General features: G+C 36.3%; 1 protein-coding gene across 2 annotated transcripts; it reads left to right on the plus strand.

Annotated features, from left to right (window-relative positions):
* The first annotated feature begins 9,319 nt into the window (after positions 1 to 9,319).
* On the plus strand, positions 9,320 to 23,093 carry LOC131149482 (uncharacterized). Of its 2 annotated transcripts, none has more exons than XM_058099939.1 (4): positions 9,320 to 9,751; positions 20,552 to 21,590; positions 21,673 to 22,621; positions 22,792 to 23,093. In XM_058099939.1, exons 2-4 carry the CDS (start codon positions 20,568 to 20,570, stop codon positions 22,830 to 22,832), a joined length of 2,013 nt encoding a protein of 670 aa, XP_057955922.1. In that variant the 5' UTR covers positions 9,320 to 9,751; positions 20,552 to 20,567; the 3' UTR covers positions 22,833 to 23,093. The 2 variants fall into 2 exon arrangements, with proteins under 2 accessions (XP_057955922.1, XP_057955923.1); XM_058099940.1 differs by having other exon boundaries at positions 9,426 to 9,751; positions 22,795 to 23,093.
* The last annotated feature ends 48,996 nt before the right edge of the window (positions 23,094 to 72,089 follow it).

Consider the following 72,089-nt stretch of genomic DNA (forward strand, 5'->3'; position numbering starts at 1 on the left):
TCTAGGTTTAGGTATCTTGCAACAACAATGCAAGAACCACAACCCTCAAAGTCTTCCCACACAAGATTTATCAAATGAAATCCGTGGAACAACTTTAGGCTATACTCTCAAATAAAATCAATCAACCTTTATACCAAAAGAGAGTATTAGCTAGAAAGATTACGCACAACAGCCTTATAGAAATACTCACAATGCTTAGAGAAATAAAGATTGAAGAGTATGTGAGTGTTTGCAAGAAATTTTTGGCTAATATAGGGTTTTAAGAGTTGAGAGAGTTTTGCCCTAATCAAGTTTGCTAATACCTACTAATAATGATAAATGAATGGGTATATATAGGCAAGGAGGTATTTTTTACCGTTGGGGACCTATTGGGCATTATTAAGAAAGTTTTAAATCATTTTAAAATAATTAACCCTATTTAAAATATATTTATCCACTGTAAAAATCAGGGCAAACCGAGAGGTCCGGTCGACCAGAAATGGTTCGGTCGACCAGGAGACTTTTGAACTGAAAGGCTCGGTCGACCGGAGAGGGCGATTTCCCAATTTTTCGAGTTTCGGTCAACCAGAGCATTTTGAACTGCCTGGTTCGGTCGACCAAACCGCTGGAAATTCCCCTAAGTACCTTCCGATCGACCAGGTAGTTGTAGTTCAAAAGCTCTCGGTCGACCGGATGGTCAACTGTTGACCCAGGAGGGTTTCGGTCGACCAGGGCCTTTTGAACTACAAGTTTCGATCGACCGGGTAGTTAAAATGTTGAAAAAAAGGAGTTTCTATTGACCGTAGTGAAGGCTCGGTCGACCGGGGCTGAAATCAACGAGTTTCGGTCGACCGTAGTGAAGGCTCGGTCGACCGGCCTCTACTTTTCTGCACAGACACTGTTCAGTGTTTTGGCCATAACCTTTCCTATACAACTCTAAATTGGATGTTCTTGATACCAATGGAAAAGTAAGAGAAAATCCCACAACTTTCATGTTGAAAAAATTTTAAGAAAATGACTTTTGGATTGAGAAAAATGTTCATCAATGAGATGGAAGAAACATGAAGGGAGTTTTTCTCTTACGGACATGTTTCAGTGTTTTGGCCATAACTTTTTCTATGTAACTCCAATTTGGACGTTCTTGGTATCAAACTCAAGCTATGGTAAAATGCCACAATTTTAATTTTGAACATGATTTGATATGACATCCAATTGAGTAAGAAAATTGTTCATTTCTAACATTCGGTCGACTAGCCGGTTGACCGACCCCTTTGAAAATTTTAGTTTTTGCCTTCTTTTAACTTTAAAACCATTTAAAAACCTTTGTATAAGTTAGACATTTTATGCAAAAAGTTTTTCATGTTATTTGGAGGTCCTATGGTCAATCTAAGGTCAATTTGAGCATATCTACCTATCATGCATGATGCAAATTATTACAAGCCATATGAGTGTACAGTCCATAATAAAATTACATCCCAGAATGAAGAAACTGAAAAATAAATATAAATGCAGCACAAGGTTCTTCATTCATCGGCATGAACACCGCATGCCATCATAATAAGTCTTTTAGTCCTGAAGCGCGCATAAGGTGAACCTGCATGCAATTCTCAGTACAACCATTAGTACCAAGAGCATTTGTCATAATCAAAACTGGGTGTGACCAATCAGGTCAACATATATCATCAGCCGCCTGACTACCTGGCCACTCTTTGTTTATTATAGTTTGATTCCAAAACTTAAACTTGTAACTTGGAAAACTTAATTTAATCTTTATGAAAATATTTTCCATGTATAAAAATAGGTCTCTAAGTCCATATTATATCCTAAGAGCTTCAATCATCAGTATTGAAATTTGAAGTACTTACATGAGACTTTAACAAGATGAATCTATCTAAGTTCCTAAGTCTTCATGTCATCTAGCTTCAACACTTTGTCCACGCTTTAACAAATTCTTCAATATGCTTCATATCCATCATGGCTCATAGCTTTAAGTGTAAACTTCATTCAAGCTCTTCAAGCATACTCATTTGATTTCATAAAAACACTTGAGCCCTGAAATTTAACTTAAACAAACATGTTAAGTAACATTGATTTGTTATTATCAAAACGAGATTAAACTTTGTTAGGCCAACAATCTCCCAATTTTTTATGATGACAAATAAGGAGCAAAAATGAGAAAGCCTTAATAAGGCTCCCCCTTACAATAAGCATATCCTTAACAAGTCACAATCATGAATTGAAGAATTTTCAAAACTCATATTAGAATATATCAAGCTTTCAGTAATGTCATCATATAACATGCTTTCATATCATGCTTTAACACTTTCAGCAATCTCAACATATATCGTGCTTTCATATCATGCTTTAATACTTTTAGCAATCTCAACATATATCATGTTGTAATGAGTATAACTCCATTGAATATATATTCAATATCAACTAACGTCATGTATAAGCTATAATATCATGCTCATTTTGCTATATTCTTCAAGTTCTCATTTTGCAAATAAATACATCTCCCCCTTTGGACATCAACAAAAAGGATAAATCAAGAAAAATATCATGCAAATCTATGGAGGACCATAAGATCAGCATTTGGTTCACAAGGATATGGTCCAGAATTCAGCATGCAATTCTCAAGTCAAGCATCATTCACAATGTTCCATTCAGATATCCATCATTCACGTGCAAAAGATATTTAATAAAATCCAAAACAGTATGCAAGATAAAAAAAAAAATAAGAGCATAGTCAAGAGCTGTATCAATTCAAATATTACAACCCAAAATATGTTCAACGAGATCAAAAATAAAATAAAGCTAATCTTCATCGCCACCATCAGTTTCAGTGCCCTCATCATCATCATCACCATCATCATCATCATCATCATCATCTACTTATTTCTACTATTTTAGATGAACAAGCCTAAGCTTCTTGAGTTGAAACTCCCTGAAATATAAACGATGTCATCTTTTCCCTAAATCTGTAGCTTCACATGCATCACATGCCCATTTATACTGTGATACTGTTGACCCGAGATAGAACTCCTTGCATTTTTGCCCTGAGTATCTAACTCCATCTAAATTACATGTTTGCTACTGTTGCAATTTTTTAGCATTTGTTTCTCTTCCTTTATCTGAGTATGTTGCCCCATAGGTTTCTCACCAAAAGCTATGTCTCCACTAACAACCCCTTTGTTTGCCACAAGATTGCCCAACTTGAACCCACCTTTCTTATACCCAAGAAAGATGTACTGTCCGTACATAACACCAAACCTATATCCTACATCACTAAAAACGTGCACCTATGGACATCCACTCAAACTCAAGTAATCTACCACAAAATCTGCCCACAATTCTCCTGTAACTCTCCCATCTAGTGATACCTTTGGCGATTGGTTAAACAAGAAATGTGTTATACTCACTGACTTCACTAAGAAGTTCCCTACAAGCCTAGTATATAACCTCCCCTGCTCACAAAACTCCTTGAACTGAACTAGCGTACTTAGTAGGATCTCTCTCCCAGTTTGGTTTTCCACCTCAACCACAAGATAAACCAGGTAAACACCTCAAATTTGTGCTACATAAGATATACCAAGACCTTTCATGATAAACCTATGAAAAACATATGTCTACCACGTGATGCTATCCTTACCGATTCCCAAACATCTGAATACATGTAGTCACCAATGTGCCCTAACCACATACACCACAAAACATTTAACTCAGATTCTATAGCTGCAACTCCACCTACAATTGTGATACCCTACAGTGCATAGATATTTCCTACTATCTTTTATCCTTTCATCACCATCAAGTCACCTTCACACACTTTCATTTCCCTACTTTCAGACTTGTAAGTATCTGTTATATTCTATAGTGCCTAATGAAATTGCATTCTTCCTTAGATCTGGTATATGCCTTACATTACATAAGATTCTTACAACACCATTATACATTATGATTTTGACATTTCCAATACTAATTATTTTGCATGAAATATCATTTCCCATCAAAACTGAACTAGTATTAATTGACCTGTAGGTGTTGAACCATTTTCTATTTTTTGTCATGTGATAAGAGCATTCGGTATCTAGGATCCAAGAATTTGTGAAGCACTCCAAACCCGATGAAACACATAACATATCACCATCACTACTCCCTGAGTATCCTTCCACTACATTTGCAGATTTTAACGGACCCTACTAATTTTTAGCATTCCATTTCTTCCACTTTGGACATTTTGATCTTATATGCCCAATTTTACCGCACCTAAAACACCGTGTCCTTCCTCTTCCAAGACTGTAACCAAGATCCCCTCAAGGACTTACATCTTCCACGTTCCTGTTACTCTTCACCACAAGCCCTTCACCATGTAAAAGTTCATTGTTGGCCATTTTTCTTTGATGAAAACTGAGCAATGTGCTTGACACCTCTTCTAAATTCAGGCTTTCTTTTCCCCTTTTTGCTTCCTCAAAATTTACATCAACACGCATCAAACCACTCACAATCTAATTGAATGCATTGATATGTTGGTTCAAATTCAAACCCTTTACCATCTTAAGTCAATAAAGCCTTTGCTTAAGAAATAGTTTGTTCGATAAAGACTTAAACATATACTGGCTTTTTAGTTTCCTCCAAATTTCTGCCGGAGAATCCTCATCCATGATGTGATACAACATGTCATCAGCAAAATATAGTCGGATGGTTGATACTGCCTTTACCTATAATTTATTCCAACTTGCTTCATCCATGCTTTCCAGTTGAACTCCATATAAGATCTTCACCATGCCTTACTGCATTAAGAGATCCTTCATCCTTCTCTACCGCAAACCGAAGTTCCCAATTCCGTAAAACTTGACAATGTCAAATTTCGTAGATGAAGATCTATAGGTCATTACAACAATGCTCTGATACCAATTTATTGTATTAACAAATGAATTGCACAACAGAATATTTATATGTAGGATCAAACACACAATGTAGTAATCAATGATAAATCAAGAGAATAATACAACCACGCAGTATGCATGAAAGCAACAGAAACAAAACAAAAAATTGTGTGGTTCGGCAATGCCTACATCCACGGGAGCAATCGACAAATAATTTTACTTTTTGGGTGTCAAAGACACTTATAACACTTGCAACATTACAAATACATCAAGAACAATGTATATATAAAGTTCCCAAAGGCTTTCCCTCTAAACCTCAACCAACTTAACGTCTTTCTTTCAAAATTCAAAAATCTGTGCTGGGTTCCCAAGCCAAACTGTTGATGGTTTCAAATAGAATGAAATTGTCTGAAATTGGGTGCGAAACCGTCAACGATTTTAGCCAATCCATCGACGGTTTCCCTGCTGCTCCTCAACACTATGATTTCCCACCATGTTCTCTCCTTGTACATGCATCCTATTCAGTATATGAGGCACATATCACAACACACACCTAAAAGAGCTAAATAACCAACAAGAGCCCTGTTGAGCTTGTAACGAGTTAGCAACTATTGTTGCCTCAAATAGTGGAGGAACCTATATAGGAAAGAGTCCAATAGCATATATATTCACCAAAAAATGGAGAGAGAATGTGGAGTTGCACAAGCTTACTTAGAGAAATCTTACAAGTGAAAAAGTGGACAGATTAGGGGAGATGACCATTACACTTCAACATGGGTGACTTAGTGCTTGTTAAACTCCATGCAAAATAAATCAAATCACTATGAAGTTGAGATAGGAGACTACTTTGCAAATATAAAGCACTAGTTCCCATCTTGGCTAAAGTCTAAAAGGCCTTTTACAAGGTTGATCCTCTAGCTTGGATAAACATGCATCCTATGCCTCACGTAAGTTGTCTCAATCCATTCACTGCCGACATTGAAGATCCAAATAAAAGTTAGTCGACTAGTGAACCACTGAAGACATTGCAATCTGATAAAAGAGGAGCTTAACTCATCCTTGCAGCTAGATAGTTCACATCAGCAAGGAAGAAGCAACATGAGTCCTTAGTGAAGTAGAAAGGCTTTGGAGATGAATAAATCAATTGGATGTCAGTGAAAGATTTGCAACCATCTGTGGATAAAGTTCAAAAGTACTTAGCGTCAAAGTTTGTGAGAACCTTGACCACATAAATGGGGGAGAATGTTATGAGCCAAGATTTTTTGGGGCAATATTCTTGATTTGATTGCTTGTTTTGTGTACAAGGAATGTGTAACAATCATGTAAATAATAATATAGGGTTTATTCATTAAGTGTATTTATGCCTTAGTATAAAATGGGAGTATGACTCCGTAGTTAGTTTTATGTTTCCTAGTACCAAAGTTAGAATAACATAAAAAGTTGTTTGGGAAAGGTGAGTGTTTATTAATCATTGTAAAACTCACTAGTCTTTATAATGTGTTGGTAATTGCGTCCCTCACTAAACACATGCTACCTATGGAGGTGTTTGATAACGAATTGTGCTTGCTTTAATGATGTTTACTACGTGATTCTTATTTGCTTATATAATTACCTATTGCTTTTGCTTGCTTTGCATTTGATAGCTATGAGTGTACTATTTGGTTAACCATTGTATACTTTAGGTTGACTAGTTAAGTAAGAGTTTTAACTAGTGTCACGCGGCTAATCACGAAGTGTGAAGTGTTTGACTCGTGAAAGATAGGGTTGTAAGTTCCCCCTCGACGACCAATCCTAACTAGCCAAAAAACAAATTAACTGAAGGATGCACCCCTCCACAAATCATATTCTTCGAACACAACACATCATCATTGGTATTGATTCGCCTTGCTGCTGGGAATTATAATTTTAGGATTTGGGTCTTTGTTTTGCTCTGTTATGCTTGTAAACAAGTGCGGAGGTGGTGGGAAGAAGGGATTGGAGAGCCTTGTGCTAGAAGGCATTCTATTTCCAATGCGAAGTATGGTGGCATATTGGGTATCAATACCACGATATATAGGAGGTGAGGGCTGTGATTGATGGAATGTATCGGGAATTGATGGAAAGGAAGAAAGGAAGAAGTGAGTGAGGTATCTTAAACACTATGATGACCTTGGTTCTATCGTCTATATATTCAAATGGAAGCTCACATTTTTAACAAAATCATGGCTTCAAAATTTTTTCTTTCATGAATTTCTCATAATTCAGAGTCTTTTTTAATGGGCTAGCATATGTTTAGAGGCCTTAAAAGACATATTTATCATTTTATAAATTTAAATTTAAATAAAAATGAAAGTTATTATATTTTTTTGTTAAAGGGTATTTTAGTCTTTTGAAAGGTAAATCTATTTAGTAGGTATTTTAATTCAAACATGGAACATAATAATAATAATAATAACCAATTTAATCTAGTTCAATTCAATTTAATTGAGTTCAATTTAGTCTCATAATCCTTCACCACCAAATCAGATATAATCTTAGGGACATCTAACTTCTTCAGAATTAGAGGCCCCTAACATTCAACAGTTCACCTATAACAAGGATTCTAAGAGAAGGTAAGGGAAGAAACAACACACTTTCTACACTATTATTATACTTGCTCTAATCCTATATTTGGATAGTATTTGAATTTGATTTTAAATAAAGTATCATATAAAATTGTATTAAGATAAGTCTAAATCCATTCAAATCAACATCAGAGATCCCAAGTTCATATTCATAACCGCAACATAACTTTTTTAGCCCCTAACTTGAGGGATGGAGAGATTTTTCTAAGTATGCCCCAAATCTTTTAGGCCGTTTCATTTTATTTTTATTTTTTAATTTTTAAGTTAAAATTGTAATTTGATTCAGCTGAGCGGCAGCAGGGAAAAAAAATGATATGTAAATGTTTACTGTCCATTTTAGACTCTTGGCTGGCTGGCTGGCTGGCCAAGGGGGTTTATGGGACGTCTTAGACTCTTAGTCGGCTTTTGCACTGCCCCCGTTGCCGTTTCTCTAGACCGTCCAATCACGAAGCCTAGCCCTGTCAAAGGAAGCTACGGAGTAGACGCTTAGGAGGGTTTACAATAACTTAAGCAGTTGGAGGTTTTATGGCATTAATAGTTCTTCGTTCGTAAAGTTTTTGGGGTTTGGTGGGAAGAAGACGGAGACTTTGTTTATTATTTTATATTGCCAAATGGAAGGATTTACCTTTTGAGGAGAAAGGTAAAATATACATATACATACATATATATATATATATATGTCAAATTCAAAAATAAAATCTTGCTTTTAGATCTCATTAATATTTGATATTTTTTAATTTCTTAATTATATTAAAATAGAATATTATTGCTAAGATATTTATATGAAAGAAAAATACAATAAAAAAAAAAAAAATTTCTTTCTCATTTTTCTGTCATTTCTTGTCCCTAAAATTTTTTTAATCTAGACAGACCCTTAAGGAAGAGCCCTTTAAGGAAGAGGGAGAATATTTTTTATTTATTAATATATGTAGTTTGAGTAAAGTAGGTCAATACTAAATATTTTTTAAGTTGATATCTCACTACATTTTGAAGATGATTGAAATATAATTTTAAGGTAAATTTAAAAAATAGAAGTGTTCTTGTGAGTTCTTAACATCTGGGTCGAGTAAATATAAACTAGTTGACCATAATAAGAAGTGTTGGGAATCAATTCTGCACAAAAATTAATATTTAATTTATAATGAGAGACTTGCATAACTCACATCTTTCCCTTGATTTAGTACTACTTGAGAGAGTTTAAATAACTGGATTAGGTTAGAATTTTAGATTATCCAAAAAAATGTCCTAATTAAAATTGAAATTGATAAACAATATATTCAAATTGAATATACGCATTGTGTTTTGGATATGTATCATAAAAATTGAAGCACATGTTATATAAATTTTCTACTATTTTTTACTACATAAAAAATATATTATACTTAAAGCATTTAAGCATTAAAATATTGGGCAAAAATATGTTATACTTGAAGCATTTAAGCATTAAAAAACTGGGCTGATGGCAAAAGCATTTAACTAAATTTACAATATTTTGCTTTAAAATTTTATTTGCTTACATTTAGATAATTAATTTAAGACTAATTTTTTTAATTTGAAGGTTAGGTTTATTCATTTATGGTTTGAATTTTCTTGAGATAACATTAACTAAGATAGTATTTGAAAAAAATAAATTTAAAGACTTAGATTTGAATTTTTGTAGTTGAAAAAAACTTAATATAATTTTGCCCTACATTTGATCAAGTTTACATATAAACAGACCATTATTTAATAACCCATATGAACCTCACTGTTAAATAAATAGGTTGTAATTATAAAAAAAGTGCACGCTAATATTATACAATTCTTGAAGATCTGCCCCATTAGGCGTGAGTGTGCAAAGATGCCAATAATTCAGTCAAAGGCCAACAGCCAACTCTCTCGCTCTATCTTCTCTTCTCTCTCTCTCTCTCTCCAGATTTCAAAGATTTCCCACTGCGTCTGCCAGTGGACGCTGCATGTGACAAGTGACCATCCACTGATCTGGCTTATAAATATCATCACGCAGTCCAAAACAGGTGACGCCATCCCCACTAATGAAAAGCCAACGTGGGCAATAAAGAAGCAAGCTCACTGTCTCTTAATAAAAAAATTTCAAAATAATGCTAAGTTCAAGTAAAGGCGGGTGGGGGAAGATGCACAACACTACAACCGGCGTACAGCGTGGTTTATTCCTCACCTCTCTCTTCTTTACTCTCTCTCTCTCTGCATCTTACACCTCCAATTTGATGAATTTTTCCTGGAAACTGATTGCTTCGTTCTGGGTCGTCGATTTTTCATAAGGTGCAGTCTCTCTTTCCCTGTCTCTCGTCATGGTTCAGCCTCTGGCTTTGTTTATTTTATTTATTTGCTTATTTATTGTTCAATCGACGGACTATTGACTTTATCTGAGAAAAATATCTACTAAGATCTGTTTGATATCTGTTTTATTGTTTTGGTTGCTGGAATTAGCTTTAATACGTAGCTTTTATTGATTTTAATCTTACTGTGTGTTGTGCAGAAAATGAGGAATTTGAGTAGGAATCGTAAATTAAGCTCCTCCCTGTTTTTTTTTTTTCTTTGAACTTTTTTGGCTTGAACCTTTTCTTACACGACACTGTTGTCTGTGGATTTTACTTTAAAATTATTTTGAATTTAGCGAGGGCTTGAAAATTCCAGCCTTTTGATGTTGTGGGTTTTGTTTAATTTTTGCGTTTATTATATTATTCTATTTTTGTTTGGGTCATCATGTACCGCTGGGGAGAACCAGCAGTGCGGAAAGAAACAGGCCCAAAAAGAGTGAACAGATACAGGACCAAGCACAGAGAAATTTCTTGGCCTTCTATTGTTAGAGAACTCATCCTTAAAACCTAGGTGTTAAGGAGAGAGAGGTAAGGGGATCTTATACTGACTTTGGAACTACTCATAGAGACGATGTGGGATTGGACAGATATTAATACTCCCTCTCGAGCCCATGGGAAAAATGAGGTGACGAGAGCCCATGGGAGGAAATGAAGCGAGGAGAAGTCTAGTCCACGGAGGAGCTAAGCAGTTCAAGACCCTACTCTGATACCCTGTTAAAATTGAATAAGGGCAATTTTTTATATTGACTATTCAACAATACAAGGGTATATTTATACATAAGTCAAGGATTCCAAATTATTCCTAAATATTTGCTCTATAATAAATACATAATAAATGAAAAATAGAACGTGTATATGTATCTCTAATACTTCCCCTCAAGTTGGTGCATGGAGATCCGTAATGCCTAACTTGCGTGATAAGTTTAGGTAATATTCACGACCTAAAGTTTTGGTGAATATATTAGCAAGTTGACTGTGAGTAGGAATATGCTTAGTGAAGAAGAGGCCAACTCGTAACTTTTCACAAACAATATGACAATTGTTTTTTATATGTTTTATACGTTCGTGGAAAATAGGATTTTGGGCAATGTGAAGTGTCGCTTGGTTGTCACAATATAAGAGCATAGGCTGGAAATGCGATACACCAAAATCATTGAAAAGAGTTTTGAGCCATGTAAGTTCATAAGTAGTGGAAGCAAGTGCCTAGTACTCAGCTTCGGCGGAGGAGTGAGACACTGCAGGTTGTTTCTTAGTACGCCAGGAAATTGGACTAGTGCCTAGCTAAATGAAAAAACTAGTGGTGGAGCGGCGAGTGAGGGGACAACTAGCCCAATCCGAATCAAAATAAGCGGAGACTTGAAGAGTGTTCGCAGTAGAAAAAAATAAGCCCTGGCTTGGAGATGCCTTAATGTATTGAAGAATACGTACAACAGCATCATAATGTGGTTGTCTGGGCTGGTGTATAAATTGACTGAGAATGTTGACTGGAAATACAATGTCGGGACAGGTGATGGTGAGATATGTTAAATGTTCAATGAGTCGCCGAAACGAGCTTGGATCGGAGAGAAGATCACCATCAGCATTATTAAGCTTGAGATTTTGGTCCATGGGAAAGTTGACAGGACGAACACCAAGATGACCACTATCAGTGAGGATGTCAAGAGCATATTTTCGTTGATTAAGAAATATGCTAGTTGGAGAGCGAGCAACTTCGGGGCCAAGGAAATATTTCAGTTTGCCAAGATCCTTTAGTTTGAATTGTTGAGTAAGCATGGTTTTGAAAGTGCTAATATCGGAGAAATCATTGCTTGCCATTAGAATGTCATCAACATAAACAAGTATGAGAGTAAAAGACTAACCCTGAGAGTGGGTGAAGAGAGAGTGATCGATTTGAGATTGGGTGAACCCTTCAACAAGTAAAACAAAAGATAATTTAGAGAACCAATTGCGAGAGGCTTGCTTAAGGCCATAAAGAGATTTCTGAAGACGACAAACACGAGTCTCCCCTTATTTGCAATAACCCGGTGGAGGGGTCATATAAACCTCCTCATTGGGGTCACCATGGAGAAAAGCGTTGTTGACGTCCAATTGAAGGAGATGTCAATTCCGAGTTGCAGCCACTGCAAGAACACGCCTAATAGTAACGAGTTTAGCAACAAGAGCAAATGTGTCGTGATAATCCAAACCTTCTACCTGAGTGTAGCCCTTGGCCACCAAGTGAGCTTTGTGTCGCTCTATGGATCCATCAGACCAAATTTTTGTCTTGAACATCCATTTATAGCCAATTAATTTTTTTTTTTTTCCAGGTGGAAGGTGTTGAAGAACCCATGTAGGATTGACTTTTAAGGCTCGAATTTTAGAAGCCATGGCATCACGCCAATGTGGGTGTAGCACAACCTGAGAATATGAGGTGGGTTCGGGATGTTGGGACATAACAGAAAGAAAAGCCAAATGTTGATTAGAAAAACGATGATAAGATAAAAAGGAGGAGAGACAATGAACCGTACCTAAGGATGATCTTGAAACTTGTGAAGCCGTGGAGGACTTTGGTAAAATAGGGCAAATATAATCATCCAAGTAAGAAGGATGTGTGATAGCTCGTTTGGGCCGTGAAAAGATGAGTGGAGGGGGTGGTGGGGAAGGGGGCAAGGGTGAGGGTGTCGGTGAGGATACCAAGGGAGAAGGAGAGAGAGGTAGGGGCCTAGGGGTAGGTGTGGTTGACTGGGTAGGTAAAGTGTAGGAAAGGTGATATCAAGAATAGGAAGGGGAAGGACGGGAGAAGATGTAGGAATTGGAGGTATGAGATGATAGGAAAAAATATTCTCTTTAAAGGTGACATCACGGGAGATGAGAATTTTTTTGTTTTCAAGATTGTATACATGATAAGCCTTATGATGAGTAGGATAACTCAAGAAAACATATCGAAAAGCACGAGGAGAGAATTTATCACGATGTTGGTGAGTGGTTTGGGCATAGCATAAGCACCCAAACACTCGCAAGCGTGTATACAATGGTGGTTTCTAAAAAAAGTTCATAAGGGGACTTATGATTGAGGTTGGGTGAAGGAGTGTGGTTAATTAAATAGGTGGCTGTGAGAATGCATTCGCCCCAAGAAGAGATGAGAAGATTGGCTTTGAAAACGTAAACACCGAGCCACGTTAAGAAGATGACGATGTTTACGCTCGGTAACACCATTCTGTTGAGGTGTATCTTGACATGTGCGCTTGTGAAAAATGTCTTGATTATGGAAAAAAGTTTGAAGTGGGGTGGATAGAAATTCTCGACCATTATCAGTGCGTACGTGCTTAATAGTGCAATTAAAATGATTTTTGACCATGGCGCAAAAATTTTTAAGGCAAGTGAAAGTATCAGATTTCTTGTACATAAGATAGACCCATATAGCACGTGAGTAGTCATCCACGATTGTTAAAAAATAATGTACACTAGAGAGTGAAGCTGTAGGATAACCACCCCATATATCATAATAAATCCGATTAAAACAAAATGTGCTCTTATTTGTATTAAAAAAAAAAGGTAAACAAGTGTGCTTTGCTCTAGTACAAATATCACAAGGCAAATGAGAACAAGAAATATTTAAAGTTCTTGGAATACATGAAATAGAAGGATGATCAAGATGTTGATGCCAAAGAGTAGTGTTAGAAACACGCTGAGAGTGGAAAACTGAGGCGGAGGAAGGTTTATAGTGGTAAAGTCCATCCCGTACTTCACATGTTCCAATCAGCCTCCTTGTTGATAAGTCCTGAAAAACACAAAAGGTAGGAAAAAATATAGCAACACAATTGAGATCAGTGGTAAGTTTGCTGATGGACCATAAATTAAATTTAAATAAAGGTACATAAAGAACATTAGAGAGAGAGAAAGTAGAAGAAAAACGTATAGTGCTAGTATGAGTAACAGGAACAATATTACCATTTGGAAGCTTAACGGGGCATGGTTGATTAAGAAGTTGAATATTATTAAGAGAAGATAAATTGGAAGTCATATAATCGGAGGCACTTGAATTAACAATCCATTCAGTATTAGAAAAAGAAGCAGAATGACAAGAAGCAAGGTTACTAGCAAAATTGGCAAAGTTGGTGTTCGAGGGCGATAAAAGATCCAAGAGTTGACAGTTCGCTGGTGAGACCAGTGACAACAATCTTAGAAGAAGTTGAAGAACCTGTTCTGATACCATGTTAGAGAACTTATCCTCAAAACTTAGGTGTTAAGGAGAGAGAGTTAAAAGGATCTTATACTGGCTTTAAAAATATTCACAGAGACGATATGGAACTAGATAGACTTTAATAGTTGCTGAGAAAGTTAGAAAAAAAACAAAAAGAAATTAAATTTTAAATTTTATTTTTGGTGTTTGTTAGTCTCGTTGAAGTTAAGAGCTAGGTCACAAATGATGGAAATTTAAGACTGTGAACTTTGATTACTTTATTTTCTCATCTTTTATCAGTGAGTTCAAGGACATTAGGATAAGTCCATATCTAATATTGAATCAAGAAAATTCTTCAAACCACAAAAAAGAATAAAGGAATTAAAAGAAATTTGTGAAATGAATAATTTCATATATGCTATTCATGTGTAAGGTGAATGTTTTAGGTGCCAGTAGGAGCAAGATGAATCCAGGCATGAAAAGTTGAAATTTAGGCTGCGGCAAATGAATTTGGAAGTTTTTTGAATTTTGAGGATGTGGGTTATATAATATTCACACATCACCATAGCCAGTGGAACATACAAAAGATTCATTGCTGTACTAATATAGAATGGGAAAAAATCTTTTATTCTCTCCCTTTGGTCTTTGCAAGAATATTATTCATAAAAATTTCAGTAAATGCCCTTATTCAAATTATCTTTGAAGTCGAAAACAAAGATTAAGAGGATGAAATAGCAAATACAACTCTCAACCACTCAAGACTACTCACTCTACTATGCATGTACTTCTTCCCCACTTCATTTGGGGCTTTTAGTGGGGCACACTATGCAACCCTTAGTTTATACAATGTTTTAAAAGGTGAATGCGTAATGTGAGGCGTAAGCCTTAAGGCGTTGGTGCGTAAGCATTTTGAGAATTTCATTTATAGATAAAAGTATGCAAATGAATTACATATATAATAAAATGAAGAAAAAATAAAAAAAAATCACAATTATAATGTAAAAAAATCAAATACAATTTGCAAACCACTTGTTGGCCATTTAAAAATTGCTAACTTGAATTCATTATGTAAATCATGACGTACAAGAGATAGCTATAATGTTACAAAGTTCAAATTATTTTCAAGATCTAAGATACAAATCCCAACTATTTTAGAAAGGTTGAGGTTCAATAGTTTTTGAAATTAACTCATTAGATCAACTCTCACTTATTTTGGAAAAGTTGAGGTTCAAGAATTTTAGAATCAGCTTATAGTCATATTATGATATCTTTGTATATAATTATAGAGTTAAATTTTTCTACCCAAAAATCTAACATGAGAATCACACACCCAAAGTGCATAAGCTTCAACTAAGAAGGTGCAAAAGGCGTGGCTTTTATACAAATGTGTAAGCCTTATTAGATAATGCGTTAGCCTTTTTGGAATTTGGTATTTTAGATTGAGCCTCAAGGCATTTTAGGCCTGCCTTGTCTTGAAGGGGCCCTTGATTGAGCCTTTTAAGATCGGTTTATTAAATGCCAAATCTCTCCCTTGTGGAAGAAAAAAATTAAACCATCAAAATGCTATTAGAGGCACAATAGATTCAATGAAGCCCTAGGGCCTCATATAAAAGTCAAGGCTAAAGATGGAAGAAGTTTTGAATAAATCCCACTCTGTTGATGCAAAGTAGCCTAAATGTCAATGCTAATGTGCAACGGAAACCAACAAATCAATTGGAACAAGTAATGCAAGCAACCAACAGTGAATATACGGAACAAACACTCACAAAGAGAATAAGGAAAGCAAATAAAATCAATGACACAAGAATTTATGTGGTTTGGGAATTTGCCTACGTTCACGGGACCAAGCGGTTGATTTTCATTATCAAATTGTCAAGCTTAGATCAAAGGTTACAAAATATAGTTTATATATCACCCCTATGCGTATTGAAGTCTTAGAAACTATCTAAATTACTCTTGTAGCAATCCCCGAAGAAAAAACCTCTGAAATCTCTCAATATACCGGTTTGCCAATTCAAAATCCGTGTTCTGTGTCGAACGAAACCGCCAAAACCGTCAAGCATACTGTCGACCAAATAGTCAACGGTTTCTTCCAGCAACCAGCTTTCTTGTTCTTTGCTTCACCATGCTTTCTTGGCGCATGTGTTTCACTCAATATGAGTCTCATCTCCAACAATCTCCACCTTGGCAAATATTCACCACTTAGGAGAAATATGTAAGCATAATTCGCTGCTCCACTTGAGACACTAGATTAGGACCGTCTACTGTCTAGCATCTGCAGACGTAAACCAAGTCCAAGCGATGCTTGACCGATCCTGTAAACCACAATTTGTCCTTGACAGCCTCAGCCACCGCCTTGTACTCCGACTCAGTAGTAGATAAAGCAATGAGCAATTGCACCATAGACCTCCAACAAATAGGTCCTCCCATAAGGGTGAATACGTACCCTATTGTAGACCTCCTGTTATTCAAGTCTCCTGTGTAGTTAGCATTTACGAATTTCACAACTGATGGATCATTTTGTTGCCTGTCTAAACACCCCATTGCACTGGCGTTGGAGACCTTTGACATGTCTCGAACATCACCACCCATCCTTGGGAACTAAGCAGTAGACAGTTTACATTGATTCGCCAATGGTGTACCGATGACCAGTTTTGCATAAACTATACTGAACCTCTCCAACACCTTCTCCACAAAACCACCTTGAGATAACCACAATCTCCTTGTAGTTTTGTCCACAAAGCCACCCTGAGATAACCTCAATCTCCCTGCGGCTTTATCCTTGCGAATCTCCATTTCAAGAATCTTCATGTCAAATTCCTCTCTCAACATACTTTCCAACTGATTAACCTCAGTCGAAATTTTCCCATCAATTAACATGTCATCAATATAAAACAACAGAACAATTACTCAGTTCCATCCTATCGCCCTCTTCCCTTCTGGAAGTTCCACCAACTCTCACATCTTATTCTTATGCAGTAACTCCATCTCCCCCACCATAGCGCCTATCCAACTACCCTTCTCCTTGTTGTGCACTGCCTTCTGAAAGGTAGTAGGATCCCTGTTGCTAGTGATGAATGCATAAGACATTAGATCATCAAACTCATACCTGAGCGGTGGCTTGATAGTGCATTTGGGCCCATTGTGATCCTACTGGTTTCCTGAGCTAAAACTCCTTACAATACGAGCAATGTCATCTTTGTTCTAAGTCTGTAACTTCACTTGCATCACAATCTCCTTTCTGCTGTAGTTTATACTGTGATACTGCTAGTCTCTTGAGCTAGAGCTCTCTGCATTATGAACAATGTCTTCTCCGTCTTAAGTCTCCAATTCCACCCGCATCACATACTCATTACTGCTACAACTTTTTGGTACTTGTTTTCTTTATCTACTTGAGTACGCTGCATCATGACTTTAACATCAAAAACCATGTCTCCACTAATCGCCACCTTGTTTGCCGTTGGATCCCATAGCTTGAACCCTCTTTTCTAATACCTTAGAAAGATGTATTGTCTAGACTTTGCGACAAGTTTAGATCTTACCTCACTAGAAATGTGCATGACTGGACCTCCAAATTCTCTCAACTTAGAGTAGTCTACTGCATAACCTGTCCAAACCTCTTCTACAATTTTTCTAGTGATGCCCTTGACGATCGGTTAATCAAGAAACACGTCATACTCACCGAATTTACTAAAAAGTTTCTTGCAAGCTCTGCATACAACTTGAGATGCTACTTGCAAAACTCCTTGAACACCAGTGTACTCAGCTCCAATGTTTGAGCTGAGGATCTTTTTCTCATTTTGGTATTCCACCTCAGCCACGAGTTAAACCTGGCAAACATCTTTGACTTGTGATGCATGAAGTACCCAGGCCTTTCGTGACAAACTCATGAGGTACATATGCCCAACCTGTGATGCTACCCTCACCAGTCCCCAAACATCCAAATAAATGTAGTTAAGAATACCTTTCGTTTTGTGTGTATTTGTTTTATACAAAATAGTACTACCTAACTCAGAATTTGTAGCTGCAGCTCCACCTTCAACTATGTTACCCAGCAGTGCATAGATAATCCCAACTAACTTTTGACCCCCTTCATCACCATCTAAACGTTTTTACACACCTTCATTATTACACTTTCAAACTTGTAACTATACCTGTTATGATCCAAAGTGTCCAATGAAATCACATTCTTCCATAAATCCGGTACGTGCCTTACATCACATAACGTCCTTGTCACACCATCATACATCTTGATTTTGATATCCTCCATTTCAACAACTTTGCAAATAACATCGTTTTCCATTAGAATGGAACCAAAACTCACCAATATGTAAGTGATGAATCAGTCTTTGTTGGGCGTCATGTGATAAAAACATCTCAAGTTTAGGATCTAAGAATCCATGAGGCATTTGGAACCCGATGAAACAGAAAGCATATCACCATCATTGCTCCCTAAGTCTCCTTTCACCACATTTTCAGATTTTGACGAACCTTCTTGAGTTTCTGCATTCTCCTTCTTCTACTCTGGACACTCTAGTTTTATGTGCCCAATTTTCCCGCACTTAAAACACTGAACGCCCGTCCTCTTCCTGGACTACGACTTAGTTTTATTATTACTCGATTCGCTCCAAAACTTGCCTCTCCCACAATCCTGATTACCTTTCACCATGAGTCCTTCACCTTGTGAACTCTCATCGATGTCCTTCTTCCTTTGATGGAACCCCAACAATGCACTCGTGACATTCTCCAACTCTATTGTTTCCTTTCCTCGTGCCAAATTCGTAACCAGATTCTCATACGTAGGAGACGCAGGTAGAGAATTTAGCAGCATCAACGTTTTGTCTTCATTCTCGAACTTCACATCAACCTGCTTTAGATCGTTGATAATCTGATTGAATACGTTGATGTGTTGATTCAAGTCCAAACCTTCTGCCATTTTAAGCCCATAGAGTCTTTGCTTAAGATACAACTTGTTCGATAAAAATTTGGACATATATCGATTCTTCAGTTTCAACCAAACTGTCACTGACGATTCCTCATCCAGACGAAGCTTGATAGTAGTTATAGCCTTCGCTTCCAACTCCTTTCAACTTGTGTCGTCTATGCCTTCCGACTGTTTTTCGTATAGTGCCTTCACCATACCTTGTTGCCCCAACACATCCTTAACCCTTATCTGTCAAAGTTTGAAATTTCCCGTTCCATCAAACTTACCAATAGCGAACTTTGTAGAAGAAATCCTAGCCATTGCAATGTGGCTCTGATACCAATTTATTGATGCAAAGTGGTCTAAATGCCAATGCGAATGCGTAGCGGAAACCAATAAATCAATTGGAACAAGTAATGCAGCAACCGATGATGAATATATAGAACAATCACTCACAAAGTGAATAAGGAAAGCAAATAAAATCAATGACACGAGAATTTATGTGGTTCACGTCCACAGGAGCAAGCGGCTGATTTTCACTATTAAATTGTCAAGCTTACATCAAGGGTTACAAAATATAGTTTATATACCAACCCTATGTGTATAGAAGTCTTAGAAACTATCTAAATCACTCTTGTAGCAATCCCTGGAGGGAAAACCTCCTAAATCGCCCAATCTACTGATCTACCAATTCAAAATTCGTGTTCTGCGCCGAACGAAACTATCAACGGTTTTAGGCAAACCGGCGACGGTTAAATACCGAGAGCTGCTCCTTTTGCAGTCTGAAAGCGCCGACGGTTATTTCTTCCTGCAACCAACTTTCTTGTTCTTTGCTTCATCATGCTTTTCCAGCGCATGCGTTCCACTCAATGAGCCACATCTCCAATGCACTCCTTGAATTTGGGTAGTAGGGTTAAAAGTTGAGTAATAAAAAATCTTGGCTAGGATATTTACTTCACTTTGATCCCTAGTTAACCTTATACAAGTGTTTTACTCTATGGAACACTTGGTTACTCTAAAAGCTTAAGCTTGTATAGAAGAGCAGCTTTATTCCTTATTTATTTTTATATTCGTACCCTCCCTCCATGTATGGCCCTTGGGTTGGCTATGTGTATTATTATTGCGTTTGGGAGCATGGATTTATAGGCTTGGATTTGAATTTGGTGGATTTGGACAAAATTCAATATAATTTAGTATTACACTTTCTAAATCCACACAAATTCAAATCCAAGGCCTCTCCCAAACATAGGGTAAAATTTTTTGGCATGGTTGATCAAACACAGGTTTTCCATGTATGATACCGTCGGGAGATTGATTGCTTTAAAAAATAAAGTTTGTATAGAAGATCAGTTTTATTCCTGCCATTTGTTCTACTTTCTCAAATCTCAATTACCAGTTGTCTTGTGGAAAATAGTGTAGGGTACGCACCTTTTAGTTTGTTCACTTTTCTTGCTAATCCTTATTTGCATGGAGTATAAAAGACATCCCGGTCCCCTTCTTATTTTCATTTCTAAGTTTTGTTTTCTTTTTTATTTCAGTATTTTTGAGATCAACATACAACTGAATTTTACAGCATGTTCTTTTCTTGAATTAAATTTATTGTTTCTTCATATTTCTTAGTTTAAGCTCATTTTGTTGGTGGTGGTGTTTTACAGGAAGAAATTCAGATGCATGTCACTGAAGAGTCTAATGGAAGATAAACAACTAGATTTTAATCAACCTCTTCTATCTGTGAGGCGGTTCACATCAGCAGCTGCTTCCTTGGAAGCTGAAGACAGAAAGAGAACAGATAATTCCCTCCCCTGCATACCTCCCATTCCTTACTATAAATCAGAATTAAAATCAGGGCCAGTGAGGAATCCCGGAACTGTTCCTTTTCAGTGGGAGCAGATCCCTGGAAGACCCAAGTATGAAAGCAAACCAGAAACTCAGGCTCTTGGATGGCCTCCTGTTGCCCCAAAACTTCCACCTGGTCAGATTTTGAATGCTAAAAATCAACTTTTGGATAAAAGATCTGAAGATCAAACTATTTCTAGGCCTCAAATGGAAAATTCCCTTTTTAGCTCTCAAAATGTTTTAAATGTACAAAATGATGAGAGCTTCAGAGAGGCAATAGACGAGGAGAGTTCTGAATCGAGGGATGGTGATGAAGCCTATCTAGATGCACTTGATACTCTTTCACGGACTGAATCATGCTTTATGAACTGTAGTGCAAGTGGGCTAAGCGGATTGGATGGTCCAGATGTGAAACCTTCTGGGATCTTCTCAACAGATCCGCAGACTCGTGATTTTATGATGGGTCGGTTCTTGCCAGCTGCAAAGGCAATGGCTTCTGAAACACCTCAATATGCTTCTAGAAAGCAACCTGTGGCACGGGAAAAACCGAAACAGGTGATGAATGTAGTCAGTGACGATAAACGACCTTCAATTTGTCACTATAGGCATGGCACTTCACCCTATTATGCTCAGCATCAAGGGGAAGAAGACAGTGAAGACGAGAATGATTGTGATGAATCTGAACATTTACAAGCTAAAGCTTGTGGCTTATTTTCTGGGTTTTGCTTGGGAAATTCATTTTTCCTTTCGAATCCTGTTTCGGGGATGAGAGTCCAGGCCCGGACACCTACTTCTTCAGTCCATAGTGCGAAGGCTAGATATTCCTATGGAAGTTGTAGTCGCATATCTAAGAATGAGGTATCTGAATTTTTTTTTCTCTTCATTTTCTTTGTAGTTATCATCTGTTACTGATTTTTGCAGCTCTTTTTTATGGCTGCAGCATGGTATGGTTCCCAATTTTGAAAGATCAATGAGAGGACTTCGAAAAACAGAGCAGTGTAAAGACAGGAAGGCACTGAAAAATGAAACCAACCAAATTCTTTCCCACAAACGTTCACATAAATCAAGCAGTTCGTCTGTGAATAGGCATGTAATGGGTGACTGCAGGCCACCCCGCCTGAATGAATCACCCCAATCCATCTTTCATGACGTAAAATGGTTTCTTGGAATTCCAGGAGAAGCCATGAATGTCAGGGTTAATGACTATGGCTCACATGAAAAAGGTCATAGAAACTTTCAGGACTTAATACACAATCATACTAGAAACTTTCAGGACTTAATACACAATCATACCCAGGACGCAGACTTGGTCTCCACAAGCCCTGTGGTTGAGAAGACTCTGTACATAGACTCTGTATGTAAGGTGAAATCTCCTAGTTTAAATTCAAAAATTTCAGATGCAAAGAGACTGATAGAAGCCAGAGGAAATGATTTTCAGACTCTTAAAAGTCAAGTGATGGAAGATACCCCCTCAGTGGATTCTTTACTTCAAGCAATCAAATGCTCAGATATTATGGGTGAAAAAGCAACATTGCAAACTAGAAGTTTTCAATCCACAGATTACAGTTTTCTATCTTCTTCTGAAAAATCAAGTCAAGAAGTATTAGGGCACATAATAAAGAATTTCAGACCAGACGAGAAGCTTATTAAGGATTCTACTACCTCAGCAACTGCAAACGTCCAAGATGATGTGTTTGAGGGGTTTGGAGATCAGCAGTCTCCAAAAGCAGCCACTCCAAGAATATCTGAAGGCAGCTATTCCCAATTTCCACGTACCCCACCCTTACCGAAATCTCCTTCAGAATCGTGGCTCGGGCGTACCTTGCCTTACATTTCCTCTAGGAATCCATCTTCAAGGTCTTATCTTGGCATCCAGAATAACCCAAGAGGTAAGGCTTCTTAGACAGCCTCCGTTGATCCCAAACGGGTAACACATTCAAAACTTTCTATTGTTCATCATTGCATTTCCAGTTTTTGAGGTAATTTTTAAATTCATTGTAATTATTCATTGTAAATACTGGTGTAAATGCTGAGTTGCACCCACCTCTCCATCCCTTAGCAGGGGCCAATAATGCCTGTACGAGCAACTTGAAAGTGTAAAAACTTATATACCTTCCAGATCAAGCGTTTGCTTTCCCTGGTGAATCCAATAAGTTTAAAGGCGACTGAAATCTCTTGTTGTGCTGTTTCTGTTGTACTCAGAATATAATGGTTACTGTAATATCAGCAATTGTTTTCTCGGTTCAGAAATGCTAGTCCCCTCCCAAATATTAGATATCATGGCCACTAGCGTCATGTATATTGTACCATGTGGATTGTACAAACAAAGTCATAATAAAATTAGCTACGTTTGATCTTGCAGTGCTGTATAGCCTTTATTATTCTTAGTCTTTAGAAACATTGATTTGGGAGCTTTAGATTTGGATTTGTCTGAATTTAAGAAAGTTAATACAGTTTTATGTTGTATTTTATCTAAATTCGTACAAATTCAAATCCAAGATTCTAGTTTCATGCTTCTAAATATAACACTACACTTTTTTGTCACCAAAAGAAATAAGAAGTTTTTTCCCTATTTTTTTTATCATTAGATATCAACAAATTATTGAACCTCTAGAAGATAATAATAATAATAATAATAAAGAGAAAAATTTAATTTTGATGGCAATAGTAATAAAATCCTTGAAATTGAGTGAGGGCATTTAAATTTATTGTATGTAAGAAAACAAAAAAAAAAAAAAAAAACCAAGGAAAACAATTAGTTTTTTTTTTTTAATTTATAATTCTTGTGTTGCAACAATTTTATGTCATCGTGTTAGATTAGCACTGTCATGACCCTAAAATTTTGCTTTTTTTTTTTTCACATAATAAACTCTGATATTAATTGTAATGCCCTGTGCAATACTTCATCCACAATATCTATATAAAATACACTATAATACCTTGTAATGCCCAAAGTGGCACTAGGTACAACAATCCTCAAATATAACATACTATACAAATATCCCCAAAAGTCATCATATGTCCTAGGGATTACACAAAAACATATTTCACAGTTCAAACGCTTACCTTAAAACTATGGTAGTACGACAACCTCCTCTACCTCGGAGCTCGCTTCACCTATTTGTCTGGATCTCCTAAAATGTTTGAATTCTTTGGGTGAGACATTTTTTAGTAAGACGGAATAAGTTAATATCAGTGTATGACATATGAGTTTTGCATAATCAAAACAAAGCTATTAATTCAACTGTAAATTGAAAAGACATCTCTGTATATTTATAACATAACTCACACCTATATCATTTAAGATACGCATTTTTTATTTGAACATCCTTTTAATTATGATAGATAATTCAACTTTCGTAAATCTATGTATATATATAACTGTGAAAACTTTCCTGAACGAATAACTGTAATCATGAATTAACCCTGCATGATCGGGTTGTGCGATTCGTAGATTGGACTTAACCATGGTTGGCCTAATAGGTTTAGTCAAACTGTATTTGTATCTGTAATTGTGAGTACGATTGGCCTACCCAGCGTGGTCCGGACTCTAGGGGGATCCCTACTCTCCTCTGACCCAATCGACTGATTTACCAACACTTTATCTGAAAGTGTGGCTGCACTACTTTAACTATATAGCAACGGTACCGTGCTCTCTGTAAATCTCTAGTTCATCAGTGTTCTGATATTATATAATACTATTTATTAATATTACTGTGTTACCATGATTTTGTATAAATTGTAATACCATGAATCTGTATAAACTGTAATACCATGATTCTGTATAAACTGTAATATCATGGTTCTGTATAAATCTGTAATATCATGGTTCTATATAAATTGCAATACTATGAATCTGTATAAAACTGTAATAATATGAATCTATATAAAACTATAATACCATGAATCTGTATAAAATTGTAATACTATGAATTTGTATAAAATTGTAATGCTATGAATCTGTATAAACTGTATATCATGGTTATGAATAAACTGTAATTTCATGGCTCTGTAAAATACTGTATATAAACTTTGTATTTAAAACTATCATTTCTCATACCACACAATTTGAGTGATATTCATAATTTAATAATCTATATGGGAAAGTTGTATACCCCTGTTGTATGGGATAAAATATAATTTTCTGCTGTAAAATAATAATATACTCATCTCTAGGGTTTATTTGAATGCAAAATACTAGACTTTTCTCCAAAATACGTATAAATACATAAAACTATAATTTCCATACCCATAACTTTCATACTTTGTATCATCTAGACATTCATACTCTATAATCCTGTAATTGCATATTATATTTTAATCGGTACAATTTTCTAAAATAACGGATGTAACTTATTCCCCTCACCTTATCCTTGGAGTTATGGCTGCAGGGATTCCACAACTATGCCTGTGGTGCTCACACCAACCCTGTATCCATATATCCTAACTCAATCAGCTTAACCCCAGCATATTTACCATTCTAATACTCCTAAGCCCATACTTTTTCAATAACTAATTAAACCTGAAAAATGACTTCCTTACTCCTGTTTTGGAGTGGTGCTTGGGAAGCCTAAACTAGCAAAATTGCTGAGAAACATCGTCAGGTTCCATTGGGAGGGAGGGAGGGAGGGAGGGAGGGAGGGAGAGAGAGAGAGAGAGAGAGAGAGAGAGAGAGAGAGAGAGAGAGATTTATTTATTTTTTTGCCTAAAAAAATGAGCTTGATCCCCTTTTATAGGCTGCAGGCACAGAGGAAAATCGTCGACGGTTTCCCTGTAACCGTCGATGATTTGGCCTTTTAACCAAACTATTTCTATTGTTTTACACTTTATTGAGCCTCGGTAACTAAAATCGTCGATGATTTTCTGAGCTCATTCAAAACCGTCGACGATTTGGCTTGTGCCAAGACAATTTTCCTCTTTTTCTTTATTATTTCATTACTTACTATTTTTCGGGTACATTCTCCCCTCATAAAAATTTTTTCTTCAAAATTTGTTATCTAGTGCTTTTGTTCTTATTTAAAAGAAATCACCGAAATTTTATTAATCACCATCACTTATGACGAAGGAATATCGTGGTTACATATACGACTCTGGGAGATTACACTAAACCAAATCAAAACTCTCCTAAAACCCATTCAAAATATAAAACTATTACATGAAAATCTATCATTAAACACACCTGAATTTATACAAAGCATACTTACATACCATTGATTTCATATACTCTGAGTCCAACTGCGTGGTTTCTCCAGAAGACTTTACTAGTGGAATTTTCTTAGTGCGTAATTCCTATTATTTATAATCTAGGATCTGAACGGGCCCTTCATCATACGATAAAGTGTCCCCAAGCTCCAGTGCCTCGTAACTGATTACATGTGATGAATCTGAGACGTATTTTTTTAACATAGACAAATGAAATACGTCATAGATTCGGGATAGCGTTGGGGATAACTCTAACCTGTAGGCAACTTGACCGATTCTTTCTATTATTTCAAATGGCCCAATGTACCTAGGGCTTAGTTTACCCTTCTTCCCAAATCTCACCACTCCTTTCATTGGTGCAATTTTCAAAAACACATTATCTCCTACACCAAATTCCAGCGCTTGTCGGTGGGTGTCTGCGTAGCTTTTCTATCAACTCTGAGCGATTTTAATTCTTTCTTGGATAAGCTTGATTTTCTCAGAAGTCCGCTATACAATCTTCGACCCCAAAATTTGTCTTTCATCCACTTCGTCCCAATATAGTGAAGTTCGACACCTCCGACAATATAATGCTTCATATGGTGCCATTGCAATACTGGTCTTACAACCATTATTGTAAGCAAGTTCCACAAATGGTAGATACTGAATGTAGTTGCCTCCAAAATCTATCATACAAGCCCGCAACATATCTTCCAGTATCTATATGGTCTTCTCTATCTGTCCATTGGTCTGAGGATGAAGCATTGTACTGAATTTCAACCGAGACCCCAAGGCTCCTTGTAAACTCCTCCAAAATTAAGATGCGAATCGTGGGTCCTAGTCAGAAATGATGGACACTGGCATGCCATGTAGTTTAATTATCTCCTATATATATATAGCTCTGCTAATCTACTCATGGAGTAGTTAACTCTGATGGGAAGAAAATGGGCAGTCTTCGTTAGTCAGTCAATGACTACCTAGATGACGTCTTGCCCATGGAGTGCTGGCGGTAACCTTGTGATGAAATCCATAGAAATGTGCTCCCACTTCCATTCAGGAATGTGAAGTTGTTGTAACGATCCCGCCGGTCTCTGATGTTCAGCCTTCACCTGCTGACAGGTTTTCATATGCCCCCACCAGAAAGATACCCGCAAATCCTTGTACATTTTTGTGCTTTCTGGATGTACTGTACATAGGGAACAATGCGCCTCTTCCAAAATAGTCTTTTTAATTTTAGTGTCATCGAGTACACACAACCTACTACGAAATCTCAAAGCTCCGTCATCTTAAATATTAAAATCGGTTCCCTATCCCCTCTGCATTTTATCTCTGATCCTTACTAATTCTGCATCTTGCATTTGAGCAGTTTTAATTTTTTCTAGTAAAGTTGGCCAAAGCACCAGATTAGTGATGAACGCTTGATGGCTACCCTCTACTAGCTCCACACCAAGTCTTTCCAAGTCCATTCTAATATGATGTTGCACCACCACTACTGATATTGAGGCACTTCTTAACTCTCGACTCAAGGCATCAGCTACCATGTTAGCCTTTCTTGGGTCGTAACCGATGGTACAGTTGTAGTCTTTAATCAATTCTAGCCACCTCCTTTGCCTCATATTCAATTTCTTCTGTGCGAAGAAATACTTCAAACTCTTATGATATGTAAATATTTCACACTTTCCACCATACATATAATGTCTCTAGATTTTCAATGCGTACACCACTGCAATCAACTCTAAATCATGCATCGGGTAGTTCTTCTCATACTCCTTAAGTTGCTAAGAAGTGTATACAACGACCTTCCCCTGCTGCATCAAGACACACCCGAGTCCCTTCTGAGGCGCGTCATTGTATATCACAAATCCACCATCTCCTGATGGAATAGACAAAACTAGTGCAGTGACGAGTCGCTGGTTTAATTCTTGGAAACTCTGCTCACAATCATCAGTCCACTCAAACCTTACATTTTTCCTTGTCAACTGTGTTAGAGGACCCGATAATCTAGAAAATGCTTCCACAAATCGCTGGTAGTATCATTCTAGGCCTAGGAAACTTATGATCTCCTGAACATTCCTTGGTCTCACCCAATCCACTACTGCCTATATCTTGCTTGGATCTACAGAGATACCATCCTCGAATATCACATGCACGAGAAAAGTAACTCGTTCCAATCAGAATTCACACTTCTTGAATTTAGCGTACAACTTTCTTTCTCTCAACACTTGTAGTATGATCTTCATGCTCCTCAAAACTCTTCGAATAGACCAGAATATCATCGATGAAAACCACTACAAACTAGTTTAGATACTGACAGAAGACCCTATTCATCAGATCCATAAATGCTGCAGGAGCATTCGTCAGTCCGAATGACATAACCAAAAACTCATAATGGCTATACCGAGTTTGGAACGTTGTCTTTGGAACATCCTTTGTCTTGACCTTCACTTGATGGTACCCGGATTGAAGATCAATCTTTTAGTAGACCCATGTTCCCTGGAGCTGGTCAAACAAATTATCAATACCAAATCATCAATACGAGGAAGATGATTCTTGTTCTTAACTATCACTTTATTTATCTCTCTATAGTCGATAAACATCCTTATTGTCCCGTCTTTCTTTTTTACAAACAAAACTGGTGCTCCCCAGGGTGATACACTAGGTCTAATAAACCTCTTATCTCCTGTAATTGTTCTTTTAACTCTCTCAACTCTTTTGGAGCCATTCTGTAGGGAGTTTTAGATATCGGCGTCATCCCTAGAAGTAGATCAATAACAAATTCAATCTCACGGTTGGGAGACAATCCTGGTAAATCTTTTGAAAAGACATCTAAGAACTCCCTTACTACTAGAATATATGTAAGTTTCAATTCTCCTCTTGGTGCTTCCTTTATACAAGTTGAATATCCCTGGAACCCATCCAATAGTAGCCTTCTCGTTTGCATAGCCGACAATAATTGTGGGAGGAGCACACACACGACCCCACAAATCTGTACTCCTGCTCCCGTGAGGTCTGAATACAACTTCTTTCTTTTGACAGTCGATGCTGACATAGTTGGCGGCTAGCTAGTCCATTCCCAAAATCATATCAAATCCATGCATGTCAAATACTACAAGATTGACTGGTAGCATTTTCTCCTGAATATCCACTAGATAGTCTTTAATCACCCTTCTACATATCACTATTGATCCCGTTGGTGTGGCTACTGATAGTTCGGTGTCTAACATTTGAGTTTCTATCCCGCATAACTTGATGTATCCCAAAGATATAAAAGAGTGGGTGGCACCTGAATCAAACAAAACAATAGTTTTATTTGAAGATATGGAAATGATACTTGTCGCCACATCGTTGACTATCTCTACATCTCTCGGTGTCAGTGCATAAACCTGCGCTGGGGCGGTGTTCCTCTGCTGGTTGCCTCAGGGTGCTTGATTATTTCCTCGGTAACGATTAGGAATGGGTGCATTGTTCAACGATCCATGACATACTCGTGCAATGTGTCCGGGTCTACCGCACTAGTAAAAGACATTCTCTTCAACCCGGCATTCCCTCACATGCCCTCGACCACACCTAGTACAAATAGGGGGTGCTGGGTCACCCTGAGGGGCTCAACATCCCACTACCTACCGTTGGACCCCATTATATCTCCTCATATGACCTTGACTGGGGCATGCTCAAAATTTAGGAGGCGTGTGCCTCTTCCTCTGACTCTACATCCCAACACCTCTTTGTAAGCTAGTGTCTATCATTGTGGCTTTATCCATTAGTTCTTAAAAATTATGCACCTGGAATGTCACGACCTGTTCATAAATACTCTGTCTCAGGCCCTCCTCAAATCTCCTCGCATTCTTTTCCTCATTCGGCACCATGTATGGGGAAAATCGGGACAACTCTATAAATCTAGCTGCATATTGCTGGACCGTCAGGTACCCCTGAGTCAAATTCAGAAATTCCATTGCTTTAGCATTTCTAGTGGTAGCGGGGAAATACTGCTCAAAAAATATATCCTTAAAGCGATTCCAGGTCAAAGCTATAGGAACCAGCCTTTGCTCCTCTAGCAACTTCATTGACCTCCACTAGCGTTTAGCCTCCCCTGTTAACTTAAAAGTAGCGAATGATACTCTTTGCTCCTTGGTGTAAGGGAGAATAGACAACATCTCCTTAATCTCCTGGACCCAGTTCTCTGCCACAAACGGGTCTGTTCCTCCTAAAAATAATGGGGGATTCATTCAAGTGAACTGCTTGATCGTGCAGCCTTGATGAGCTGATGGTTAGCCATGCTCTCTTGAATTTCTTGCTATCCTTGCCATTAGTTGTTGGGTGACACTATGCAATACTACATCAGAATCACCACCGCCCATATTGGAAGGCCCTGCATCGTCACCACCACCAGCATTCGTATTATCATTCTCAAGGTCCATCTTGAAAATAAAACAACATAATATGAGAATCCTAAGTTTATAAGACAACTAATACATTAATCTAACTATAAATCATCGGTTATCCTCCTATAATAGACTAAATTAACGTCCTTATTCCCAATTTAATGTTCAATCTTACCACTCAGAAATAAAGACCTTCCTGAAATCATCATTCCAAGAAAATCATAGGAACCATCACGGAATTCCTACCTCCAAGCAATGAGACAAAACCCTAAATCCTCATCTCATCCTCTGACAATTACTTACTAAAAATATCATCTACCCATTTCTTGTCCTCATCAAGATCCATTCCTATACTTTGGTATTACTTTTAGATGTGAACTAAAGTCTACAGAACCTCGCAACCTAGGCTTAGATACCAAACTGTCACGACTCGAAAATTCTGCTATATTTTTTTTTTTCCACATAACAAACACTGATACCAATTGTAATGCCCTGTGCAATACTCGATCCACAATATCTGTATAGAATATACTATAGTACCTTGTAATGCCCAAAGTGGCACCAAGTACAACAGTCCTCAAACATAACATACTACATAGCGGAAGCATATATACATAAATACATACATCCAACAACAATACCAAAGTTTTAATCATCCATCAACACATAACTATACATATATCCCCAAAAGTCATCATACGTCCTAGGGATTACACAAAAACATATTTCTCAGCTCAAACACTTACCCTAAAACTAGGGCAGTACCACAACCTCTTCTACCTCGGAACTCACTCCACTTTTTTGTCGAGGTCTCCTAAAATGTTTGAATTCTTGGGGCGAGACACCTCTCAATAATACGGAATAAGTTAATATCAATGCATGGCAGATGAGTTTTACATAATCAAAACATCGCTATTAATTCAATTGTAAATTGAAAAGGCATCTGTATATATTTATAACATAACTCACACCTATATTATTTATGATACACATTTTCTATTTGAACATACTTTTAATTATTATAGATAATCCAGCTTTCATAAATCTATGTATATATATAATTGTGAAAGCTTCCCTGAAGGGATAATTGTAATCATGAATTAACCCCGAATGATCGGGTTGTACAGCCCGTAGGCTGGACTTAACTGTGGTTGACCTACTAGGTTAAGTCCGACTGTATTTGTATCTGTAATTGTGACTGTAATTATGAGTACGATTGACCTACCCAGCATGGTCTGAACTCCAGGGGGATCCTCTACTCTCCTCTGGCCTAATCGACTGATTTACCAACACTTTATCGGAAAGTGTGGCTGCACTACTATAACTATATATCAACGGTGCCATGTTCTTTGTAAATCTCTGGTCCATCAAGGTTTTTATACTAAAGAAAACCTGTGTGCCCTTTAGCTAGTCAAACAGATTGTCAATACGAGATAATGAGTACTTATTCTTCACTGTCACTTTATTAATTTGCCTATAGTCGATGTACATCCTTATTAACCCATCATTCTTCTTCACGAACAACACCGGGGCTCCCCAAGGTGATATGCTCAGTCTAATAAAACCCTTATCCAGAAGTTCCTGTAACTGTTCCTTTAGCTCCTTTAATTCAGGTGGAGCTATTCAATATGGAGCCTTGGAAATTGGCGGCGTCCCTGGAGTTAACTCAATGGCGAATTCCACCTCACGATCTGGAGGTAATCCCGGTAAGTCCTCGGGAAACATATCTGAGAACTCCCTTATCACTGGGATATCCTCCAGTTTCAGTCATTCCTTTGGTGCTTCTTTCACATATGCAAGGTACCCCTGACAACCCCCAAAAAGTAACCTCTTTACTTGAATCGCCGAAAGGATCTATGGTGTAGAGCGCACACAAAACCCGAAGAATTTAAACTCCTGCTCCTATGGAGGTCTAAATACTACCTCCTTTCTGTGGTAGTTTATACTCGTTATAGATGGGTGCTAGCCAATCCATCCCTAAAATAATGTTGAATCCATGCAAATAAAAAATGATTAGACTAGCAGGCAACTTCTCTCCTGAATCTTCACTGGGTAGTCTCTGATCACCTTGTTACACACCACCACTGACCCTGTCGGTGTGATCACAACTAACTCGGCATCTAATGGTTGTGTTTCTATCCCACACAGTTTAATAAATCCTCGAGACACAAAAGAGTGCATCGCACTTGAATCAAAGAGCATAATAACTTTATTTGAAAGCACATAAATGTTACTTATAACCATATCTCTTGCATGTTCAGCGTCACCCAGAGTCATAGAATACATAAGCACCTAGGTGGTGCCCCTTTGGTGACCACCTCAGGGTGCCTAGTTACCTCTCCCATGCTGTTGCTGTGGAGGTGTGTAGTTCAATGTTGTGTAACAGTCCTGCGATAGATGTCCTGCCCCACCACACCAGTAACAACCAGCTAATTTAGCCCTACACTCGCCCCAATGCCTCTAATGGCATCTAGGACGGGTAGAATGCTAAGAATTCCCCTGAGGGGCTCAAGATCTCATCCTATGTCGCTGGCTCGTGAAATTACCAAGCCACATCCATGAACCTTGGCTTGTGCTAGACTAAAAACCTTGAGACAAGGGCCTCTTCTTCTGATTTGCTGCTTTCTCCCCCTCCTGAATACAAGCCTCGACTACCATGGCCCTGTCCACCAGTTTGGAGAAACTTTGAGTCAATAACGCCACTGTCTGTGATCGTACACCCTGCCTCAGACCTCTCTTAAACATCAGAGCCTTATTTGGCTCATCTAAGACCATGTACGGAGCGAAATGAGACAACTCCAAAAACCTGGCCGCATATTGCTGCACAGTCATGGGCCTCTGGATTAGATGCAAGAATTCCTCTACCTTTGCTTCTCGGGTGGCAACGGGGAAGTAGACGTCGAAGAAAATATCTCTGAAACGGCTCCAAGTAATAGATGCATGTCATGGGCGCTATTCCTCTACCATTTTTGCCGATCTCCACCACCTCTTTACTTTCCCCACCAATTTGAAGGTGGCAAAGCGCACCTTCTGTTCCCCTGTGCACTTCAGCACACCCAACAACTCCTCTATCTCCTGAACCCAATCTTCAGCTACAATCAGGTTCGCTCCTCCTAAAAATGCCGGCAGATTCGTCCGGGTAAATTGCTGGAATGTGCAACCCCTATCAGCTGGTAGCTGAACTTGCTCTCGAGAATCCCTCTGGGTTTCCTTCCTGGTCTGTCATGCTATACTGTGTAGTACTGCTGAGGCATTGACATCATCCTCACTGTAAGTATTTACATGATTATCACCTTGAGTCATGGTATCCTTTCCCCTCGAATCCATCCTGAAGTTAGGATAGAAACCGACTTGGAAAGTCCACATTTATCATGGTTGATGCAAGTATGGAATGACGAAATAATATAACATTTAAGTTTGCAGTTAAAGGGATCATTTACACAATTCTGCTACAAAGTCGTCAAGGTACTGACCTCTATCCATAACATTGACACTATGCACCTACTCAACTGACCTAACGTTCCTACTTACATTTCTAAGTTCTAGTCTCTCAACCTGGAAACGAAACCATCAATGGATTTACTATAGTTTTCTTGAAATCGTCATTCTAGGAAAAACATAGAAGACCTTCAAAGGATCACCGTCTTTAAGCTTCCAGACCAAGACTCGCCTAACCTACCCACTCTCATCCTATCTTAACCTATACTCTGGTAATCATTAATCATCCAAGTCTGTAGAACCTAGAAAATCTAGGCTGATACCACCTGTAACGCCCCAACCTGCCACATGGGCCCGAGGTGCTACTTTAGTAACGTCTGTGTTCCTAATACCATAATCATCATATAATAGTAGCAGAAATAAATAACACATTATCCAAAACATATTACCAGAGTTCTAAACTGCTAATATATATAGAAATATCCCCAATATCCATATTACAATCCATAATATAATACAAAACCTGACTCAATCCATTCAACTATATTACATACCTAGGGACTTCAAACACAACTTAAATACGTTGGAGTTCATTATAGACACTCACAACAACTAACTGGCTACCACCCCGCCCAGGGTTCGCTATACTTAACCTCGAGATGGTCCTGAAAAGATAATTTGTATATTGGGGTGGGACACTTCTCAATAAAGAAGATTAAGTTAACATCAATGTGTGGTCAGCATGCATTTAGTATTTACAGAAGACATCCATCCTCCATATAACCATAAATAGCTATTTTACATTGTACTCATTTTTACATAGTTGAAAATACTCATCTCATTTCCATAATATAAACAGTTCAGTAAATAAGTAACATTATTTACATAAATCTACAGATATGCATAAAAGACACTCCCTGAGACTAAACACCATTTACTTTCTTTATGGTACGAATTTGTGCGGCCCGAAGGTTGGACTAAGGCCGGGGGATCACCCCAGACAAAGTCAAAAATCATCCATCTGCTAACTACGTCTGCAGGCATCCACAACCCAGCTGCGGGTCTGATTGCCTTACCACTTCCTCGTCCAGACATCCAGGGAAGGTACCACCTCTCCGTAAGCTAATCAGCTGAAACCACCCTACACTTCTATCTAGAACAGTGTGGGCCCACATGGTCAACACTACTGAATCTCTAACAATGGTACTATGCTCATAATGCAACTGGTCCTCAAGGTTCCTAAAGCATATCATGCAATTTAAGTAATAAAAACTGTAGTTCAAATTCATTTCGTATAAAATCTGTCATATTATAAAACCTAGCCTCCGGCCGTCATATAAAACTCAGCTCACAACCACTAAACAAATCTCAGCCCCAGCCATTATATAAAACTCAGCTCATAGCTGCTATATCAAATCTCAGTATTTTTCACAAATAGTTCCAGTATTTCACAAACATTCACAAATCCGATTATATAATAATCCTCAAATATTATTCACTTACCACAAAATTTCAGTATTTTGAATATAACTCGTAGGCAACCAAGAAACACAATATATAGGCAACCAAGAAACACAATATATTTAGTTTATAACGTCAAATCAAACTTTCCACTATTCATTTTTACTTAAAATACCATATCATATATCCTTGGTTTGAAAAGTCTATTTCGAACGGTTGGTTTTCGAAATAGCAACTGAAAACATAAATATACATATAGCACATTTTAATCGGCTCAACTTTAGTAAAATCCTAACTTAACTTAATCCCCTTACCTGTTTACTAAGAGAGTTTCTACAACGCTTTTAAAGCGCATCCTATGACGATATGGAGCCCAAAATACTGAAAACACATTTCCCCAGTTTAATCAACTCAAATCCCAGATTAGCACCCATTAAACATCCTCAGACCCATACACCCCATTTAACTAGTTATATGCTAGATAGATAGTTCAAGTCTACCCTTACCTCAACTTTGGGGTGATGCCTGAAAAGGCCTAGTTCAAAAATCTGCTCTGCTAGACTTGTAGAGAAACTCCCCTAGATCCTCGTGGTAACTTCTGATCGTCAATTAGGGTGATGAATGGCGAGATATTGTGTGTGTGTGTGTGTATATATATATATATATAGAGAGAGAGAGAGAGAGAGAGAGAGAGAGAGAGAGTTAGTTAGAAATCTATTTATAAGTCGTTGACTCAATCACATTCGTCAATGAAATGGTGCCTTTGTCGATGAATTGCAGAAGGATGTTCATCGACGAAAGAAGGGGTTCGTTGATGAAGCTTAAGCCTAAAATTTCCCGTCGTTCGGGATTTCTTCGTCGATGACGTTTGAACTTCGTCGATGAAACACAAAAGGGTGTTTGTTGATGAAAACAGGGGATTCATTGACAAACCCTACTACTTTGCCCTTCCTTTTTCTTCCTTTCTTATTTATCTCTTTTATTTTCTGGATTTGAGTATCTATATCTAATCTTGTGAGGGAGTTGAAAAGGAGTATGAAATGGGAGGTGGATTATATTTCATTACGTAGTTAGAGCTGAAAAAGATAAAACAAATACTGGGATAAAAAACTATGGTTATATTGGGATAAAAAATTGTGGCTATGTTTTGACCACTCACAATTGTGGACCCAACACTTGGGTGTGGGGTCACTCCTGCGAATGGTCGAAACAAAATTAGATTCCATATTTGGGAAATTAAATGATTTCCCAAAACTATTTGAAAAATTACTAATGTTTGCACACTCTCGAAGAGATCTTAATAAATTTTAATGTTTTACAAATTATATAACACACACAAAAAGAAAGAGGGCCAAGATCCTTACCCATTCCTCCTATTGATAGTTATTTTTTACCTAACAGAATAATAAGACTTACCTGTATATATGTAAAATAAAGATAAAAAATCAAATAAAAAGACTACAGCTTAACGTGTTCAACCTAGCACTTATTAATGGTCAATCAACCCTTTTTCCTTCTCTAGTTTGGTGCCAACTAATAACGGCTAATTAGTGTAATGAAATTCAAAATTTTGAATTGTTTTATTGGCTAATGGATCTGGGTTTTTAAAGTTGTCACTTGTCAAGTAAAGTTTAGGGCAATTGGTAGTTGTTGATTAGTGGTTATTATTTTGAATTTGTACTTTTGAAAATTCAAATTCACATATTGTTTCTCTTTATCTTTGAGTGGTCTATAAATATACCATTTAAGAGGTCTTTATGGGCACGTCCAAGTAGGTGTAAGGGGAGAGAAGTAGTGAGTGTATAAGCCCTCTTTGGAGAAAGCTTTTGAAAGTCTTGTTATTATTTTTTTTTCCACAAAAAAAGATAATTAATATATATCTTATTGACAAGTTCTTTAGGGTGTGAGCATTATTGATTGTATCCCCATTTGATTTACATTTGTCGTAGTAACACAAAGTCAATTCCTTGTTTATTGTGTTTCCAATTGTTTGTTTTAATTTCTATATAGAATTATCCATGTTGAAAGATCTCGATGGTCATTTTGACCAAATACCCAAAATAGAGGTTGACTTCTTTCTTCCCTTTTACCTTTTCTTTTTGCCTTTTTCACCGTGTTTTTGCCATTTTGACTGTCCTGAATTACTCGGGACAATCCAGAACTTTAGGGTGGTTTCGATAGTGATTTTGACGTTGTGTACACAAATCGAGATAAAACCTCAGTCATTCCAACTATTTTTGCTCACTTTCTCTCAAATTTAGCTGTATCAGGTGATTCAGAGCAATTCGAAAAGGTAAAAAAAAAATCTGACAATGATTTTGATTTTGGACATGCATATTGAGGCAAAATCTCTATCATTCTGAGATTTTTTGGTTTCTTTATGCCAATTCTGGTTGCACCGAGTGATTCAGAGCAATCTAAAGTGATAAGCAGATGTTTGACAGTGATTTTGACTTCAGATGCATAAATTGAGGTAAAATCTAGTTATTTTTGGATTTTTTGGATTTTTTTTAATCTCTAGTTTTGACTACACTAGGTGATCCGAAGCAGTCCAAAATGGTAATATAATGTCCCTTAGTAATTTCGCCATTCAACACAAAGATTGAGATAGAAGCCACATAATTTTTTTGGCTTTTTGGCTCACCTTTTGCCAAATCTGATTGCACTGGGTGATTCGGAGTAATACGAAATGGTTGGGAGGGTTAATTCACTATTTTGAGCTTGCACATGAAAATTGAGGCAAATTTTTAGTTTTATTTGTAATTTTCTAACTTTTTTGGACATTCTGGAAATTTTTTGCCTTTTTTGGTGGACCTTATATTTTTTCTTTAATTTGACAAAAGTTTTAAAATTTTTTCAAAATTTAAAATTTTTTATATTCAAATATTTTAAAAAATGAAATTAAAATAATTTTTCAAAAAAAAATGTTGAAAAGAAAAAGAAAATCAAGCTAGCACGTATGCGCACACAGGCCCGCCTACTAATCTAAATGACATTGTTTTATTTCATTTTAAAATATTGTTTTTTTTAAAAAAAAAAAAAAAAAGGAAAAATGACATCTTTTTGGGGCATCATCTTTCTTTTCTTCTTCCCGTATGTTTGCGAGCAAGTCTTTGCCATTTTTGCTAGCGGAGATCCTGTCCTCCCTCCTTTTCTCCCTCTTTCTCCTCTCTCTCCTCTCTCTCCCTCTATAACTTTCTCTCCCTCTCCAATCTCCATCTCATCCACTCCCACCCATCTCGCCCCACGCCTTTGCCAGCTGCATTGCCAGTGTAGCTATGTCGGAGCTGCATTGCCACGCTTATTTTAATTATTTTTCTTTTCTTCCCTCCTCCCCTCCTTTTATTTAAACCCCCCATAGGGAGGCTCTCACGGCCCTCTCCTAGCTCCCCAAGTTCTCTCTCTTTCCCCCATTCTTCTTGCTACATGAGTCTCTAGCATATGTGTGTGTGTGTGTGTGTGTGTGTATTTGTGCCCGGGTACATGTGTGGTAGTGTGTGCATGTGGCACGTGTGTATATGTGTGTTTATTGTATGTGTATATGGGTGTAGGTGCATGTGCATGAGCATAGCATGATGCATGTATGCATATGAGGATGTGTGCACGTGCATAAGCATGGCATGGTGTGTAGAGCATGTAGGCATGTTTGGGTGCATGTGTATTCATGAAGTTGGGAAGATATGCATGTATGTATATGCATGGAAGCATGATATGCATGTATGATATGATGCATGTATGCATGTGGATGTAGAAGGGATGGGTGTGCATGTATGTGACATCCATGAACAAATTATGCAAGGGATGAATATGCATGTATGCATAGTGTAAGATAATGGATACATGTTGATGCATATGCATGATGGATGTATATATATATATATATATATATATATGTAGGCATATGTTTATTTATGTATTTAGTTTGTGTGTGTGTGTATTTGTGCGTGTTGGTATAAGTGTACTTTTGTGTGTATAAGTGTGTGTGTGTGTGTGTGTGTATTTCTTCTTATTTTAATTTAAAATTGCCCAAAAATTGGAAAAATATTGAAAAATCCAAAAAATATTGGTTTTGCTGCATGGCTCCCACAGTCTATTTTTGACTAACAATGGGATAACAGGGAGAATTCTACTGCATAGTGTTTTCTCCCCTTTATCCCTAACTATGGTAGGAGTTTTAATCTTCGAGAACTGTATGATTTAAGAAAGGTTAGCGTTCCAACCAACAAAATTAGACCGAATGAATCATTTTTAGTTCATTTTGTGTTTTGGTCTTCCTTTTTCTCAAGTATATTTTCAAAAATCCCAAAAATAGTATGTTTTTATGTGTTTTCTCGAATTTGAATAAGACCGATGATGAAGCCTTAGATTTTAAAAACTCATGCATTTCACTACACATTTCCAAATAAACTTTCTCATTTTCAAACATATTCGTTTCAAATATCGGTAATATAAGCCCGATCCCCTTTTCTAGAACTTTGATTTCTCAAGTTGGTAATAAGAGCCCTACATTTTTCAAATTGATAGTTTTTGTTAGCCTTAGTGGCTAAGGTATCCCAATCCAGTAAATTTTCATGATAACAACACATTTGTGACCCCCAGGACTAACCAATCTATACACTCTAGTTCAGTACAGGATAACAAGCCAGTATCGGAGCAAACACAAAAATAAGATAAATGAAGCTACGGTCAAAGCTTGCACAAGGAAGACCCAAGCACAACCAACTAAAGTCGTATGAAGTCTTACATGTGTAATGTGTTGTGTGTGAGGTATAACTTCTTGTAACTCTTGTGTATTATGATATTGGTAAGAATAACTAAGCAAGAGTTGAGCCAATACACATGCATACTAGTATAGAACATCAAAATGAGTTTTCATGTGCATACCGACTCATACTAGTGCATAAGATATCTAAATGAGCTTTCAAATGTATTTTCTTAAATAAGACATCTTATATTCAATTGAAACTTCATTAGGACAAGTATTAAGCATCATTGGACTTACCATTTTTCTTAAACTTTTGTCCAAGAAGGGGCTAATTCATTAAAAGGCCTTCTAGTATGAAATACAAGGCAATTGTTGACAAAAATATAGTATTAAAAGGGTGAATAGTCGACGAATTGAGTGGACTCATTGACGAATTTTTCTAGTAGCAAAATATGTTTTTCAGCACAAGTGACTCGTTGACGAAAATGAGTAATTTGTCGATGACTGATGGTCATTCGTCAACGATTCAATTCCATTCGTCAATGATTAACATTGGGAAAAATGAGAACAAGTGAGCTTCAAACGGCTATTTTCTTGTTTGTTTTATGTCATTAAATGCCCAATGGCTAGCTTATCCCTTTGCCTATAAATACCCACTACTTGCAATTATTAACATTGATTAGTGATTAATTTGGTTGTTGCAGTCATTCAAAGCTTTTGTATTTGCTCAAAATCTCTCTTGCTCATTTATTCTTGTTACACATCATTTTCTTAAGAGAGTAGTGTGATGATTGATATTGTATTATTAGTTCAAGAAGGAGCATTCATTGTAATCTCTTCATTCATTGTGATTGTAAGTTGGTTCTTGATGAACCAAAGGTTTTTGGTGGACCATTTGAAAGGAGGTTCTTGGTGAACTCCTTGTATCGGCTCTTGGTGAGTGGCTGGGATTTGTTCCCGAGTTGTAAAGGCTTCTCCATCTTGAAAGGAGATTGAATAGTTGATTTTGCAATCCTTGAGTTGGTCTCAAGGTGTGGACATAGACTGGGTGCTGAACCACGTTAAAATCTCAGTGTCAAGCTCTTCTCTCTCTCTCTCTCTCTCTCTCTCTCTCTCTCTCTCTCTCTCTCTCTCTCTCCTACTTTATTTACGTTGATTATTTACTTTGCAATTAATTATGATAAAAATCACTTGTATCTTGCCAAGTTTGATTGTTTTGTAGAAAAACACATCGTTCGCGAAAGTTGTCTTTTCACCCCCCTCTAGACAGACTCTTGGGCCGACAAGTGGTATTAGAGCTAGTTGTTTGACCTTTGGAGTAATTTCTAAAGCGCAAAGATCAAATGACAGATACGATTAAGGCACCACTCACTAGAGACAATCCATTGATTGTCCACCTAAATTTAGTGGGGGCAACTAACCAACATGAAAAAATTGAATGACCATTTTCATCCAATCTCACAATATTAAAATGTGGCGAGTTATCACAAAAAGGAGATTTTGTATTTGAAGATGACAAAGGTGAACCTAAAAAAATTGAGGAGTTGAAAGACAACAAATTGAGGTTAGTTCAACTAAATTTCAAGATTAAGAACTTTCTTTATTGTTCTGTGAGTGATGAAGAGTACAACCGGATTTGCAAGTACACCACCGCAAAGGAAGTTTGGGATAAGCTCCAGGTAACATATGGAGGTATGTCTCAAGTTAAGAAATCTAAATTTTATATGTTGGTAAATGAATATGAAAATTTTAAAACGGAAGAAGGAGAATCAATCACTTCTATGTTTACTTAGTTTACACATATAAAAAATGGTTTAAAAGCACTTGATAAGGATAATACTATGGAAGATAATAGGTAAAAAGTCCTTTGATCATTACTAGAATCATGGCATGCAAAATCAACAGCCATTGAAGAAGCAAAGGATCTCTCAAAGGTCACCCTTGATGAGTTGATAGGATCTCTCTTGACGTATGAGATCAAAAATAAAAATTCAACACATGAAGTAGAAAAGCCCAAAAAGATGCTGGGCATCGCCTTAAAATCAACAAGTCAGAAAGAAATAGTGGAAGAAGAAGAGAGTGACAATGACGATGAAGTGGCTCTTCTTACAAGAAGATTTTGAAGGTTTTTATTGAACAAGAGGCCTGGTAAGCAAAAAAAAAAAAGGAGAATCCAGCATGAGGTGCAATAATTGCAAGAAAATCGGACACAGGATGACTGATTGTCCACAATTCAAAAACTAAGGTAATAATCAGCAAGGAGACAAGAAGAAGTACAAAGCCATGAATGCAACCAGATGGGATGAACTCGACAGGCTTTCCACCAATGGAGAAAATGAATAGGAAGTAGCAAACTTCTGTGTCATAGTGGAGGATCGAGATGAGGTTAGTTTCACTGATGAATATTTCCCTTCCTATGATGAATTGAAAGATAGTTGTAGAAAACTATATAATGAGTTAATAGCAATTAAAATAAAAAATAAACATCTTGAAGAAATTCACTCAAAACGCAAACAAAAAGAGATATGTGTTTGTTCTACTTTAAAAGTAGAAAATGCATCTTTAAAAATGAAAAATGAAGAACTTGTTAAAAGCTCCCAAAAAGATCATGAGCCTTTTCAAAAGAAAATTGAAAACTTGAAAAATCAAATTGATGAGAGTTTAAAAGAAAATGTGACTTTGAAAAAGAAAGTTGAGGATCAAAGTAATATCATTTATAAGTTTACTAATGGGAATAAAAATTTTGACGACTTGGAGCTCAAATAATTGGAATTTACAATGAAGGTTTAGGTTATGGTTTATCCTCATCTAAATCTATTGGCCTTGCAAATCTTAGTGTCAAAAAGAAGTTATTTACCAAGTAAAAACATAGCACCCAAACCAAACCCTTTGCATGTAAATAAAATTTATTTATACTATGAGAGAAAGGGTCATGTTCGCTTCACTTGTCCTTTTGGAGGAAACAAAGGAAAAGAAAGGAAGTATGCATGGTTCATCAAGAGAACTAACCCCCTAGGACCCAAGAAAGACTGTGTACCAAAACAAATCACCAAACTCTGTTTTGTAGGTTTGCTTGAAGACCACATCTATGAAGAACAAATGGTTCCTTGACAGTGGGTGTTCAAGGCACATGACACGAGATGCTAACAAATTCGTCTCTTTCACCTACAAAAAGGAAGGGTTCGTGACTTTCGGGGACAACGTCAAGGGCAAAATCATCGGTAAAGCTAAAATAGGTAACTCGTCATTTTTAGTTAATAATGTCTTGTTGACACATTAAAACACAATTCGTTGAGTATTAGTCAGCTATGTGATAAGGGGCTCAATGTTATATTTCAGTCCACTCAATGCCTAATAAATGATTTAAGTGAAAAAACTATCCTGGTAGGACAACTTGAATATAATATCTACACTATAAAGTTTGATGACATTAATGTAGTGACCGAAACCCGTGTGGGGTTCCTATGAATAATTTTACAGCGGAAGTAAATATAACCTCAGATATATTTATTACCAGAGTGCTAATTACTTTATTACAACAGTATCTCCAATATCAAAATTGATCTTTAAAAATTCCAAAACATAAAAAAATATAACTAATTTAATATTTATTCTAATTTGCTCTTTCTAATCCCACCCACACTTTCACTGCGTCACTCTGATTTATGGTATGCTCCTTAAAATATCTGTAATGTATGATAATATATGGGGTCAGATGACACTTAGTAAGTAATAACTAGATTATTATTAGTGTGTGGCTAAGATGAGTTTTACATAGTGTAAAAATAATTCATTTAATAATTTAACTATTAAAAACTGCATTTGAATAATTAGAAATCATTTTTTTTCCAAATAGTCTCATGCATATAACTATATATATATAAATATATATTTCCTTTCATACTTTTTCTTCACATCATCATTTAGCCTTACTAAATAGGGGCTCTGTTCACATATATGTGTATACTTCCCTTTACTATAAATCATCATGTAGGCCCTTTAAATATGACCATGTATATATATATATATATATATATATATATATATATATATATATATATATATGTTGACCTTATAGGTCATATCCCATTTTGATCATGACAAATGCTTTGGTATTTAATGTTTGCCAAGTTTGTGTGCAGGATCAATTGGAAGTATCATATGGTGCACATGGTCATGAAGAAGATGAAAACCCAAAATGTTTATTCTCCTTGTATTTTATATTTCATTCAATTTGGCTCTGTAATATCTAATTAAGCCAAATTCTGTAATAATTGATGCATATTATGCATATAGGAACCAAAAGCTCAAAAAGGCCTTAGAAAAGACCCTAGGTCCTTACACTAGCTCTTAGGTTTAGGCCTATTATCATATATGCTATAAGGGGAAATCATTTTTCAAAGACAGGACTTAGGTGGTAAAATATTAAGGAAAGTGTTGACTTGACTTCGGGCGACTGAACTAGAAGAACGTAAAGTTCTTGGTCAACCGAATATTTAAACCTAACTTTTCTAACAACCCAGGTGCTTGAACTTCACGTTCAAAGTACCTTCGGGTGACCGAACATGCAAGTTTGGCAGGCTGAACTTGAGTCTAGGCGACGGAACCTCGGACATTTTGGAAAATCGCCTTGGCCAGTAGACCGAACTTATTTTCAGGCATCCAAACATGAAAAAATCACTTTTTCTCATATGTCTATTCGGGCGTTTGAACCTATGGCTTGGTCAACCGAAACTCTTGTGTTGGCCTAATTTTTACCGCTGTTAATTAGGGTAAAATAGAGTAAATTTTATTAAACACATTTAAAACTAATTTAATAATTCCCCTAGTGTCCCCCAACGGAAAATTTTCAAAGCTTTCTTCCAAAAACAAAGCCTATACACTCCTCATTGTTATTCCTTTGTAAAATCTAGTTTGGTGAGAGTGCCTTGAGTGATTTTACTTTGATTGTACTTGCTCAAACTCTCATTGGTTTTGTTGATACATTAATTTTCTATTGAGAGTTTTTGTCTAAGTTTTTCCCCCCGGTTTATTTAATAACTTCATTGTCTGGGGAAAACTTTGAAGCTTGTGAACCTTGACATTTGTATTGCAAGACTTTGAGGCTTGTATTTTGATTGTGATTAAATTATTTTTGAAGGGCTTATACTTCAAATATCTCTTGAGCTAATATTTTGAGATAATCATATTTGAGATATTTTGAATACTCTGGGGTGAACTCTTTGAAACCTTAGTTGTGATTGATTAATTTTGATACATGGTTTCAAAGATAGATTGATTATACACTCTTAGACTTGATTACATATTGTTGGCCTTACAAGGCTTAAAATCTTATTTTGATGATAACAAATAAGATGAATTTAACATATTTGTTAAAGTGATGATGTTTCAGAATTGCTTCTAGCGCAAAGTTCAAAAGCTTCAATAGTTATAAAGGATTAGGACCATTAAAGCTGTATTCATACTTAAAGAGATCCAAAGGAAGCTTAAAGCGACACCAAAATGATCAAAGGATGAGGAATCTAAAGCTGATTCAAGCTAAAGTCCAAGGAAACTCAAAGTGACCATATCATGGAAGACTTCAAGCTTAGAGTGTAGGGCTTTAGGATATGCAATGTAAGTACTTCATATTGAAATACCATGAGAAAATATTTTGAAGCTCATTAGGGGTATTATGGACTTAGAGACCTTATTTTTAAAACCCCGAAAAATATTTTATAAAGTAATTAAAGTAAGAGAGCAAGTTGTGTTTGAAAGAAAATTTGAAAATCATATTTTTTGTATATCCAAAAGATTGAAGGTTCACTTCAAACGTCTGAAGAATTTCCTCATACGACTGAAGATTTTATTCAGACAGCTGAAGAATTTCCTAAACATATTCTGAAGAGGCAACATACCCTCAGACATCTGAACTGGATCCTCAAACGACTGAAGTGTCACCTCAGATGTTTGAACAAGATCTTCAGACGACTGACCTTGTATCAGTTCAAATTCTTCAGAGTTTTTGAATTGTTCAGATGATTGAACTCGAAGGCCCAAACGACTGAACGCTGTTAACGGCTATAAATTTAAATTGTTTGAATTTTAAAGTAAGTTTCTTGTGCCCCAAATTTTATGGTAACTTAGAAAATACTCCAAGTAATCTTGGGCAACACGAAAATACCTTTATTAGCTTATAAATACACGCGTTTGGAAGATCAAACTAACCAAGAAATTGAAAACTCTCAAAAAAGCTGAAAGCTCTCTAAATTCTCTCTTATTCTCACTCTTGTTGATCTGATTCAATGAGAATCCTTGAAGTACTGATCATCATTCTCTAGTGTTTTGAGTTCTTAGTCCTCATTAGAAGAAGATATTGGTGAAATCACTTTTGAGCTTCAATCTAAATTCTTTTGATATTTTATATTGAAGTATATAGTGCTGAAATTGTACTAACTTGCTTTTTTTGAGAGTGTTTCTTATACACAGAAATCTTTATTGATTCTCTTCTAGATTGACGATTCCAAGGTTTGTTTGGATCGTTGTACCGAGCGTGGGGTATCGCTTGAAGAGGTGCAACTCTAGGCTATTGAAGGAGTGACCGAGTGAGGGGTATCACTTGGAGAGGCGGTGCTCTATCCTATTGAAAGAGTGTGTAACAGTTTTGGTTTGCCTGGAAAGGTGAGGACATAGGCTGGAGATAAGCCAAACCTCGTAAAAATCATGGTGTCACTCTCTTTCCTTACTCTCTTTAATTTTTAGAAAACATATAAATTGTGTAGATGTTTTAATTTTCATAATCATAAATACTACGAAGCTTGGAAATTAAATAAATTGAAGTTTTTTTTTTTTTTGGGCTTGTGGAAATCAAAAGGGAGTACATTGGTTTATCAATACTTTGCAGAAATCGTAAGGAAGTACATTGATTGGTTAACACCCAAAGACTCTTTAACTAAAAGTTTATCTAAATTCTAAACTTTTGGAAAGAGTGTTGGATTTTATATTAAGCATCATATTGAGAAAATAAATCCATTACTACAGGGATTGAATCAAAATCATATATACATGACTGCAAACAAACAAAAGCTGAATTCTTGTAAAATGTTGAATCTTATATCTTGGTTTGGATATTGTGGTTGTTGGCCTTCCAAAGGCTTAACATCATATTTTGATGCTAACAAACAAGTAGAACTTAACATGTTTTGTTTAAGTGATATATTTTCAGGACCCAAGGATCGAGCGTTAAAGAATCGATGAAAGCTTGTACTTCAAAGAAGGAATTCAATACGAAACTTAAAGCATGGATTAAAAAATGGATTTAAAGTTTAAATCTTGGAGATCATGAGAGCATTGATATTAAAGAAAAATTTTCATAGAATGAAAGCCCAAGTGATCAATATGGAAAGCTCAAAGAAAGATGAAACAAGTATAAATGCCTCAAGGAATTCAAGAATTGAAAAAGTCTAGGAAATTTTATGTAAGTACTTCAAAGAATTTCAATATGGATGTATGAAACTCTTAGGTAAATTTATTGGACCTAGATACCTTTGAACATACTTGGAAAATATTTTTATAAGGTCAAAAATTGTTTCAAAAAGGATAGAATCAGTTTTGGAATAAAAAACACCAAAAAGAGGATTTCTCAAATGCTGTCAATTTTCTATATACGCATTTATGTACATTTTTCTCCATAAAAAGTCCTTATTTTAAAATGTGTTCAACATGAAAATTTTAATAATTTATCTTAGCTTTCATTTGACACCAAGAACGTCAAATTTGGAGTTATACAGAAAAAGTTATGACCAAAATACTGAAGGGTACTCGAAGTTGACGACTTGACAGACGACTGTCAAGAACTGGATAGTCGACTGCCAGTGCACTTTGAGACATCTATGTGGGTTTGGACAGATGACTGCCACCTTTCTGCCCCTTTGTTTTAACTGGACAGACGACTGCTCAAAATGGATAGTCATCTGTCACGCGGCTGTTATGGATTTTCTCATAATGGTCAACTTTTTAAATGGGGTTGTTTGTGGCTCAAAACTTATGGAAACTTAGGGAATACTTCAAACCACTTGAGGATCAACTTATATACTTTTTAAATTCTATACATAAGTCTCAAAGATCATTGAATCAACACAACCAAGAATTCAAATTTTGAAAAAATTCAAAGTCTCTCTCAAATTGCTCTCAAATTCTTAAGGTTCTCTCTTGCTCTCAGGCTCACATATTGTGCACTAATTCAACTGAGTTTTAGCTGATCTTCTTCCACCAAAATTGTGCTACAAATTCTAAATATTTCAATCATTGAAAGAATTAATAGGTGATATACTTCATTGAGCTTGAAGTTAATTTCCATATTGTGATTTACTTTGAAATATATTAGTTGTGCTGTAATTGGTGTACTAACCAACTCTTTGAGGAGTAAGTTCTTTGTACGCATCTATTTGATCTTTATCTTGTAGATTGATGATTCCAATGGTTGTTTGGATCGTTGGTTAAGCAAGGGAATATTACTTAGAAAGGCGAGCTCTAGCCTAGTTAAGGAGTGACCGGACGAGGGGATATCGTTTGGAGAAGGTGGACTCTAGCCTTACCCAAGGAGTGTTGTAAAGGTTTGTTCTGCCCGTTAAAGGAACAGATTTAGTGAATTCTTTGGTGGTTTACCAAAGGCAAAAGCGTAGGCTGGGTATAAGCCAAACCTCGTAAAAATCTCTGTCTCACTCTCTCTTTCTCTACTCTTTATTTTCAGTACATATTTAAATTACGGGGATGGTTTAAATTGAAAATCATATATACTACGTATATTTGGGAATCAAGTGAACTTAAAGTTTTATTTTGATTTGGGTTGTGGAAACCAAAAGGGAGTACATTGGTTAAACCATATCTTGCGGAAACCATACGGGAGTACGTTACTTGGTTAAACATCCCAAAGAGAAATTAACTAAGAGTTTATCTGAATTCTAAATATTTGGAAAGAGTGATTGAATTTTATATTGCACATCATATTGAAGAAGCAAATTCATTTATACAAGGCTTGGTTCAAATTTGGCTATTATAAACAAACAACCATCTTGTGTTTTTATATTACACAAGTGCTGTGTATTGGTTTGGTTGTTTGCTTTCTAGTTATAGTTGATTGGTTTGGTCAAATGATTGGATGTTTGTATGGTTAAGGATTAAATAAAGAAACTAAGTTTTTGAGTGCTTAACAAATTAAGCAAACAAGTCACAAATTGTTTAAAAGAAATAAAATAAGTTAAGGAATTCTAAAAAAGAATTAAAAGAAAATTTTTAAAAAAGCCAATTCACCCCCCCTCTTGGGAAGCTATTCCTAATTTCAATTGGTATCAGAGCGAGGTTATAGCAACTCTTAACTTAAAGCTATAAAAGGATCTAATTGGCTAACTTAGGCGTAGCTCTCTTTAGAGAGGGACAATCTTCAATTAGGCCACCAATCTTTTGTGGACACAACTATACATTTTGGAAAAAGAGAATGCAAATATACCTTTAAACCATGGATTGGAAAGCTTGGGAGGTTGTCACGGATGATGATCTAATTCCTACCACATTAGTAGATGGAAAACAAATACCTAAGGAAAAGAAAGACATGACTGAAAAAGATTATAAATGTTGCAAATAAACTGTAGTGCTATGAATGCACTATATTGTGCTTTAGATGCCAATGAATTTAATAGAGTAATGACTTGCAAATCAGTTAAGGAAATATGGGACAAGTTAGAAGTCACCTATGAAGGCACTATAGATGTTAGGGATAATAGGATCGATATGCTTACAAGTGAATATGAAGCTTTTAAAATGAACCTGGATGAATCCATAACTAAAATGTTTACTAGGTTCACTCACATAATAAATTTCCTAAATGCATTAGGAAAAACCTATACTACTTATGAAATGATAAGGAAAATTCTTAGAGGGCTACTAACCGTATGGGAACCAAAAGCCACTGCCATAACTGAAGGAAGAAATTTGAAAAACACTTCCTTAGATGAACTTATAGGTTCTCTCCTTACATATGAAATGACAATAAATGAAAAGAATGGAAAAATCAAAGCCCAAGAATCAATAGCCTTTAAAGCCTTAAAAGAAAGCTCAAGTAGTGAAATGGATGAAGATGAAAAAGCCTTCATATCTAAAAAGCTAGCAAGGATACTAAGAAGGAGAAACAAATTTAAAAGAAGAAACCAAGACTCCGAATCAGATGAAAAAGGAGAAGAAATCAGCAAAAGGAAATCTAAAAGTAAAACTCCTACATGCTATAATTGCAACAAAGCTGGACATTTAAAATCGGAATGTCCTCTACTTAAGAAAGAGTCTAAGAAAAAAAAAAAGAAAAAGGTCATGAAAGCCACTACTGGTGACATGATGAGTACAAGTAGTTCTAAAATTGAATCAAGTGACCAAGAAGTTGCTTATACTTGCTTTATGGCTTGGGACAATGAGGAAAGCTCCTTATCCAAACCCTTAGATAATTCTTGTAGTAATTCATCTAGTGAATCCAATGATGAGGGTATGTCATCTTATGATGAACTACAAAATGATCTACATAAGATGCTCATCAAAGTAAATAAACAAAATGCTTCATTAAAAAACAACAATGAAGGAATGATGAAAGAGTTAGAATCACTTAGAAAATTTGAAAGAGAAAAGGATTCTAGAATCATGAAAATAGAAAGTAAGAATGAATCTATGACAAAAGAATTAGAATCCAAAAATCTTGCTGAAAAGGAAAAAGACTTGAAAATCAAAGAATTAGAAAACAAGAATGAAAGAATGATAGAATATCTTCGATCCTTATCATCTACGGTATATAAGAAAGATATGTATATTTTTGAATTAGAGGATAGAATCAGAAAATTATCTCTAGAATTAGAGAAATCACAAAAGAAGGTTGATAACAAGAAAGACATTGAAATAAATGATCTTAAAAATAAAATTGAAGACAAAGAAAAAATCATTTATAACTTCACAAAAGGAAAAACAAACTTTGACAAAATGATAGGCTCACAAAGGATGACTTTAAATAAAGAAGGCATTCGGTTTAACGGGGTTGAAAATACAAAGAAAAAGAATCTTTACATAAGATATTTTTCAAAAGCATCCAAAGACTATGCTATCACATCCAGTAATGCCTACACTAATACAATATGCTATCAATGTAAAAAAAAAAGGGGCATATCAAGTTTGAATGTCCATTCAAGAGAAAGGATGTAAAAACTAAACAAGTATGGAAAGTAAAAGAAACATCCTTTATCAAACCAATCGGACCCAAGAAAGTATGGGTACCAAGATGAAAGACTAGTTTATAAATGAAAAACTCCATGGATTAAGTCATTCCCCTTTTAAAAATTGAGAAAGTAACTTAATGCATGATCAACCAATGAGTTTAAGAGCTTTTTATAACAACTTCAAAAATGGCATTGTTGGCAAAATTATAGGATGATTTTTTTTTTTTATGAAGCTTAACTAAAGAAAATATTAAGAAAATATCAAATTGAGATTTTAAGTCTAAATGAGCAAACATGAGAGAATTCAAAAACATGTTGAAATAAGGAAAATTCTACTGACAAACGACTGTTTGTTCAGAGACAGACAACTGACATGTTTTCAAGTGTTTTAATACAAGTCAGAAGATTGACAGATGACTGTCAAGTAATGGATAGACGATTGCCAGTGACTAATGAGCCGTCTGTGAGTGTTCTGCCAGATGACTGTCCATCTTCTGTGTATATTGAAAAACTGATTTGTTCATGGAAAGACGACTGTCACCATATGGACAGACGACTGTCACCCTTCTGTTCATTTTTAAAAAACCTAGTTGTTTAGTGACAGACAACTGCCCTTTGTTGATAGGCGACTGCATAAATTTTTTTTTAAAGATACTTGAGAATGAAATGCTATATGCTCCACGCTTACATGCCTATATGATATGCTATATGCTACATGCTTACATGCCTATGCTACATGATATAGTTAACTTATATTGAAAATTTATGACTCACTATGTTGAAAATATGAGCATGAGATTATTGAGTATAATCACGAATTTTGATATGAATTCTGATTAATTCTTGACCATGCATGCTATTGATGAATCACATGGATAAACTTATTGCTCTTTGTATTGATATCTATGAGCTATGAGAGATATAATAATTATATTGATATCCATGAGCTATGCATGATGTGATAATGACTTTTGTATCTATAAAATAGTTTGGTATCCATGAGCTATGCATAATGTGATAATGACTTCGGAATCTATGAAGTATTTTGGTATCCATGAATATTTTTGGTATCACATTTTAAAAATTTTAATTGGTATCACAATTTAAAAGCTTACTTGGTATCTCAATCTAAAATTAAAATTTTTTTTTTAAGCATGACAAGTATGATTATATCTATTAGCATGATATGACATTAATGATTTTAGCATAATATTGACATTTGATGTTTTGAAACATAGGATGATGAAAGCATAATTGATAACAAAACTGAATGTATTAAATTCAGGGGGAGTATAACTTATTGCTTATATTATGATTGTTTCCCTATTAATCAATTCAGAGAATTTTCAATTGGTATCATGAATTAAATTTTCAATTGGTATCAATTCTTAATTGGTATAATGAATTTTAAATAGATATCATGAATTCAATTTTAAATCGGTATCATAATATCAACAATTGAAATCTTGAGTGATGTCAAAGAAGGAAAAAATTGTTAGTAAAGATATGATTGTTAAAACACACTACACATGTTATATTGAAAAACTATAAATTGAGTGTATTCATATGTTTGATACGCATTTTTGATGATATGCTCAACATGTGATTTTACTTGAACTTAATTATTTTTTTTCTCTTTTTCATTGAAGTCAAAAGGGGGAGAAGTTTTAAGCAAAAATTGAGCATGGGATTGCAAAAATTGAGCATGAACATAATATATCAAAAGGAGGAGAAGTACTTGATGTTGATTGATAAACTTGAACTTGAATAAAGTGATGAGCATGATTGTAAAATGAAGTGATGAACATGATTATAAAAGAGTTTTTGAATTTGATATTGATCTTACAAATATTGTTAAGATGATGTTTATTGAAAGGGGGAGTCATTTTAAGGCTCACTCCAATTTTTGCTTCTTATTTGTCATCATAAAAAAGGGGGATATTGTTGGCCTTACAAGGCTTAATATCCTATTTTGATGCAAACAAACAAGTAGAACTTAACATGCTTTGTTTAAGTGATATATTTTTAGGACTCAAGGATGGAGTGTTAAAGAATCGATGAAAGCTTGTACTTCAAAGAAGGAATTCAATACGAAGCTTAAAGCATGGATTCAAAAATGGATTTAAAGTTTAAATCCTAAAGATCATGAGAGCATTGATATTAAAGAAAAAGCTTCAAAGAATGAAAGGCCAAGTGATCAACATGGACAGCTCAAAGAAAGATGAAACAAGTATAAAGGCCTTAAGGAATTCAAGAATTGAAAAAGTCTAGGAAATTTCATATAAGTACTTCAAAGAATTTCAGTATGGATGCATGAAACTCTTAGGTAAATTTATTGGACCTAGATACCTTTGAACATACTTGGAAAATATTTTTATAAGGTAAAAAATTGTTTCAAAAAGGATAGAATCAGTTTTGGAATAAAAAGCACCAAAAAGAGGATTTCTCAAATGTTGTCAATTTTTCTACATATGAATTTATGTACATTTTTCTCCATCAAAAAGTCCTTATTTTAAAATGTGTTCAACATTAAAATTTTATTATTTTCTCTTAGCTTTAATTTGATACCAAGAAGTAAAATTTGGAGTTATACAGAAAAAGTTATGACCAAAAGACTGAAGGGTACTCGAAGTTGACAGCTTGACAGATGACTGTCAAGAACTGGACAGTCGACTGCCAGTGCACTTTGAGGCATCTGTGTGGGTTTGGACAGATGACTGCCACCTTTTTGCCACTTTGTTTTAATTGGACAGACGACTGCCCAAAATGAACAGTCATCTGTCACGCGGCTGTTATGAATTTTCTCATAACGGTCAAATTTTTAAATGGGGTTGTTTGTGGCTCAAAACTTATGGAAACTTGGGGAGTACTTCAAACCACTTGAGGATCAAGTTATACACTTTTTAAAGTCTATAAATAAGCCTCAAATATCATTGAATCAACACAACCAAGAATTCAAATTTTGAAAAAATTCAAAGTCTCTCTCAAATTGCTCTCAATTTCTCAAGGCTCTCTCTTGCTCTCAAACTCACATATTGTGCACGAATTCAACTGAGTTTTAGCTGATCTTCTTCCACCAGAATTGTGTTACAAATTCTAAATCTTTCAATCATTGAAAGAATTAATAGGTAATATACTTCCTTGAGTTAATTTACATATTGTGATTTACTTTGAAGTGTATTAGTTGTGCTGTAATTGGTGTACTAACTAGCTCTTTGAGGAGCAAGTTCTTTGTATGCATCTATTTTATCTTTATCTTGTAGATTGACGATTCCAAGGGTTGTTTGGATCATTGGCTAAGTAAGGGGATATTTCTTAGAAAGGCGGGCTCTAGCCTAATTAAGGAGTGACTGGATGAGGGGATATCGTTTGGAGAAGGCGGGCTCTAGTCTTACCCAAGGAGTGTTGTAAAGGTTTGTTCCGCCCGTTAAAGGAACAGGTTTAGTGAACTCTTTGGTGGTTTACCAAATGCGAGGACATAGACTGGTTATAAGCCGAACCTTGTAAAAATTTCTGTCTCATTCTCTCTTTCTCTACTCTTTATTTTCAGTACATATTTAAATTGCGTGGATGGTTTAAATTGAAAATCATATATACTACGTATATTTGGGAATCAAGTAAACTTAAAGTTTTATTTTGATTCGGGTTGCGGAAACCGAAAGGGAGTACGTTGGTTAAACCTTATCTTATGGAAACCATACGTGAGTATGTTACTTGGTTAAACATCCCTAAGAGAAATTAACTAAGAGTTTATCTGAATTCTAAATATTTGGAAAGAGTGATTGGATTTTATATTGCACATCATATTCAAGAAGAAAATTCATTTATATAAGGCTTGGTTCAAATTTAGCTAATATAAACAAACAACCATCTTGAGTTTTTATATTACACAAGTGCTGTGTATTGACTTGGTTGTTTGCTTTCTAATTATAGTTGATTTGTTCGGTTGAATGATTGGATGTTTGTATGGTTAAGGATTAAATAAAGAAACTAAGTTCTTGAGTGCTTAACAAATTAAACAAACAAGTCACAAATTGGTTAAAAGAAATAAAATAAGTTTAAGAATTTTAAAAAAGAATTAAAAGAAATTTTTTAAAAAAGCCAATTCACTCCCTCTTGGGAAGCTATTCCTAATTTCAGTGGTTGATTGGATAATTGATTGGTTTGATTAGTTGATTAAGTTTTATTTTATTGTGTGGTTGTGGATTGAATAAGAATTAAGCATTTGTTGTATGATTGCTAAATCAACAAGAAGTTAAAGAATTCATAAAAAGAATTTAAAAGAAATTTTAATAACCCACACCGCCCCTCTTGGGACTACACCTTTGTTTTCACATATTAATATTAGATTGAGTATTATTGCACACATATTGCATTGAGCTTATAGTTTCTATCTTGTTGATGTGCATTGATTGATATTGGTACAATATGTTTATTGGAGAAGCACTCATTTTGTACACACTTTGTATTTTGAATTGGTCGTATTCCAAGTGTGGCCTGAGGGGGCGTTAATCCAGCCCGGAAGGATTGGTTGTAAAGGTTGAGGTTAGCTCTGCTTTAATTTGACCTGATTGTATTAGGTGCCGCTCCACCCGTTAGGTGAGCCGTGGTAGAATCCTTGTACTTGTGAGCTAAGATGGGGATGTAGGTATGTTTGTCGAACCTTGATAACATATCTGGTGTTATCTCTCTTTACTTAGTTTGTTGTGTATGCTTGAATATTTTACTTGCAGAATTTAAATTTCAACTTCGTTTATTAATTTATTTCATTATTTGCTTTAGATTGACCCTTGGTTGTATAATATTGTTGCTGGATAATTAACCTAGGGGAGAAAAATTTTAAAATACCAATTCACCTCCCCTCTTGGGATTACAGTAATTTCAACAATTGGTATCAAAGCCTAGTTGCTTAGACTTAACCGTTGTTCTACAAAATAGCTAGATGACTCATAACACTGTAACCACCCTTTTCCATGAGGGACCCTCTTCCACACGTCCTCCCATTTTTAGTGGTGTCAATTACACCTTCTAGAAACAAAGGATGCGTCTTTATCTTTAGAATATTGACTGGAAGGTGTGGAGAGTTGTCTCTAAGGGAGTCCCATGAAGACTGAAGGTGAAATTAGAATTCCTAAGACTGAAGATGAATATACTGATGAGGATATTAAAGTTGTTAGTGTAAATGCTACTGCCATGAATATCTCTATTGTGGACTTGATGTTAATGAATTTAACGAAGTTATGGCATGTAATTCTACTAAGGACATATGAGATAAGTTAAAGGTCACCTATGAGAGTGCTAGAGACATTAAAGATAGTAGGATAGACATGTTGACCAGTGAGTATGAAGCATTTAGAATGAATACTGGCGAATCCATTCAGAGCATGTACACTCGCTTCACACACATTATTAATTCACTGCATGCATCAGGTAAGACATATCCCACGTATGAAATGATTAGGAAAATCCTTAGGGTATTGCCACCGGTTTGGGAAGCAAAGGCTACGGCCATATCTGAGGGTAGAGATCTAAAGGCTATGTCACTAGATGAATTGTTAGGGTCACTTATCACGTATGAGTTAGCTATTAATGAGAAACTCAATGAGCATAATAGAATGAGAAAAGTGTCTGCCTTAAAAACGCCTATTAATACTTCCAGTGAGTGTAGTGAACCTAAATCTGGAGATGGCATGATTATGCTTACTAGGAAGTTCAGCAGGTTCTTTATAAAGAACAATAGGCCATATAAAAAATTCAAAGATTCAGCATCTAAGAAGGGAGAATCCAACAAAAGAAAAAAAAAAAAAATCAAATGCTCCCACGTTTTATAATTGTAACAAGGTTGGACATATCAAACCCGACTGCCCGTTGCTGAAAAAGGAGTCTAGGAAAAAGAAGAGAGCTATGAAAGCAGACACCTTGTGGGATAAGAAAAATAGCAATGAATCAGATTCAGACTGCAGTGATTTGGAGATCGCTAACTTGTGCCTGATGACACGGGATGATGAGGTATTGTCTTCCTGCTCCTTATCTTCATATTATTCTGATGATGATTATGATTATGATAGCATGCTTACACATAAAGAATTGCAATATGAATATATTCGTGTATCTAAATTATTAAACAAAATGACCAAGGAAAATGATGGTTTGAAAAAGAAATGTGAAAATTGGTCAAAACTTTTTGAAATTGCAAAGAAGTCTCATGCTTCGGTTCTTAGAGAAAAAGATTTGAAAATTGTCAAACTTGAGAGAAAATTGGAGGATAGCTCCAAAATTATTAATAAATTTACTAAGGGCCAACGCAATTTTGAAAAACTTCTTGTGGCCCAAAGAAACTTTCTTAGTAAAGAAGATCTTGGATTTAATGGTATTAAAAATGTGAGATGACCTAATCTTTATTTGGGATATTTCACTCGAAAATCAAAATCCCAACTTCCACCTAAAGATCCTCGGTGTCGAATAATATGTTTTAAATGCAAACAAATTGGTCATATTTAGTTTGACTATCCACATAGAAATAGACATGTAAGAATTAAAAGGATGTGGAGAGTCAAAGGTGAATCAAGCACTAACCCCTATGGATCCAACAGAATTTGGGGATTAGCTTCAGTTACTTAGATTTTCTTGCAGGTATGCTTAAGACCGTCCTCATCCAAAGACAAGTGGTACTTGGATAGTGGTTGTTCATGGCATATGACCGACAACAAGGCCAAGTTCGCATCCATCACTCCCAAGGAAGGAGGATTCATAACATTCGGGGACAATGCAAAAGGGAAAATCATTGGAGTAGGTAATGTAATAACCCCAAAAAGGGCTATACAAGATTAGTGGAGTGATTCCTAAAAAAATAAAAATAAAAAATAAAAAATAAAAAAATAATTAATTAAATTTAAAGGAAAAAGAAAAAAAATAATAATTAAAATTTATTTTTATTTTTATTAATAATATATATTATTACTAATAATAATTAAATATTATTATTATTATGTTAATATATATATATATATATATATATACACACACACACATTAAATCACCTGAAGCTTCAAAGAAGCTTTAAGTGAAATCCTGCGCCACCCCCCTCTCTGAATTTCACACTCTCTCTCCTCTCGTTCTCTCTCCCTCTCTCCTTAGTTCTATGATGGATTCTCGCCTGATCAGAAATCGAAAGATACCGCTGGACTTCATTCTCCGCTGCCGTCATTTCTATCGGAGCGGATTGGTGGTAGGAGCGGCGTAGGCGTATCTCCTGGGGTAAGCCAAATCTCCCCTTTTACCTTAATTTCTCTCAAATTATAAGCCCAATTGACAATTGGACACCACCACGAGAATCGAGGGATGATTCTTTACAAGTCTAGCAGGACAAAATTCTCGTGGGATCGTCGTAGGCATAACCCCAAATTTGAGATAAGAGGGTTATTAAGGGGCTTATTTTCAATTATGTAGGGTTGATTTAGAAATGCTAGAATATTGAGCATCTAAGGTTGAAGTTGGATTTTCAGAATTTAGGGCCCGGGTGTAATTTTGGGACCTACAGGCATAATTCAGAAAATTGAGTAAGGATGTTAAATAATAGTTTAAATGATAATTTGGGATATATGGAGCCTAGGGAAGGTTAGTTGAGTATTATTTTGGGGGAAATGACTTAATTAATCTGGGGAAAATGTGAATTGTAGGAGTTGAGTTTTGGGCGCCAAGGGCGTAGGATCTAGGTGTTAACGAGACTTTCAGTAAGCCAGGTGAGGGGAATAAATTATAGCATCTTTTTTAGAATTACTGTTTAAATTACTATGTGAAAACGAGCATATGGTATTTTTCTTGAAAGTTATTATGACATAAATATTAGATAAATTGTGTGGCATTTGAGTAATACTAAATTGTGATGTTTTGAAGTGTGAAATTAATATATTACAAATATTAGATGAAATTGTGTGGCACATGATATGTATTGAAAAATATGAAATATAACAATGGGTATTTTATGAGAAAATAGTGAAATGAAAATATTTGATATGATTAGTGGAAAATAATGAAATGTGGTATTTATATATGAGTAGAAATTATTTGCATGAAAAATGAGATTTTACAAATTATTGATATGGGTATTTTGGGAAATGTGAAAATACGTGACATATGATATGTACTATTATGAGATGATGGAATGTGCACAAAAAATAATGAGAACATTTATATTGAAATGAATTAAGATAAACTGATGTGTGATTAAAAAAAAAAATATTGATATGGAAATACTGAAATGTGGAAATGGAAAATATGAATACTGCAATATGGAATTGAAATTTGATTGATGAAATGCCAATATCGCATAATGATTCGGGTATGTGGTAGTGAACCCTAATGGATGGTTGTGATATTAAGCACGGTACCGTTGCTAGTGGTGTAGTGCAACGACACGGACTCTTGGAGTGTGTGGCGTGATAGTCGACTGTGCCATTTTGTAGGGTTGTTGGGCCACCTGAGTCTGGATCAGGGCTATAGGCTAGCCAATCATACTATAGACGCGATATGTGATATGATATTTGATCTAACTGGGTCTGCCAACCGCGGTTAGTTCCAGCCTTCGGGCCGCACAACCTTGACCCTGGAGGGAAGCATGGCGTGAAAAGAAAGATCCTCGGGGTGGCCATGAGTTACAGATGCAATGTTGGTATTTGATACCAAGGATACTCATGCCGGAAAGTAAAATGAAAACGGAAAGTGAAAGAATGACAAAATGGGCTAAAATGAGAAATGAAAGAAATAATGGAAATTGAGAAATAGAGAATGAAAAAATTAAGAAATGGATTCGTGTGAGTTAATAACATAAATAATTGAGGTGAAGTGAAACTCTTCGCCAGAGGGCTTACTGAGTAAGGTAAGTGCCTTGATACGTATCAGATGTGGCCATACCTGACTGCATAACGTGTTAGGGCAGAGGGAAGCTACCTGTATGGGCGGGTAATCTTCCCTATTCTCAGGAACTTTGCGGGTAAATATGTGTTGGAAATCATTAAATTGGAGAAATGGTTTTAAAGCTTATAAAAGCTTGTGTTGTATATCTATACGATTATGGGAATGTGTTTATCAGCGTATTTTCTCATATGAAATGATGATTTGAAAAGTAAAGTGTATTATAACTGAACTCATATGGCCACACACTATAAATAATTTATTCCTTCTTACTAAAATGTGTCTCACTCAAATTATCTAAATTTTTTAGGGAATAGGGATATGCCAGGTGATAGAGCTCCGTGACCATTGGGAGCTGAGTCCCTGACACACAGGCTGAGTTTTTGGACTAGGGAAGGTGTAATTCCCCTAGTGTTGAATTGTTCTTGAGTCTGTGATGGTGATGTTTATATACATGTATGTTGATACTCTAGGGATTGTATTTTGATTGGTATGTATATACTTTCTTCCGCTGTTAGGTTGTATAATTGAAATAACTGTTTACTCAGTACCCAAAGCGGGTCGGGTCATATGAATGGTAGTAGGGTTATTGACGTGGTTGATTTATGGATGTTGTAGATGGTGAGTGAGTATTTAATTATTATTTATTATTAAAGAAAAAAATTGATACAAAATCGGGGTCTCACAATTTGGTATCAGAGCCTAGGTTCCTAGGTTCTGCAGACTTTAGCAGACAACGGAATACAATACCAGAGTATAGGAGTGGATTTTGAGGGAAATAGGAGATGGGTAGATTGAAATATGAGCTAGTGATTGTTAGAGGATGAGGTAAGAATTTAGGGTTCTATCTTGTGGCCTAGAGATAGGAGTACCGGGGTTGTTCCTGTGTTTTTCCTGGGGTGACGATTTCAGGAAAATCATGGATACTATCATTGGGTCTTGTTTCTGAGTGGTAGGGCTGAATCCCAAATGGGGATTATGGATGTGAAGATAAAGGGTCGTAGAAGGGTAATTTATGAATTATTGCAGTGTATGGGTTGTGTGATAGTAATTGTATGCTGAGATTAGTTGCTTCCTTTACAGGATGGATCTGGGGAACAGTAACACAAATATGAGAGGTGATGGAGTAAGACCTTCCAGTATAGGTGGTGCAGACCCTGACGCAGTGTTGCGTACCGTCATTCAGCAGGTGATGGCTGAGATAACCAGGAGCTCGGGGGAGCAGAGTTGCACGATCGAGCAGTTCACACGTATGCGACCCCCGTATTTTTCTAGAGGAGCGGATCCACTGGTAGCAGAGAATTGGGTTCAGGACATAGAGGATATATTGGTAGTTCTCTCATGTATAGACGACCAGAGGGTGTTATTTGCCACATTTAAATTGACCAGGGAAGCAAAACGCTGGTGGAGGTTAGTAAGATTACTGGAGAAGCAGAGGCCTGACCCTATAGCGATGACATGGAGTCACTTTAGGAAGATGTTCTTCGATCGGTACTTTCCTGCTACGGTCAATAGTGCATAGGCGTCAGAGTTTTTGAATCTGACACAGTGGTCTATGATGATGCAGCAGTATGCAGCGAGATTTGTTGAGCTATCTTAATTCACCCCGTACCTAGTGCTAGATGAGGAAAGGAATGTAAGGAAGTTTGAGGAGAGCTTGAGGCATAACCTATATGAGCAGGTGGTAGGTTTTCGAGCTCAGATCTTCTCATAGATAATGGACAGGGTTCAGTGATTGAGAGCAGCCTACAGAGAGGTGTAGCAGCAAAGAGGTAGAGGAAGAGGCCCGTGGCTTTTGATTTTCAAGCAGGGTCTAGTCGAGGGTCGTGGAGGAGATATGATAGTAGAGGGGGACGATGACATGGAGGAGGAGATCGAGCATAACAAGGCAGACAGATGCCCCTTCCTTGTCCCAGATGTTTAAGGAGGCACCCAGGAGAGTGCCGAGCGAGGGAGGTTGTCTGTTATCAGTGCCACCAGCCTGGGCATGTCGCGAGGAACTGTCAAGCATCTCTAGCAGTAGTGGCTACTCCTCAACCATATAAAAGAGGCTATCGGGCACCACGAGGTAGACAACAGAGGAATACTGCTTTGACACGAGTTTATGCACTGACGCCGGGAGATGCTAAGGCAGCAAAAGATGTGGTGACAAGTACTGTTTCATTACTGTTATTTAAAACTACTGTCTTGTTTGATTCTAGGGCAACTCATTCCTTTATTGCCAGAGAATATGTGAAGTTGTGTGGGTTTGAACCTCAGCAGTTAGATATTAGTCTGTCTATTGCTACGTCGACTGGGGCTGTAGGGATATATAGAAAGGTACTTAGAGACTGTCCAATGGGTATTCAGGGGAGGTCTTTTTCTGCTAATCTGGTGGTTTTAGACATGCATGGGTTTGAGATAATCTTGGATATGGACTGACTAGTTGCCCACTATGCTAGCATTGATTGCCATAAGAGAGACGTAGTATTTAGACCCCTAAAGGGACAGGAGTATAGATTCGTGAGATCACGTGTGTGCACCCCACCTTAGTTACTGTCTTCTATTCAGGCATATAGATTACTATCAGAAGGCTGTCAGGGATATTTAGCCCGTGTGAAGGTAGTATCGGAAGGGGAGCTGAGGGTGGAGGATATACCAGTGGTAAGGGATTTTCCTGATGTATTTCCCCAAGATTTGTCAGGACTACCTCCTGATCGTGAGGTAGAGTTTGTTATTGATCTGGCTCTGGGGACAGCACTGATTTTGAAGGCTTCATATAGAATGACACCGGTAGAGCTAAAAGAATTGAAAAAATAGTTACAGGAACTATTAGATAAAGGGTTTATTCGACCTAGTGTGTCACCCTAGGGAGCATCGGTTTTGTTTGTGAGGAAGAAGGATGGGTCGATGAGGTTGTGCATTGACTATAGGGAAATAAATAAGGTTACTATCAAGAATAAATATCCGCTCCCGCGTATCGATGATTTGTTTGACCAATTACAGGGGACGCAGATCTTTTCAAAGATAGACTTACACTTCGGGTACCATGAGGTGAAAGTCAAGGCGGAAGGTGTTCTGAAGATGGCATTTAGAACATGGTATGGACACTATGAATTTCTAGTTATGCCGTTTGTGTTGACGAATGCTCCTGTAGTGTTTATGGATTTGATGAACAGGGTTTTTCACTAGTATTTGGATTGGCTGGATATTATCGCAGGTTTGTTGAGGGCTTCTCTAGACTATCAAGCCTATTAACCATATTGACCAGGAAGGGAGTGAAGTTTGAGTGGTCTGATGAATGTGAATAGAGCTTCCAAGAATTGAAGCAGCGACTCATCACTGCACTTGTGTTGACGATTCCTTGAAGAGAAGAGGGGTTCGTAATTTACAGTGATGCATCCCATAAATGGCTCGGATGTATGTTGATGCAGCAAGGGAGAGTGATAGTCTATACCTCACGACAGTTGAAAGAATATGAGAAGAATTACCCTACCCATGATCTAGAATTGGCGGCGGTTGTTTACGTGCTAAAGATTTGGGGGCACTATTTATATGGGGGTAGGTGTGAGATATTTACTGACCATAAGAGTTTAAAATATTTCTTCACGCAAAAATAATTGAATATAAGGTAGAGGAAATGGCTGGAGCTAATAAAGGATTACGACTACACTATCAGCTACCACCTAGAAAAGGCTAATGTGGTCATTGGTGCTTTGAGCTGGAAATTAGTGGATTCATCTATATCTGCAGTGAAGATTCGACATCCGATCCAGATGAATCTAGAGAGGCTTGGTTTGGAGCTGGTAGAGGGCGATTACCAGGCGTTTATTGCTGACTTGGTTTTGCAGCTAACTCTATAGGAGAGAATTAAAGTAGCTCAAAGGAATAATGCAGAATTAGTAGAGCTTATGGGGAAGGTACAAGATGGTTAGGAAACTGAGTTTAGCATCTCATATGATGGAGCCTTGTGGTTTCGTACCAGGTTATGCGTTCCTTATGATCTTGAGATCAAGAAAGTTATTCTGGAGGAAGCAGATCGGTTTTTGTATACTGTACATCCTGGTAGCACTAAAGTGTACAAGGATCTTCGAGAATCATCTGGTGGAGCAACATGAAGAGGGAGATAGCTCAATTTGTGGATCAGTATTTGTCAAGCCCTAAAGTGAAGGCTGAGCATCAGAGACCGAAGGGATCATTGCATCCACTCCACATTCCTGAGTGGAAGTGAGAGCATATAACGATGGATTTCGTCACAGGATTGCCGCCGACATTGCATGGACAGGACGCTATTTGGGTAGTGGTGGATTGACTGACGAAGACTGTCCACTTTTTTCCAATTAGAGTTAGCTACTCTATGGACAGATTAGCTGAGTTATATATCCAGGAGATAGTTAGGCTCCATGGTGTCCTACTGTCTATAGTTTCAGACAGAGACCCACAGTTCACATCTCATTTTTGGAAGAGTCTACAAGGAGCCATGGCTTCTCAGTTGTCATTTAGCACAACTTTTCATCTTTAGACAGATGGGCAAATTGAGAGGACGATACAGATTCTAGAGGATATGCTGCGACCATGTGTGCTGGACTTTGGAGGTTGTTGGATGTAGTATTTGCCACTAGTCAAGTTTGCGTATAACAACAGCTACTAGGCCAGCATTAAGATGGCACCGTATGAGGCACTGTATGGCAGGAGGTGCCGATCCCCGTTGTGCTGGGATGAATCGGGGAGAGACAGATATTGGGGCCAGTGCTAATATAGCAAACTTAGGATAAAGTCAGACTCATCGGAGACAGGATCAGAATAGCACAGAGTCGGAAGAAGAGTTACGCAGATACTCATCGGCGAGAACTAGAGTTTGACACAGGAGATAACGTGTTCTTGAAGGTGGCACCGCTGAAAGGTGTTATGAGGTTTGGGAGGAAGGGTAAGCTGAGCCCTATGTATACCGGACCATTCAAGATTCTTGAAAGAGTGGGTCCAATTGCCTATCGTTTGGCGTTACCATCGGTCCTATCTAATATCCATGACATATTCCACATTTCTATGTTGATGAAATATATCCCAAACCCCTCCCATGTGATTAGCTATGAAGCACTGGAGTTGGGTGATACCTTAGCTTATGAGGAAGTGCCAGTGCAAATTCTTGACTCGAAGGAACAGGAGCTACGCACGAAGAAGATTCCACTGGTAAAAGTTTTGTGGCACAATCATGCCGTTGAGGAGGCTTCTTGGGAATTGGAGAATCAGATGCGCCAGAGATATCCACACTTATTTAGTGGAGTTTAGAGTTGAGCCAGTCAGAATAAAAGAAATAATATTGTGTATTTTTATTTGTATAATGTAATGTAGGATGGATGGAGTTTCTAGTTTTGAAAAGTGAATGGTTTTAGGAGAATTTTGAATAGTTGTAATCTCCTAGAACCCTCGTTGTAACCACGGTATTCCTCTGCCATAAGTGAGGGTAATTAATAAAATTAGAAGTGTTTTCTCTAAGGATGGAAAGCAGATGAATAGCAAATTTCGAGAAAAAAATTTTTATAAGAAGGGGAGGATGTAATAACCCCAAAAAGGGCTATACAATATTAGTGGAGTGATTCCAAAAATAATAATAATAATAATAATAATAATAATAATAATAATAATAATAACAATTAATTAATTAATTAAATTTAAAGGAAAAAGAAAAAATAATAATAATTAAAATTTATTTTTATTTTTAATAATAATAATAAGAATAATAATATATTATTATATATATATATACACATTAAATCACCTGTTGAAGCTTTAGGTGAAATCCTGCGCCGCCACCCCTCTCTAAATTTCACTCTCTCTCCTCTCGTTCTCTCTCCCTCTCTCTTTAGTTCCGTGACAGATTCTTGCCTGATCGAAAATCGAAAGATACCGCTGGACTCCATTCTCCACTGCCGTCATTTCTACCGGAGCAAATTGGTGGTAGGAGCGGCGTAGGCGTATCTCTTGGGGGAAGCCAAATCTCCCCTTTTACCTTAATTTATCCCAAATTATAAGCCCAATTGACGATCGGACACCATCACGAGAATCTAGGGATGATTCTCTACAAGTCTAGTGGAACAGAATTCTCGTGTAAGGTCGTCGTAGGCATAACCCAAAATTTGGGATAAGGGGGTTATTAAGGGGCTTATTTTTAATTAATTAGGGCTGATTTAGAAATCCTAGAATATTGAGCATCTGAGGTTGAAGTTGGATTTTCAGAATTTAGGGCCCGGGTGAGCGTCGTAGGTGTAATTTTGGGACCTGCAAGCATAATTCAGAAAATTATGTGAGGGTGTTAAATAATAGTTTAAATGATAATTTTGGGATATATGGAGCCTAGGGAAGGTTAGTTGAGTATTATTTTGGGGAAAATGAGTTAATTAATCTGGGGAAAATGTGAATTGCAGGAGTTGAGTTTTGGGCACCAAGCGCGTAGGATCTGGGTGTTAATGAGACTCTCAATAAGTCAGGTAAGGGGAATAAATTATAGCAGCATTTTTAGAATTATTGTTAAAATTACTCTGTGAAAACAACATATGGTATTTTTCTTGAAAGTTATATGACATAAATATTAGATAAATTGTGTGGCGTTTGAGTAATATTAAATTGTGATGTTTTGGAGTGTGAAATTAATATATTATGAATATTAGATGAAACTGTGTGCCACATGACATGTATTGAAAAATGTGAAATATAACGATGAGTATTTTCTAAGAATATTGAAATGAGAATGATTGATGTGACTAGTGGAAAATAATGAAATGTGGTATTTATATGTGAGTAGAAATTATTTGCATGAAAAATGAGATTTTACAAAATTACTGATATGGGTATTTTGGGAAATGTGAAAATACGTGAAATATGATATGTACTATTATGAGATGATGAAATGTGCACAGAAAATGATGAGAACATTTATATTGAAATGAATTGAGATATAATGATGTGTGATTAATGATGCATATTGATGTGGAAATACTCAAATATGGAAATGGAAAATATGAATACTGCAATATGGAATTGAAATATGATTGATGAAATGCCAATACAGCATAATGATTGCGGGTATGTGGTAGTGAACCTTGATGGATGGTTGCGATATTAAGCATGGTACCGTTGCTAATAGTGTCGTGCAACTACACGGACTCTTGGAGAGTGTGGCATGACAGTCGACTGTACCATTTTGTAGGGTTGTTGAGCCCTCTGAGTCCGGATTAGGGCTATAGGCCGGCCAGTCGTACTATAAATGCGATATGTGATATGATATTTGATCTAACCGGTTTGGTTAACCACAGTTAGATCCAGCCTTCAGGCCACACAACCTTGACCATGGGGGGAAGCATGGCGTGAAAAGAAAGATCCTCAGGATGGCCATGAGTTACAGACACGATGTTGGTATTTGATGCCAAGGATACTCATGAGCCAGAAAGTAAAATGAAAACAGAAAGTGAAAGAATGACAAAATGGGCTAAAATGAGAAATGAAAGAAATAATGGAAATTGAGAAATAGAGAATGACAAAATTGAAAAATGAATTCATGTGAGTTAATAACATTAATAATTGAGGCGAAGTGAAACTCTCTGCATGAGGGCTTACTAAGTAAGGTGAGTGCCCTGATGGGTAATATGGCCATACCTGACTACATAACGTGTTTGGGTAGAGGGAAGCTACCATGTATGGGCTGGTAATATTTCCTATTCTCAAGAACTTCGTAGGTAAATATGTGTTGGAAATCATTGAATTTGAGAAATGGTTTTAAAGCTTATAAAAGCTTGTGTTGTATATCTATACGATTGTGAGAATGTGTATATCAGCATATTTTATCATATGAAATGATGATTTGAAAAGTAAAGTGTATTAGAACTGAACTCATGACCACACACTGTAAATAATTTATTCCTTCTTACTAAAATGTGTCTCACCCAAATTATCTAAATGTTTTAGGGAATAGGGATAGGCTAGAAAATAGAGCTCCGTGGCCATTGGGAGCTGAGGCCCTGACACACAGGGTGAATTTTTGGACTAAGGAAGGTGTAATTCCCCTAGTGTTGAGTTGTTCTTGAGTCTGTGATGGTGATTTTTATATACATGTATGTTAATACTCTGGGGATTGTATTCTGATTGGTATGTATATACTGTCTTCCGATGTTAGGTTGTATAATTGAAATAACTATTTACCCAGTACCCAAAGCTGGTTGAGTCATATGAATGGTAATAGGGTTGTTGGCGTGGCCAATTTATGGATGTTGTTGATGGTGAGTGAGTATTTAATTATTATTTATTATTAAAGAAAAAAAAATTGATACAAAATCGGGGCGTCACAGGTAAGGTTGGCAAGGAACCTTCCCTCGTTATTGATAATGTAACGACCTAATAATAAAATAAAATCTTTTCCCCTACTTTAATACCAAACATTAACCTAAACAGCGGGAAGCCACATACATAAACATGACCACATAAATTACAATACCAGAGCATTTAAATATCCCATAAGTTTTTTATATATATATATATATATATATATATATATCACTGTTCTCCCCCAAAACTATTCTCTACTGACGTTAGGGCATACAAAAATGCTACCCAAAAATACTACTCACCCTTAATACGGCATACTAACAACCCGTCTACCTGCAAGCCTAATCCGCTCGCCTAGCTGGTTCACCTGAAAAAAATAATTCAACACTAGGGTGAGACGACGTTTAGTAAGACGAAACATGCTATTACTAGTGTGTGGCTACTAAGTTATATTTCTATATAAATAATCCGAGTTAAAATAATATCATGGATAACTGAAATTTTAAATGCTGGTAAGAGTAACATATATTAAAATTATATAAATTTACTTATCATTATACTACTACTATTTATGGAAATCTACTTATAATAGTTTAGAAAATTTCCCTAGATGGTTGTATGTCATGATTTAATCCCTTATGATAGAGTTATGCGGCCCAAAGGCGGGACCTATCTTGGCTGGCTGACCAAGGTAAGTCAACTGAACTTTGATAGTCTGATCGACTCCCTCAATCCATATCTAATGGAGAGCCTGTCCCGATATGGGCACGATCGACCTCATACCACTTACTATCTGAGTAAAGTGGTTGCACTTTGAACTGAATGTCTGTAGCTATGGTACTGTGCTCTGCTGAATCTAATCCATCAGGGTCTAATACTATATAGGTAGCTGATATCTTTAATATACTGTTTTACTATGATTTCTGAAATAACCATAACCTCATAGAATTTATCTGAAATTCTAAATTAACTGACTGAAAATATGATTTCTATATAATTGAACTGTTATCTGTATAACTAAATATCAGGGTGTTATGGTGCCGACCAACTGATTATTCTGAAATTATTGGAAATACATTTTTCTGAGTATACAATATACTGAAAGTCCTTTATTCTATAAGCATGTAAATATCATGGAATTTCTATTCATAAACTATAAACATGGTATCCATGGTTTGTATAAAAACGATACTGTACTCTAATGAACTCAAGCCACACTAATAAATATTATCATAATCAGGCTCTTAAAACTGTATATATAACTTGAATACTAATTTGATAACAACCTATATTTTGCACTGAAATCATAATGAAGTTTCCTAACATAGCATGTTTCCCTTACTTGACTATTGGAAAGCCCTTACTGAATATCGGTCCTACACCCGCAGGGTTCCCACTCAACACCCTGAAAACAACATTCACTAGAAAAAAACATCATTATTTCTCTATCTACTTCATTTCCTATAACTGCTGGAAAGCATAATTTCGAATAAAAGACCTTACCCTGAACCTGGGGAGAAATTCAACTCGATCTCACCGACAATTTGTCTCGGTAAACTTGGAGAGAACTTTTTCAGGAGCGTCATGGTGGCCTCAGATCGTCGATCCAGCAAACGACGGGGCCGAAATCAAAGAAAAAGGGAAGAGGAGTCGTAGGGGAGAGGAAAGAGAGTGTTCCACCGAATTTTCTGCATGAAAAGTTGAGTTTAGCATTATTTATAATGCGGGCTTTGTTGACGAGCCACGTCATCTCATCGACGAGGCCAATAAGAAGGTTCGTCAACGAACGCTATCTTCTCGTCGACAAAATTCAGAATTTCGGAACAACCTCTCGGTATCTTCTCGTTGACCAAACATGTCATTGTCGACGAGACCCTTTTGTACTCTCATTGATGAATCCCCTGTGTTCATCGACAAGGCCATAAGAAAATTCCTTGGGTAATGTCTATGCAGGAAAAGCTTAACCAATTTGAAAGAAGCAAAGCTTGGACCCTAGTTCCTAGGCCAGATAATCATACTATCATTGAAACTGAATGAGTTTAGAGAAATAAAAAGGATGAAAATAGGGTAGTAACTAGAAACAAAGGTAGACTAGTTGCCCAGGGATATAATCAGGGAGAAGGGATAGATTTTGAGGAAGCCTATGCTCCTGTAGCTAGAATGGAAGCCATTCGTATGTTGCTCTCTTATACTGCTTTTAAGAAATTTAAATTGTACCAAATGAGAACCTTCTTAAATGACTATATAAATGAAGAAGTATATGTAGAACAATCATCAGGGTTTAAAAATCATAAATATCCCAATCATGTCTATCGGTTGTCAAAAGGCTTGTACGAATTGAAACAAGCTTCTAGAGCTTGGTATGAGAGGCTTAGTGGTTTTCTCTTAGATAATTATTTTACTAGGAGCAAAATCGAAACTACACTTTTCATCAAATCTAAAAATGATCATATGCTCCTTGTTCAAATATATGTAGATGATATAATCTTTGGAGCAACTAATGATGAATTGTGTAATGAGTTTGCCAAATGCATGTAAAGTAAATTTGAAATGAGCATGATGGGTGAACTGAGTTTCTTCCTAGGATTTCAAATTAAACAATCTAATCATGGAACCTTTATATGTCAATCTAAATATGCTAGGGACTTGCTCAAGAAATTTAATATGGAAGATGGTAAAATTTTGGGAACTCCTATGAGCTCTTCCATAAAACTTGATAAAGATGAGCAAGACATCCCTGTTGATGTGAAACTCTATCGTGGCATAATTGGTAGTCTCCTATACCTTATAACTAGTTGACCTGATATCATGTTTAGTGTGTGAATGTCTGCTAGGTTTCAAGCCACTCCTAAGGAGTCTCATTTGTTAGTAGTTAAAAGAACGATTAGGTACCTTGTTGGGACCGTCGAATTAGGTTTTTGGTACCCTAAGTACACATCTTTTGAGAATGTTAGTTACATAGATGCTAACTTTGTCGATAGTAAAATAGATAGGAAGAGTACTAGTAGCACTTGTCATTATTTTTGACAATCTTTGGTTTCTTGGTTCTCCTAGATATAGAATTCAGTTGCCTTATCCATAATCGAAGCTGAATATATTGTGGTTGGAAGTTGTTGTGCTCAAATGCTTTATATGAAGCAACAACTTATGGATTTTGGATTGCACTATGATACGGTTCCAGTTAAATGTGATAATAATAGTGTGATAAATGTATCTAAAATTCCAATCTCACATTCACGAACCAAACATATTGAGATTAGACACCATTTCATTCGTGTTCACGTGTAGAAAGGGGATGTGGCTCTTGAGTTTGTGTGTACTAATGAACAGTGGGCTGATATTTTCACCAAACCTCTTCAAAAAGATATGTTCATATAGATTAGATGTGAGTTAGGTCTAATGCATAGTAGAGAGACCACTTAAAAACATAATTAAGTGCACAAACTTAGGGGGAGCTACTTAACATAAAAATCTACGACTCTGAAAATTAAATCTACCTTTGCTTTATACTTTTTGAGTTTGTTTATTTTTTGCAATGCATGACTATCATATCTCTTGCATGTTGATAACTATACTTATGTTTTCCGTTTTGATCCATACTATACTATTTGAGTTGTTTGTTGTGGATAAATTGTAAACTTGAACTCATTCAGGTCATTTCTATACAGATTTCTTTTGGAAAATACTCTATTTTCAAAACACATGCCGTCGAATTTTCTAAAAATATTCTCAAACTATATCTTGTATTTAA

This window comes from Malania oleifera, chromosome 2 (assembly GCF_029873635.1).
Source record: "Malania oleifera isolate guangnan ecotype guangnan chromosome 2, ASM2987363v1, whole genome shotgun sequence".
In the NCBI taxonomy this organism is placed as follows: domain Eukaryota; kingdom Viridiplantae; phylum Streptophyta; class Magnoliopsida; order Santalales; family Ximeniaceae; genus Malania; species Malania oleifera.

What these genes read in the sequence shown, in the direction of transcription:
- LOC131149482 (XM_058099939.1), top strand. Translation starts at nt 20,568, where the DNA reads ATGTCACTGAAGAGTCTAATGGAAGATAAACAACTAGATTTTAATCAA. An exon ending in GTCGCATATCTAAGAATGAG is followed by an intron (nt 21,591 to 21,672) that starts GTATCTGAATTT and finishes TTATGGCTGCAG; the next exon opens with CATGGTATGGTTCCCAATTT. An exon ending in CATCCAGAATAACCCAAGAG is followed by an intron (nt 22,622 to 22,791) that starts GTAAGGCTTCTT and finishes TCCATCCCTTAG; the next exon opens with CAGGGGCCAATAATGCCTGT.